Source organism: Hyla sarda, chromosome 1 (genome assembly GCF_029499605.1).
Source record: "Hyla sarda isolate aHylSar1 chromosome 1, aHylSar1.hap1, whole genome shotgun sequence".
In the NCBI taxonomy this organism is placed as follows: Eukaryota; Metazoa; Chordata; class Amphibia; order Anura; family Hylidae; genus Hyla; species Hyla sarda.
In genome coordinates, this window is record NC_079189.1 from 8,077,538 (window position 1) to 8,149,626 (window position 72,089).

Here is a 72,089-nt window from a genome sequence, read left to right on the forward strand (position 1 = left end):
TCCTGACGTCGAGCTCCAGTCCTCTCACTCAGCCATTGAGCCACCAATAGGGGGAGCTCACTACATACAAAACTTTACCAGCAGATTAACCCCATACAGTGCGGTGGCACTGCGGTCGTATATTGCTCCCTATCGGGCACTGTACATATTTTATTACTGAGTAACAGACACAGATTGAAGCAGAAATTTTATTATTGGCTCCTACTGATATCACTTGACTAGCAAGTATACAGAAATATATATCAATGCCAGCATCTCCTCCAAGAATACGTAGTAAACAATATTCCTGTACATGACTTGTTCTAGGCAGTTCCAGCCTGTCAGAACATCACATTCTAGATACTCACACGTCTGCCAGAGATTCATAGAGCATCTTAAAAGGGTACTCCGGCATTTAGACATCTTATCCCTTATCCAAAGGATTGTGGATAAGATGCCTGATCGCGGGGGGTCCCGCCGCTGGGGACCCCTGTGATCTTGCACGCCGCACCCTGTTAAAATCAGTCACCGGAGCATATTTGCTCCGGGTCTGATTACTGTCGATCACGAGACCGAAGCATTGTGACGTCACGTCTCCGCCCTCGTGTGACGACACGCTCAGCCCCCTCAATGCAAGCCTATGGGAGGGGGCGTGACAGCTGTCACGCCCCCTCCCATAGGCTTGCATTGAGGGGGCGGAGTGTGACGTCACAAGGGGGCGGAACCCTGACATCACAATGCTCCGGCCTCGTGATCGACAGTAATCAGACCCGGAGCGAATACGCTTCGGGGACTGATTTTAACAGCGGGACCCCCGTGATCAGGCATCTTATCCCCTATCCTTTTGGATAGGGGATAAGATGTCTAAGCGCCGGAGTACCCCTTTAAAGCCTAGCTTCAAGGCTGGACTGCCTTTCCAGGCTGCACAAACGTATGTAGTTCCTTTCTACCAGGAAAGGTGGAGAACATTGTAAAAATAATTTTGACGCTTCAGTAAAAAAATTAGCAAGAAAAAAAGGGAAAGTAAGGTCTGTAGGCTGATCATGAGGTTGGGCATTGTGGAGCAAATGGAGATAGGCTTAAAGATGGTTCAAAAAATACTAGGCCAATTAAAACCGTTTCCCAACATCATCTGGTGGACATCATCGCCACTTACGATGTGGAGAGAACACTCTTAGGGTCTCTTTCTACTGATGCATCTTCGAAGACGACATTTTACCAGATTGAAGTGTTTGGGACATTTTAGCCTTGAAAAGTCAACCCTATGCTGCAATCTCAGCTCTATTTAATATGACCTCCAGGACTTGATCCTCCTGACTTGCATTAAGCATATAGCAGCTTTTCTATGATAAATGTTTGAAACGGTTTTCCAGCATTCCCAGTTCTACAGTGGGAAAAATAAGACGTGAAGATTATATCAGTTGGAGGGAAAACTTGGATTTGTTATGTTGTCGGACTCAGCTCTTTCCTCTCCTTTTGTTTTGTGTTTTTTGTCGCTGGTTTGTGCTTTTCAGCTGTTCACTTGGGACTTGTAGACTTCAGCTTGCGGTTCCTCAATGCACGGAGACGTAACAGTAGCTCTTTGGGAAGCTTCTTTCCATTGGCCAACAGCTCCTTAAGGCGTTGCTTTGGAGTCTTGGAAATGTAGAAATCACAGATTGTAGGGCGGTCTTCATAGGAGACTCGGCAGGACTTAGTTGAGGGGTGATATCCCTCAGCTTTTGCTGTGACTTCATATTCTCCTGGGTTTAGAAGACGCCAGTAATCTCCATCAACAGCTAAAAGAGAATATAAAGTGTTATGAACTAGACCATAACGAATATAGAGGTAAATGGCATTTAGGGCACAGCGTAAAGGCTGCTTGTATGTCTTGAGGCAACACTCGGTGTGTCAATGGGAGTATAGTTTTGACTGACAGCGACATGACTAGAGGTTTGTAGACTACGAAAGACACTAAAAACCAGGCAGATGACAACTACAAGCCTGAGGTTTGGGATGCCTCTCTGTCCAAGAGAGACAAATCAGATGTCTGAGCACTGCTCGATTCATTCAGGGGACCCCAGGACTCCCATTTTGGTGAACAGTGGAGGTTCCAGCCTTTGAAATGGGTCCCAAGTTCTTATGTTTCTTGAGCTCCCTATTGATCAGACACTAAACACCTAGGCTAAGGTTAGGTGATGAGTGTCCTTTAAGATTTATGTCTGGGCCAATATTGGGTCATCGTGAACAGAGAGCACAGGACTCCTGATACTTATACATGACTGCCACCACAAGCTATGGGATGATGACATTAGCAGATATGGGGCACAAAGAAGAAACACCAGGCAAGAGCATCCATTAGTTCAGAATTGAGGAAAGAGGAATGGATACCAAGGAAGGTAGTCAGATATGAAGTACTAGGAGAATTTATGGGCCAGGCCACAATCCAGGGATTTTCAGCATTATAAGACCGGAACAGCTTAACATGCTACATGCTGATCTGCTGTCCGGAGTTATCAGTGGAAGGGGACTGCAGGACAGGTGAATCCAATCTCTTGTCTTCTGCATCTACATTGATTATATAGGCTATAGTGATACAGTGCATACACCCTTACCTGTACGGATATCATGGTTGAGACCATCCACCACTATGACAGCCTCAGGGACTCCTTGGTTGGTATCCTTGTCACGCACAACACCTTTTATCCCACGATGCACCTAAAAGAATGAATGAATGAATAACACATCCAAAAATCTTTATGAAGACATCAGGTCTTGGAGAGCTGATCTTTGCAGAGGCTTTGCAGGTCTTAATCAGAGTGTCCTTCACCCCCTTATAGTGTGCTCACAATGAGTTGTCTGGACCCTTTAGCCCCTTTTCCTAATTATTTGTATAGATTTATTCCAGGGTGTAGTTACGAACCTGCTCCATGTAGAGAAGCAGAGCCTCCTTGTTATTCTCCCACTCAGTAGGAAGTTCCACCTCATGAGGGAATTTATCGCAGGACAGCTCCACTGTTATTTCGAAGCAGTTGGTGTGAAGGTAGCTGAAGTCGTTCATACCTTAGTGGAGGAGAAGATATGGTTATACAGAGGAGAATAAGACAAATGTAATTGGGGATGAGGCATATTACTCACTTCCTGCCACCGTGTGCCAGTTTGCTCCATTGATGATGTTTCCGACCCTGATGAAGTTATCATAGTGGCAGATCCTGCGGTTGTCCTCGGCCATGACACGGTGACTGGTGGCATAGGCTGTGGCTAGCCAGCGGAACATGGCATCATCTGGTGTAGGGGTCAGTTCCTTGGCCATCCAGTAGGAGCGAGCCATGTCAAATGGATAGGACACCACAAGCTCTCCACCATGCATATTGGCACTGAGGACAAATGGTATTTTCTGCATCCAGTCAATGATGGCGCGGGTCTCTGGAGCCACCTGAAATCCAGAGAATACAGTAATAATTGTGTAGGTGCAGCTAGGGAACAGATGTTCTTAAAACATTTTTATAATATATATATATGTCTGGGGAAATGTTAAATGTTCAGATGGAAATACCCCTTTAAGGGGTTGGTTGATCCCAAATTACAGCTTATTACTTCAGAGCTGTGTTCGCATATCTACTGATTATTAAAAACAGCCAACAAGCTTGTGGGCAGACACAGCTTAGCTAAGCGCTTGTGCCCCTGACCCACTCCTGGGAATGCTGGGTCATTTCCGCTCTAAAGCCTGGAGAAATGTGAATGCAGCTCTAGAGTATAAAACACAGAACAAGTCTAGTAATGTATTTGCAGTGTTAATCACTGTTAATGGCCTTACAGGTATCGCCATGCTGACCCCTGTCCACATTCCTTATTAAGTTTTCAATGGGTCATGGCTCTAAAGAAGTGGCAAACTAGGTGGGAACATTCCTTACAAAGATAGCTATTCATTGAAATGCACGTAATGTAAAAGTTTTAAATTAACTCCTCTTTGACTTTTTTTTAAGCCTTAGGATACTTTAGCCTCTGGTTACTTACTGTTGCATTTTCCATGGTGTAGTACTCAGGGATTGGTAGGTAATGATTGGGGTAGTGCTCCGGGACCTGATCATTGTCTTCTGCTTCCCACAGTGGGGTGTTCAGATCAGCAAAGTTATGGTTTAAATCGAGTCCTTGGTAATTCCAGCGGCCGATGCCCCAGCCTGACAACTCGGAGCCCTAATGAAGAAGAAGACAGCTCTATCAGTGCCATGCACAGTGTTACAGAGAGGGGTCTGCGGTGAGGTAGAGTAGAGAAGGTACAGTACCAGTTTGTAGGCCATTTCATATCCATCTGGGTTCATAGAGGGCAGGAGATGTATTCGAGTCTCTGTAATAAGTCTCATGACTCTTGGGTTTTCCTTCTTGTACTCCTGACACAGATATTCCATAAGGTTCAACATCAGCTCTCGACCCACCACCTCATTGCCGTGCATCCCGGCCACATAGCGAAACTCGGGCTCCCCTTTAATATATAAAACCTTGTTACTATTAGTTATATGTTACAGTTACAGCTGTCATACATTGGTCAATGTCCCCCGACCTAACCAGGAGATCTGCAACAATAGTCAACTCTGTCTGTGTTTGCAACATTTTGTTGTCCCTCAATCAGATATGACTGATAAATGGATATCCCAATTTAAAAAGCTACCACAACATGGAGCCCTATGGCCGGCAGTTTGGGATCTATATTCAAGAGGTCATTGTTATGGGGCACTGTGGAATGTCACTGTTGTGTGGTCAGTGTGAATTGCACATGCATCATGGGGCACTGTAAATTGTTATTGGTCACTGACTATGACTGGCAGAGACTCCTGCATGCATTCCCTTTACTGAAATAAGTTAGGACGACAATAGTAATTTATCATGTGACCTTGTCCTACCCAGCTCGTGCTGTCCTGGGTTGTCTGATATCTCCATCACATACATCTTGAGCCCAAGGTAGCTCTTGCCGATGCTGTAGACACGCGTGATATTTGGACAGTCCTCATTGACCCTCTTCATCAGCTGAAAAGCAAATTAAATCCATATCAAACCAGATGAAAAGAAAATTAAATCCATATCAAATCCCCCATGGACCATTAGATAACGGACAATTCCAGACTTGATTAGCTGACAGTCCAACACTTTTTATAGTCGTTGGGCTAACTTTTTTGACTAAAATGCCATTACAGTCTGAAGTTTCTGGTGAGGTTGAGTAAGATCGGAGGTTATCAACCTGCAGACCACATCTGATTCCTACGGCCAGATTAAAGTGGGTTGCACAGAATAAAAAAGAAAAAAATACATGGTCCCTTTCTTCCAAAAAACAGCACCACACCTGTTCGCTAAAGTACCACACACAACCAGTGGACGAGTGCAGGGATGTGGAAATCCTATCGCCTGATGCCCAGGACATGTAGTTCCGGGTGCCGGGCAGGTGAATTTTTCAGGCCTTTTTCCCTGCTTCGGGCAAGCAAGGCTGGACCTACAACCCCATATGATTAATACAGCAGCACTCAGGGTGTATGGAGCGGGCTTCTGACTCGAGCCCGCTCCATAGCAGCCGCTAATAGCATGCGTCTATTATCCTTTTAGACCTTTTCACCATCCCTGGTGGTCTAGTGAGGTGGATCGCAAACAGCAGATTACTGCCCAAAAATGAGCCCTCATAGAGCCCAGTTAACGGAAAAATAAAAATGTTATGGGGTCAGGAGATTTTTTAAAAAGTAAAAAAAAATAAAAAATGTAATTGGTAAAACCTGACAAAAACACTACAAATTCAGTATTGCTGTAATCAGTATCAAAATAACATGGAAGTTTGACCACAAGGCAAATGGCATAAAAAAGAAAAACCCCACATTTGCAAACTTGCATTTTTTTTTCAATTTCACCTCACAAATATTTTTTGTTTTGTTTAGGAGCCTAATTTATGGAAAAATGAAAGGTGTCATTACAAATTACAATTAGTCCCGCAAAAAACAAGCCCTTAAATGGGGCTGTAGATGGAAAAATAAGAGTTATGGCTATTATAGGGTGAGGAGGAAAAAAAAAACAAAAGTGCAAAAACTGAATAAATAAATAAACTAATAAAGACTTTTTATGTTGAAATTATTTGTTGTACCAGGACGAGTAGATTTTCATGAGGGACAAGTAGATTGTGCTCTGGTAGTTCCTTGGACAAGGAGTTTTTTTTAACCCTGAGGTGTGGTGCTTTTTTTTTTTTTTTAAAACCCTTCCTATAACATCAGAAATTTTTGTATCAATGATAGTCACCTTACGCATCTCCTTGTAGTTGTGGTGTTTAAACTCTAGCTTGTCGGTCGGCTGTGGTGCCTGTTCCCACATGAAAACAGTGTTTGGATCTGTGGGGGGAAAAAAAGCCACATTCTCACATTAACCAGAATCCTCGACCAGCTGCCACCTCCTCGTGTTACTGACAACTAAGGTTTTAGTTTCTGGGTCTACTTACTTTCCAGGGAAAGTTTTTATTTTGTTTTTTTTTTCACAAAGATTTTAGTCCATGGAAACATTTTTTCCCATAATTTTGAAGAACATAATACAATTTTTTATTCATGTCACCCTTACAAAATTTGAATTTGGTTCCTTAAATGGAAATTCGACGGTGTTTATAAGCAAGTAGCATTCCACAGGGTCAACCTACAAATTCATTCCTCACCAGGCTACAATCCAATGGTATGTTCGAAGAATAAAAAATACTTTTTTAGTCTACTTGCACTTTTAAATCCACTTTAATGCCCTGCTGAGACCCTGAGGTGACTTAATGGGCAGCAATAGTGACTGCAATAGTCACTGTGACCCTCAAGAAAACAATGGAGTCCATAGAAGCTAAATCCTTCCCAGTAGAGCAGTTCTCTCCAGTAGTTATAGAGGTCTTATTTTTTTGTTGGGTATGTGAAGGAGAAGAAAGAAGTTCTTGTAGTTGTCAGAAGATACCTGAAGTGAACACACACCTGGAAGAGGGCATCCCAGAATCTCTGCTCTCAAGCAGATGGTACCATTTTCGAACCAAGTCTGTGGGTTAATCCTGATGTATCGTCCAACCATTGGGGTGGGCAGTTTGTTCAGCACTGGGGTGTCAGGGTCCTTATTGGCTTTAAAAATCTAGGAAGATGAAGACAAGGCATAAACAAGACGAAAGGATGATGGCAAGATGTTAAAATATAAGATATCAAGAAGGTAAGACAATTACAAGAAGGCAAGATGATACCATGAAGAAGATAGGATATAAACAAGAAGGTTAGACAATAAGAAGACAAGATTAAAACAGGAGCAATACAAGAAGAAGGCTAGACAATAAAATGAAGACAAGATGAAAACAGGAGGAATACTCGATCATAACAAGAAGGCAACACAATAATAGGAAGATAAGACAATAACAAGAACAGAAAATTATAACAAGAAGATGAGATAACAAGAAGACTATAAGACAATAACGAGACACTAACGAGATGTTTTTTTACAAGATCATATCATTTGTATTAATGCCAAACTGAAGCAATTAAATGGGCTTGTGTAGAAGAGACTCTAGATCAATTTGTGTCCATCTGTCTTCACCATTGGTGGTTTGGAGATGTACAGGGCTTTTCTACATACAACCCTATATTAGCACAGGAGGGAAAGAAGAATTGGCCTTCCTCTACTGTATCTCCTACAAGGGTAAAATGAACTTGACTCACTTGTTCCTGGAATGTAGGACGGATATTACTTGTTTTTAAAATGGCAGATAGAAGGAATACGCAGTGTACTGAAGACTGAAACTTTTGTAGGATTGTAAGTGACAGGTCTTGAGACTTTACATGTGAGCATTTAAGAAAGGGGGTACAACTAGGGAACAGTAAGTGCCCCATGTGGCTCTAGCACAGGGATAGGAGTTAATTTAACGGATCTCAACCCAAGAGAACAGAAGGTAGGCAAGACGACACTGGCCTGTGGAGCTAGGATGTGAGGGAAGAGATGAGGTGGTCTCACATTATTAGGTGGGAAGTAAGAGCAATGCATTAGGAAAACTTGAGGAAAGGTACAAGTAAATTGACAGGTGGGCTGTAAGAGGTAAAGGAGTCCCTGGATTTAGCACTATGTCATTGTAATGTACTTAGACCTCATAGTCATCTGTCATCATGATAATCACTGCCTGGAGTCTGGCTAAAGTACAGTTTTTGTGTTTTTTTTTTTCCTTTCAGCATATTTTTCAACAAAGCATTCCCCATATAGGTCAGGGGGTATGATGACTACACACTCTATCAGCACTACTTCCCATAAAGCTCATTCTATCAAGATAATTGATACCAGTACAATCCAAAAGATAAAAAAATACAGAAGATAAAAAAATGTTAATCAAGTCTGCTGGGCCGTACACAGTGTGATGGTACAGCATGATCTAATGAGGGGGTGTCAGGCCCAAGGCCTGATTATTAAAATCCTATATGTGTATTATAAATTATAACTGTGTGTTATGTATTCAGACTGTGGGTTTGTGTATTGCATTTTATTGGGGGGTCTGGCTGTTTGTTTACATCTCCTTTGAAGTCAAAGGCTCTTTTGAAGCAGCAGGAAGTCATGCACTCTGGTCCCATCATATAATCAACCAGATAAGAGGGCCAGGAACAGAGATGCCCCCCTGGTGGGATCAGAGGGGAGGGGGGAATGGAGTCTCCCTCCAAAAAGGCAGATATATAATATTTAACAATGCTAGACTCAGGTTGTTCAATGCTGTGCAACAAGCTGACAAGACCATCCTAAGAACAGCTGGAACTCACTCTCATGGACTGCTATATCATCATGCTGTAAGAACTTCATCTTTTGTTTTCTGAACTTGCCTTGCAAAACTCTTTTATATATTTTTATACCTGTATGTCATTTGTTTCTGTATTTTTATATAGTCAGCACTGTGATACCTTTTATCAGATTAAATGTTTAATTAATCAGCTCTATTCTTTGATCACTAAATATATGAGCTCACCTTTCTGAAGGCAGCTCTGGTGGAAACACGTTTATCTAAGGGTTAATTTGGTGACTTGCTGGGACTAGTAGTGGATACCCAGAGGTCTTTAACCCTTGCACCATTACACTCTCTCTAATGTCTTGCCCTGACCGATAGAGTGTGATCGTGACAGGGGGTATGCGAACCGCCAGTTATAGAGGAACAAATACCTATTGGCAACTCCTTTGGCCCCTGTTGTATCCTTAATATTCTTTTTCGTTGCTTGCAGCCCAGACTACAACTCCCAGACATCAGTGCATCTTTGTGTAATGGCTGCCAGCCAATTGCTTTGACTATCTGTGTGCATGCTGTGTTGTTGTCAGCAGCACACACTACATGTATTTTCTTTCAAACTATCCTTCCCCCCCAGCAATAAATCATGCTATGCTCTGAATGGCAGCAGTCGGTGATAAAATCAGTGATAAGATCTACAGCAGGAAAAGAGCAGCGTTATGTGCTAAGGTGTGACTTATAATCTTCATTGGGCTTCTCTCACGGCAAGCTCCTCACACAGGGAGGGGAGCTGTGACTGTAAAGCCAGAAATCACGTAATGTTTGTCGTTGCAAGACAAGCAGAATCTGAATATGATGTCTTTCTTTCATTCCCTGCATGGAAGTGACAGCTGAAAGAGGGAAACTTCTGTATATAGCTAATGAAATATATTTAGACAAATAAATAGGTTGGTGAGAGGGAAAGGATGGGCTATGGGTTTAGTTCCCCGGAGTACCCATTTAATGGGTTGATATGACTTCCATTGTCTGGAGTAAAGTGTCTCATCATGTGACTGGTTCGGATGCCAGTGTAAGTTGTAAACATCACTCATTACCAATACGGTACCCGGCAGAAACATTACCACCAACATTTCTTGAGATACACAATAATATTAGTATTGACAAGGAAGATGACAGTAGCAGCATATGCACTAATGTTCACTTTTGGCTGCCTATTCCTGAATTAATTCTTGCTGTAGTACACAGGTCCCGAAAGTGAGTGATGGGACATCTTCAGGAGTTATAACTAGGAAATATTATGTTCATTACTCTAGCTCTGTACCTAAATACGTTAGGCAAGGTAGAAAGGCTTCTTGGTGCTCCCTGGCTCCACATGCCCTGTAGGCCACTTTTTCGAGCTACGCACCCAACTACATCCCTACTACACCAGAATCATCCATCACAAGTGTTTCCTGGAAAACCCTGCAAGTGTAGTAACATAAGAACAACGCAAACTTAAGAGATAGAGGCAAGATGTAACCAATAGAACAAGGTTTTCATTACTCAGGAGCCATCATTTAGCCACTGACCATGTTATAGCCGCAATGTGTAGAACCGCACAAACGCTGTCCCTGAATGATAACCAAGATGGCTGCCACTATGTCTGTCATCCTGAATTATCTAGGTTTATCATATATGCGAAAGGATGCATATTTACATTATGTGAGAGGGTTGCCACTTAGAACCCTAGAGAAGCTGGGATATAACTCTATAGGGTCCTTCCATGAACAGATATCACAATCCAGTGGCATACATTGAAGAATAGCAAATATTGAAATGTTATGGTGCCTTCTGTTATAGTGTTTGAATCTGCCCCTAAAAGGGTCTGGTGTTTATTTACCGCTGCTTTCCATGACCCATTGGTATATACCCTCCTCCATTAATTTGTTGAGAATGCAATTTCGTAGAGAGAGGAGTTCTGCACAGTTTCTTACCAATGGAAAAAGGGAAAAAATGGGACTAACCAGGACATGGCCCACCCTCTCTCCAGAGACCCCATAGCAGCCGCATAGTCTGTCAATATGGTACCTATGCTCTTTTCACAATTGGGTGACTATTACTGGCCGGGCACTCAGGGGTTAATGTTCCCAGTCTCCTTTCTGGCCAATATCAGCAGGAGATCTAATGCTTTTGGCCGCTTCACAAGTTTTCATTCCAGGAACGGGAAATATTCCAAAAAAAAGTACCCACACCGAGGAGCCGCTGAGACCAGAGCAAACATAGCGAGGAGAGGGATTATGTGCCTTCAAAACCAGGAGCTAAACGTGAGCGTGGATCATCCTATGAAGGGCCGAAGACCACATAAAAGGCCTCCATCTTCCCTTAAAGGGGAAGAGAAGGTGTCACTTTGTATTACTACTCCTGGCACCTATTCCGGAATCTCTGCACTTAGCAAACGTTCAGCTAATAAACATTTCTTAATCTCATATCAGGGATTTGTGGATATGTCATGAAATAATAAAGCCAGTGACATCTCCAAGTCCACAATTTCTGCCATGGGACGGAGAAAACTGGGTTTCTATAAGGGTACAATGCAAATCTGTGGCAAATCTATTCCTGACTGAAGGCAACATAGAAAAAAGCCTTATATCACAGTAAAATAATGTTATTTAGAGCTTACTGCTTCTTTAAGGAGATTCTTAATCACCAGATTCATCTCTCATTTCTTGAGCGTTCAGTTCTATAAATGTTTTACAGCTCAATATAATGGAGTCCTGGAAAGAATCACGGCCGCCAGGTGACTGGGGCCCTGGAGCTGACCCAGCAGCTGACTCACTGTGTGTTACATGCTGTACTGATATCCTGCCATTGTAGCTATGGGGAATTAATACATATATGTTCCATTACATACATGTTTCATTGCATACGTGTTATACCCTTGAGGGCCCCTGTATCGCTGTTAGTCTGAGGACAGACTCAGAATCACAACAGATCACAATTCCTAAAGTTGGGTCCATACTAAGAGGCAACCAAACATCTGCTATAGAGTCCATGGTTTTCTCCTTCCCATGGACTGTGTCCACCATTCACCCAACATACAGGAGAAAAAGATGATACTGTACCCCTCTACTGCAAGGGATTAGGAGAGGATGGGTAGAGGGAAGAAGAGCTATGCTTCATTTGTTCATGATTGTAAGCTGTTATTTTAAAAGGAATCAATAAAGCCTGTGATTTTATCTACCTGTCTGACAAGCGCTGGATCATTCCTCCGATTGCATTACTGTTATAAGGTCAGACTGGTTCACCAAGGATTCTTCAGCATGAAAATGGAGTCCTTTCCCAACAATAGGGCCAATGAGGTTCAGTGGTGGACAGCCTTATTTGAAACAGACAGGGGAGCTGACACCTGCCACTCGGGGGGTCTAATCCATCCTTATTGATCAAAAATATTCAGCCCTTGTACGGGGTCCATAGCCCTCCTGTGCCCTATGAGATGCCATGAGCTGGGATGATTTTATTGTGTAGAGCATGTATAGAGATGGTGATATATATCATGTTGGGATCCATGGACCTCCTGCACCCTATGAGATGTCATGAGCTGGGATGACCTATTTGTATAGATCATGTATATAGATGATGAAACATGGCAGCCGATGACATCACTAGATCAGGGCCCTCATTCCGGGATCCATAGACCTGCATACTATAAGACACCATGATCTCATCACACTATGGAATGACTTAATTGTGCATTTAGTGTTTATAAAAATATGGCAGCTGATGAAGTTATTGGATCTCGACCCAGGGACTCCAGTTTCCACTGTACACAAGAACTTACTATGTATAAGGCTATCCCATGTCCTATGTATTGCCTATAGTATAACCTCAGACATAGTTTATGATGCGGCTGTCCTCTCATGCCAGGTTTTGGTTTACACGGCAGTTCAGACTCTCATGAGACCATCCTCATTATCATCCCTTGTGTTCCTGGATGTCACAAGTCTACATTTAATACGTTGAGTTTATATTACGGGAGACTGGAACGTATCCCAGATGTGCAAACCCTGCAGAAAGAAGAAGGGATGGCAGTCACGGGCAAAGGGCTGCCAATGAAAGCTCCTGCCCCCAAGTTGTGCTCCAGAATAACCTCATCACCAGCCAGGAAAGCACTGAAAGAGCCATTGACTTCAAGAATACAGGTGACCCTGGTTATATAACAGTACGGGATATACTGTACATCACCTAACCTTATAGATACAGGGATAGAACCTCACACGAGCATGGAGTATTTAAAAGATGAATGCCCATGTCCAGTTTGTTGTTCAGTTGGCATATAGGTGGTAAAGACAGCTGCTATGGGGTTCTTGGAGTGAGGGGCCCCCAGCCCTGGTTTGTTCCATCCCTGAGTATTCAGAATCTGTCAGGACTCCCCTCTCCTTCGTGGTTAGTTAGTAAGGGGTAAAGAGTTGGCTGAGGATCATGAAAGGGGCACGGAAACAGCAGACCTTCTTGTGTAGGAGGCCAAGACTTGAAACCATAATGGGGGAGCCAATTGGATCTTCGTTATGGGGCCCCCTCACGTTTACAGCACTGTGCACAGACAATCTTAAATCATCTGTGGCTGGGACTAGACGTGAACTGTGAGACAGCTTCAGTTGAAACTGGAAAATTCTGGCAACCTCGGTTTACATTGATTTATTTCACCCACGTAGTTTGAAAGCTGCCATAGTTACAGTCTATAGGAATACATTAAGATGCATGAAAGTCTAAGGAACACACAATAAAATGCAACAGAATATCATGGGAAGCCTATGAATCGCATGACCGCAACCTGCAGCCCCGAGCCCACTGGTCCTCAACGGGTCTCCTGTGTTCTATTAATTATGTAACATGTATATACATGTATATCGCCTGCCAAACCATCATCCCCATCATCCACAACTTCTGTATTTATACGTTGACTCTAGGCAGATTTACTATTTGTGTAAGTCTTGTAAACGAATTACATTAGAAGTTTGACATCTGTAAGATATTATGTGCCTTCAGGGACTCCTTAATTTCACAGGAAGAGGATGCCGGATACCACACAAAAACTCTATATCCATGTGATCAGTCAAAATACACTGAATGTCCCATTAATAAAAGATCGTGTTACCGTTTCGAGATTAGACCTGTGATACTGGAGCGCAGCATAAAACCCAGTGATCTCTTTTCTGTGTATAGGTCTATCAGTGTGAATTCACTTTAGAATCCAATGAGAGAAGGTGTGATCAAGGAGAAATAATTATCAAAAGGGGATCCTGAGGATGGAAACAGCTTGAAAGGGGTCAGAGGAGAATATCAGGATTCGTTCTGATGAATAGGCAGAGCACAGTCAGGAAACTGCTGCTAAATACAACGCTGGTGTCCGACTTATGTGTTCGAACGTTCTTTGGCATGCAATGGCTATAATAGCAGATGGCCAGCTCCAGAGCCATTGTTTCTAAGGAAACAGAAAGACGAAACTCCAGGGGGCAAGAACAAAAACTATATCTCTGTGGAGAAACATGGCCTGATCAGATGGATCTACATCTCTGTAAAGAAATATGGCCTGGTCAGATGGATCCAGATCTCCGTGGAGAAACATGGTCTGGTCAGATGGATCCAGATCTCTGTGGAGAAACATGGCCTGGTCAGATGGATCGAGATCTCTGTGAAGAAACATGGCCTGGTCAGATGGATCCAGATCATGGCCTGTCAGATGGATCCAGATCTCTGTGGAGAAACATGGCCTGATCAGATGGATCTACATCTCTGTAAAGAAATATGGCCTGGTCAGATGGATCCAGATCTCTGTGGAGAAACATGGTCTGGTCAGATGGATCCAGATCTCTGTGGAGAAATATGACCTGGTCAGATGGATCGAGATCTCTGTGGAGAAACATGGCCTGGTCAGATGGATCGAGATCTCTGTGAAGAAACATGGCCTGGTCAGATGTATCCAGATCATGGCCTGTCAGATGGATCTAGATCTCTGTGGAGAAACATGGCCTGGTCAGATGGATCCAGATCTCTGTGGAGAAACATGGTCTAGTCAGATGGATCTAGATCTCTGTGGAGAAATATGACCTGGTCAGATGGATCCAGATCTCTGTGGAGAAACATGGCCTGGTCAGATGGATCCAGATAATGGCCTGTCAGATGGATCTAGATCTCTGTGAAGAAATATGGCCTGGTCAGATGGATCCAGATCTCTATGGAGAAACATGGCCTGGTCAGATGGATCCAGATCTCTGTAGAAAAACAAGGCCTGGTCAGATGGAGCCAGATCTATAGGACACCATGCTCGTGAGAGGGACAAAAATTGGCATAAGCTGCATGAATCGATTAACCCTTCCAGTCAGGTGTGAACAGTTTAGGCTGGTGGGGAAGACATAATGGTGCAGGAAATGTTTTCTTGGCATACTCTGGCTCCTCTCATACAGGGGTAGGAAGACAATGTAATAGAGCAGCAGGAAATGCTAGCAGAATGCTTGGATGTATAGGGAGAGGTATAAGCAGTAGAAAGAGAGAAGTGCTCATGCCGCTGTACAGAACACTGGTGAGACCTCACTTAGTATTGTGCGCAGTACTGGAGGCCGTATCTCCAGAAGGATATAGATACTCTAGAGAGAGTTCAGAGAAGATACTAAACTAGTACATGGATTGCAGGATAAAACTTACCAGGAAAGGTTAAAGGACCTTAACATGTATAGAAGAAAGAAGAGACAGAGGGAGATGATAGAGACTTTTATATACATAAAGGGAATCAACACAGTAAAGGAGGAGATTTAAAAGAAAAAAAACTATCACAAGAGGACATAGTTTTAAATTAGAAGGGCAAAGGTTCAAACGTAATATCAGGAAGTATTACTTTACTGAGAGAGTAGTGGATGCATGGATTAGCCTTCCTGCAGAAGTGGTCGCTGCAAATACAGTGAAGGAGGTTAAGCATGCATGGCATAGATATAAGGATATCCTTCATATAAGATAGGGATAGGCATAAGGCTATCCTTCATATAAGATAGGGATAGGCATAAGGCTATCCTTCATATAAGATAGGGATAGGTATAAGGCTATTCTTCATATAAGATAGGGATAGGCATAAGGAAGGCTATCCTTCATATAAGATAGGGATAGGTATAAGGCGATCCTTCATATAAGATAGGGATAGGCATAAGGCTATCCTTCATATAAGATAGGGATAGGCATAAGGCTATCCTTCATATAAGATAGGGATAGGCATAAGGAAGGCTATCCTTCATATAAGAAAGGGATAGGTATAAGGCTATCCTTCATATAAGATAGGGATAGGTATAAGGCTATCCTTCATATAAGATAGGGATAGGTATAAGGCTATCCTTCATATAAGATAGAGATAAGGCTATCCTTCATATAAGATAGGGATAGGTATAAGGAAGGCTATTCTTCATATAAGATAGGGATAGGTATAAGGCTATCCTTCATATAAGATAGAGATAAGGATATCCTTCATATAAGATAGGGATAAGGCTATCCTTCATATAAGAAAGGGATAGGTATAAGGCTATCCTTCATATAAGATAGAGATAAGGATATCCTTCATATAAGATAGGGATAGGCATAAGGTTATCCTTCATATAAGATAGGGTCAGGGACTATTGATAGGATTCAGATTATTGGGCAGACTAGATCGGCCAAATGGTTCTTATCTGCCGACACATTCTATGTTTCTATGTGGGCAGACGTTTTAAAAGCAGGGCTTATTTAACTCTTCCCCTCACTATGACTATAGGTAAAACATGGGTGGGAATATCTTAACGTTAATTGTCTTTTAAGCAAGGGTAGGAGCTCTGCTCATTTTAGAGACTGTGAGAAACGGCTGCTATAAGCAGCCAGGACTTACCTCTGATGTTGGGCAGTGCGGATCATGACATTGCCCGGCATTAACCCTTAAGATCCTGGGATCAAATTTGATACTGGGATCTAAAAGGTAATATTGCTGGAGTCGGTGAGTTCTGGGGGTGCTGATCAAGTCCTCCACAGGGCAATCGCGGAGTCTCGATCAGGTGGGATGGCACTAATAAAATATAACGTTATTGAAACCACACTGTGAATGTCGTTAATGTAAGAAAATACCAAATTCCATTTTATATACCAGAATGTGCCCACCCAGTGGTTAGACATGGCACATGGGCACCATCTTCATTGTTGCACCCAACCTGGGGACCATCTCCCCCAGAATGGGGGAGCACTTCTAGGAGTTTATGTCTGCTCTGGATATAACAAGCCACACAGAGAAAACTGTGGAGTCAAACAGAAATCTAAATAACCCGGAGCTGAGGAGAGCAGGAGATCTGATGCCAGGGAACCGGCCCAAGTCACCGCACGGCCAATCCTCCCATCACAAACATGTCCTGAATAGTCAGCGCTCCGCCAACACTGGATTGGAAGCAGAGCTGAGTGCATACAGGGCTCTGGAGGTACTATGATAGTAATGTGACCTACATATGGTCAGACTATGGTAACATTACTGGACATAGATGTATAGAAGTAATATAAACCCAATTCAAGTTATAAATGCAAAATACCAGAAAAACAACTGAGGTTCACTCCACCAGGAAACCAAACTCATATCATCCATAACGAAGAACATAACAATATGAGATAGTATAAATCCCAGATGTCTATGTCAGTGATACACGACCATATGTCATAGTACAGTGGTCCCTTAACATACGATGGTAATCCGTTCCAAATGGACCATTGTTTGTTGAAACCATCGTATGTTGAGGGATCCGTGCAATGTAAAGTATAGGACAGTGGTCTACAACCTGCAGACCTCAAGATGTTGCAAAACTACAACACCCAGCATGCCCGGACAGCCAACGGCTGTCCGGGCATGCTGGGAGTTGTAGTTTTGCAACATCTGGAGGTCGGCAGGTTGAAGACCACTGGTATAGGAAGTTGTACTCACCTGTCCCCGCCGCTCCGGACCGTCACCGCTCGTCACCGCTGCCCTTGATGTCGCCTTCCATCACTGTCGCCGCGTCCCCTGGGTGTTCCCGACGCACCGGTAAGGCCTCTGCTTCCCCAGCATCTTCTCTCTCCGTCGCCGCCATCACGTTGCTACGCACGCCGCTCCTATTGGATGACCGGATGGCGCGCGCAGCTACGTGATGACGACGATGGAGAGCACCGACGATGCAGAGGATCCCGAAAAGGAGCCCCGAGGACAGGTAGGGGACCTTCACCGGAGCACACGGGCACCGTGAACGTCTATCCGGTGACAGCTGAAGCAGTCTGCGCAGCCGGATAGCCGTTTATGCGATGTCCCCGACATAGAAAAGCATCGTATGTTGAAATGATCGTATGTCGGGGCCATCGTAGGTCGGGGGGTGACTGTATTTGCCTTACTGTATTGAGTTATTTTTATTGTAGCATTATTTATTTTAGATTATTAGTTTATGACCACACTGCAGAACTGTTTTTACTTGGATTCGGCCGGACTGCATTGCTATTAGGTGGTATACATCTGCACTGTCCTACCGCCGATGTCCACAGTGTGAACAAGCCCTAAAAATTAATTTTAATTTTGGCCTCATTGTCCTGTATTTCCTGGTTGTACTTGATCATTGTCCTCTAACCCAGCCTACTCCCCTCCCACAGCATGTTCCATGTTCAGAGCTGCTGCAGAACCTCTCATTTCCCAGCAGACAATCAGTGAGGTTGTCTCACCTGCATTCATACCCTGTCTGCTCCTCTGCCTGTGGCATTGTTCAGCACAAGGAAGTACACTGTAATCCCATCTCATTCTTCCAGGGAGATGGTGATGTAGCTGGAGGGGCTGTTCAGAGGTGACAACATCACCAAGAGGGCGGGGCTAGAGCTCAGAGACAATACCCAGCCATGCCTCCTAAAACAGCAGAGGATTATTCATCATTTCAGGAGAGGATAAGGAGCCAGGGGGAGCTGTTAAGACAACACCACACTGACATTGAGAGGACTACACAACTTCTTGTCAGAAGACAGGGAGGAGCCTAGGTTCTACAGCGACAACATCACACTGAAGTGAAAGGACTACACAACTTCCTTTCGGGAGAGAGGGAGACACTGCTGAGAGAACATCACACTGACAATGAGAGGACTACACAACTTTTTGGGGTGATAGTCTTATGTAGATGCATGTAAATAGAAGGTAAAGAAACTTCACGCAGCACTCACCGGATACTCTTACTTCTTCTTTATTCTTTTCGTTGCATTAAAATGTTACAGCAGGTGAGCGGAAATCTCTTGTGCGGGGGGATGTGGGTGGCGTCCGTCGCCACCCACATCCCCCCGCACACGAGATTTCCGCTCATCTGCTGTACCTGTCTGCGCATTTTAATGCAACGAAAATAATAAAGAAGAAGTAAGAGTATCCGGTGAGTGCTGCGTGAAGTTTCTTTATCTTCTATTTACATGCATCTACATAAGACTATCACCCCCAAAAAGTTGTGTAGTTCTTTACATGCATTGAACCTCTATCCACAACGCATTGCACCACTGAAACTCAGACACGGAGACAGGAGAGACGCACCACCCACGTAGCAGAAGCATTCCCTATCCTGAGACTAGTGCCGGTATACCTTTGCTGTGAAGTTAGTCTTATGAAGATACAATACCCCTTTAAGGAACAAGAACAGATGTAATGAGTGGAGGCTCCACCACTACGGTAACTGGTCTGCTTATTGGTCCTGTCGAGAACACCTGAACAGGATGACAATTCTTCAGAATGGAAGGGAAGGTGGAGCCACAGTCCCCGATGGGTCACCCAGGTGCCTCATTGTGCCAGGAACAGTATAAAATACTATACAAGACGGAGCTTACCACAACTTCTGTGCCATTTTTGCAGGTCGTCCACGTGTGGGTATCATTGCTGACCTGCACTTTGTAAGATGTCACCCAGTCATCCCTGCAGAGACGATACATATAAGGTCAAAGAAAACACTACAGGAAAGAAACACATTAAAGCAAATACATTCAGAGGATGAAGACCTGCACTGGGGTTGTTCCAATGTATCAATCCACTGGAGCTCGCACTGGTTCATTGTAACAAACTAGGACAGATTTACAGCTTCTAGGAGTGAGGAAGCATAATCCATACTCACGTCCATATTGAGTTCTTCCCTTGAGTGATGACTCCCGTGAAGCGTGTGAGCCGCCTGGCATCCACCTCTAGCCACTGGTTTTTGTTCTCCTCCCCAGCGCACCAAGCACCATCATAGAAATCATCATCGTAGATCCCAGACTGGAAAATAAGTGAGGAAGAATGAAAAACGGTGACATTACCAACAGATAGAGAATAGAGAGTGCAGCTCTGGAGTATAGTACAAGATATAACTCAGGATCAGTAATGTACATACACAGTGACTCTGCTCTTTATGGAGATCATATATAACCTGTATACTGGTGATCAATATATTTTAATTTCATTACAGTCTCATTTATATTTTACACTTAGACATCGTCATAAATTCATAATTCACTAAAATTCATATTGATTCTGTTATGTTTTGGCATATAAGAAGACTATAAAAAAAAGAATAAAAAAAAAAACTTGGTCAAACTTTCCTCTCCTTAAAACTGGATTAGTTTTCTTTTTATAAATATAATTCCAGCAAAAGAAAACCCCAGGAATGGAAAGAGCTTCTCGAAGACCAAGAGACTTAAAGGGACCACAATCTGGAGCTGAAATCTTATCACAATGTAACACACAGAAAATATAATAACCTAGAATATATCAGGAAGGATCAGGGGGCAATACTTGGTCAGTAGAACAAATGTTTTTTAGTCAGAACCGACTGTTGACTTTTAACATTAAGAATTTTATTTATGGTTAGATAATACTTGTATTTAAGGGGTTGCCCCACCAGAAGATCTCCTGTCCATACAGACTATTAGGCCCTATAGACACCTAAATAATGGTGGAACGGAACTTAAAGAGACTCTGGTCTCCGGAAGACCCACCACAATGGTCACCATGCTACCATGGGCACCAACAGCTGTGTGACCCACCTGTATGTTTAGACGTCCTCGGTGAGAACCCAGCCCATAACGTTTTATACTGGAAGCCCTCAGCTGGTGGTCGGACACCCTCAAAGACTCCAATCCCAATGGGGGACAATCTGCCAATAAAGAGAATAAAATATGAACACAACGTCAGTCATATAAAGTCGTGGTCTCAGAATGTTATAATGGTATGAAATGACCAATTTACCTGTGTAAAGTTGGGGTTATTGTTTAATTTATGGCTTTCCTTACTTCTAAACATTTCAGTGTCATCTACGCGTCAGAGCTCAGCAGGGACAGATGGGCTCCACATGTTGGTTATACAATGTATCAGATATGGCAGATGAGATGCCGGGGGTCCGGAGTAAGAATGTGACTAAGCACAATAATGGAACACAATAAAAGGAAAACCATAATTCCTTCATGTGTTCTTGCGCAGTGTGGATATCGCAAGAATTTACTCATCACAAACAAGTCACAGTCCTTTTCTTCCTGTGGGAGATGTGAAGTATTTTATCCAAAGATTTCTTTTTACAACTGGTGATGGAACCCTCAATTTCCTGGTATAAACAAAGTGTGTACCTTCAAGGGCTTTTCCTTCCAAAGACTGTAGAGGGGTCCAATTGCTGGGACCCACTGATTCTGAGGAACTGAATTTCTAGATTTCAGAGACTGAGATACTAAACCACTGAACACTGGGAACTGGAGAAATAAACCACTGACCATCAAGAACAGAGGAACTAAACCACTGACCACTTGGGACTGAGGAACCAAACCACTGACCACCAAGAACAGTGGAACTAAAACCAGTGAGCACCAAAAACAGGGGAACTAAACCACTGAGCACTGGGAACTGGAGAAATAAACCACTGACCACCAAGAACAGAGGAACTAAACCACTGACCACTTGGGACTGAGAAACCAAACCAGTGACCACCAGGGACTGAGGAACTAAACCACTGACCCCCATGAACAGTGGAACTAAACCACTGACCACTTGGGGCTGAGGAACCAAACCACTGACCACCAGGGACTGAGGAACTAAACCACTGACCACCAAGAACAGTGGAACTAAAACCACTGAGCACCAAAAACAGGGAAACTAAACCACTGAGCAACAAAAATAGGGGAACTAAACCACTGGATACAATTTACTGGCAACAAAACTACTGAACATGACACTGGGAAACTATACTACTAGACACCAAAACCTGAAGAACAAAACCACTTAATACCACGGACCTAGGAACTTAACCATTGGATACCAAGGTCTGAGGAACTAAACCACTGAATACCAAGGACAGAGAAAGTAAACTACTGGATACCAGGGAGTGAGCAAATACATCACCGAACATATGGGGCTGAGAAACTAAACCACCCAACACCCACAACTGAGATGCTAAAGCAATGGACACAAGGGGCTGACTAGACTACCAGATACCAAAAAATGGAAGAAAACCCCTTGACCCTAAAAACTAAGGAACTATCTAATGGAAGAAGAGAAACTGAGGAACTACTGTAAACTACTGGATACAAAGGACTAAGTAACAAAACCACTGGATCTGCAGGACTGAGAAACAAAACTACTGGACACCAAGAAGTGATCAACTAAACCATTAAATACCAGTGACTGATCAAGTAAATCACTTGAGTACTGGGAGGGATTGCCTGTACTACTGGACACCAGGAACAGGGACAATAAATCACCGTACCATAGGGACAAGGACACTGTTGCAATTGACACATATGACTGGAAAATGAAACATTTGGTCAACAGAAACTGGAGAAGTTGAGAACTGGTCAGCCATCTTGACTGGGTCTGTAGATTTTATTCTGGCCTTTGTATGTTTTCCCTGTTTATTATGTGTGGACACTGCATATTGTTACGCCGTGCGCTCCGGGTCCCCGCTCCTCCCCGAAGCGCTCGCAGCGTTCTTTAATTCGCAGCGCTCCGGTCAGACCTGCTGACCGGGTGCGCTGCGATATTGCTCCCAGCCGGGATGCGATTCGCGATGCGGGACGCGCCCGCTCGCGATGCGCATCTCGGCCCCCGTACCTGACCCGTTCCCCGTCTGTGTTGTCCCTGTGCGCGCGGCCCCGCTCCTTAGGGCGCGCGCGTGCCTGGTCTCTGCAATTTAAAGGGCCAGTGCACCAATGATGGTGCCTGGCCCAATCACCTTGATTAGTTTCCACCTGTGCACTCCCTACTTATACCTCACTTCCCCTGCACTCCCTCGCCGGATCTTGTTGCCATTGTGCCAGTGAAAGCGTTCCCTTGTGTGTTCCTAGCCTGTGTTCCAGACCTCCTGCCGTTGCCCCTGACTACGATCCTTGCTGCCTGCCCTGACCTTCTGCTACGTCCGACCTTGCTCTTGTCTACTCCCTTGTACCGCGCCTATCTCAGCAGTCAGAGAGGTTGAGCCGTTGCCGGTGGATACGACCTGGTTGCTACCGCCGCTGCAAGACCATCCCGCTTTGCGGCGGGCTCTGGTGAAAACCAGTAGCAACTTAGAACCGGTCCACCGACACGGTCCACGCCAATCCCTCTCTGACACAGAGGATCCACCTCCTGCCTGCCGAATCGTGACACATATATGGCAGTGCTGTATAGACAGGTGGACATAATAATGAGTCTTTACACATCTGAGCCCTGTTTATTTTGCATATAAAGTTCAGCTGAAATCTTTCTGATGTTTTCATGAATTTTCGATATGTTCCCCAGGGTCTGTGAGTCATTCCTCTAAGATAATCTTATAATAACCAGTGTCTTCTTATCTAGTTACTATGTGGCCAATTCTGTGACAGCAAAACATTTGCCGAGGCTGGGAGGATGGAAAGACTCCAAGACCATGACCAAGAACCTCCCTGCCCATTGACCTCCAGCTTTTTACATGCTGATTGCAACAATATTGTAAAAACTACCCAGAATTTCCACATAGGAAAACTTTGTATTCAACCTCCATTCTGTATATACTATACGTAAGCCAAACAATATACCATATGTAGCATGCAATCATATCGATTTCCACCCTACAGTCTTAGGAGTTACTAAAAAAACATCTGTGGTCTCTGGATGAGGTTTCCTAGTGGCAGGTTATAACATAAGATCCATTTTCCTTCCTAAGACTGTTTAATAGTCAGATAAGCAGAAGTTTCCCGGTGTCTGGATGACACAGAAGCCTTTTGGTCTTACATCTGCTCCTCATTGATGGATCTGCTGACTTTGCCACATTTCATGAACAATTTCCTAAGAATACACATCTCTCCGCATCCTCCCAGTTACTGACATCTGCCTGCCCTGGCCTAAGACGACAGCCTGCTCCAGAAACTGGGGTATCCATGCCTCCCAAGGGGCCAACTGACATAATCCTGACCATGAGTGGACACTGCTTCTCAGCACGATCTCCTTAAGCCAATGTGAGGAATTTTAGGGAGCCCCTCACCCACCATGTTTTAGCATACAGCTATTAATGAGCACTTTGTACTGAACACAGGCAGCCACAGCTTTATAGGAACTGCCAGTCACATGACCAATCACATGAGTGTTGGCTCCTGCAGCTTACTAAAACCACATGTGGCTATTATCATTGGTATAGTAGGCAGCTCATAGGGATGTCCCAGTTACTGTAGATAACTGTATAATAAACTATAGACAGACTAACTCATGACCCCTTAACTAAGCTAAAAACATAAAAAATTAAAATAAAGAAAGACGCTGCCAACCAAAATTACATTCACTGAACACTCCAACCCCCAATATATATATATATATATATATATATATATATATATTCAAGCATAAAAATACAAATTGGCAAAGTGCTGACTAAGCTGTACAAGTGACAGTGTGTTACTCACTTGTGAATTGAGCAGTGTTTCACAATAAGTGTGCCTTCAGTTGTTCCAGTTTTGCTCAAATCAGCACAGGTGCTGAAAACAGCTAGTTACTGGGCAAACAGGGTGTAACTGAGGTTGTGAGAAACTTGATCTCTGATTGGATTTGTAATCCTGCGTTTCAATGCCTCTAAGGTAGTGTTTTCCAACCAGCATGATGCCTGCTGTAGCAAAACTGCAACTCCCAGCAAGTCTGGACAGCCTTTGGCTCTCTGGACATGCTGGGAGTTGTAATTTTGTAACAGCTTGCAGCATGTTGGCTGACAAACACTGCCTTGGAGACAGCAAAACTCATGATTCCAACAAAAATCGTAGATCAAGTTCCTCGCCTGCTCAGTTACACCCTTTCGTAAGCCAAGTAACCAGCTGTTTTCAGCACCTGTGCTGATTTGGGACAAACTGAAAACCTGGACTGGCCAAGAAGGAGATGAAAGACCCCACTACCAATATGTCTATCATTCCACAAAAATACAGGCTTGAAACAGACTCTACCAAAAGTCCCACATCCAGGCCCGAAACAGTCTCTACCAAAAGTCCCACATCCAGGCCCGAAACAGTCTCTACCAAAAGTCACTCACCTGCTATGGTCTGGCAGAGATTATGGTCATATCTCACCCAGCGTTCCCTAGATGAGACGTGAACTTCCTTGAGTCTCATACATGTAAGGGAGGAAATTTGCAGAAATATAGTGATCTCTGACCGCCATTCCTGTCTCACTATATAAAACCTAACTACACCATTACCAACGTCTACCTACACAAGTCTACACGGAAAGCTCTGCTAGGTCATTGAATTCCTGACACCCATAGGGCCACACATAGATGGATATCCTTGTATTTCCTACCAGCAAGGATTGTCATCGCCCGATCCCTGAAGAAGCCTTCTGCTAGTACGAATTTAGTAAAACTAAAACTGTCGTGGATTATGATGAAAGCAAAGTTGGCACCGAGAGCAACCTTTCAGCAAAACATAATCAACAGTATCCTCTAACCACAAAACTGGCTCATTGGCTTTTGGGGATAGTTCAGGGAATTCTAAAGGGGCTGACACTGTCCCAGCAATAGTTGTATCGTTACTACTGTATTACGCTGAGTACTCTCTTGAGGGTATGACCACAAGTAGATTATAAAAGTATCGCCCTTACTTAACTTTACAAGTTGGCAGCCTTTTGGCAACAAGCCCAGCACTGTCCCAGTAAGAGCGCCATCGTGGTCATTACTATCAAAGTTATCCGGAAAGCATGACCACAAGTGGTTTAGAAGGTGTGAATATATAGAGATGACAGGCTCTCATTTAGAAGCTCTCTGTACCGTCTACAACATCGGGGAGGTTACGTATAAAGCCGCTGCAAGGGTTAACTTCCAAAAAGTCACCCACCCACCAGCTGCAGAAGAAGGAAGAGCGCAACATCTTGTAAGTCCCTGCTGGAGAAATCATTAAAAAAGGATAATATTTACACTGGGGACTTCAGCTCCTGAAATGTGTCTCAGAAGTAAATGCCCCCCTCCCTCGCGCCTCTCACCAGCGCTCGCTCGTGCTTTGTGGGTTTTATGGAATGGTTTATTTACACAGATGGTTAATAACAATAACCTGAGGTGCCTGAGAAGAAGTAACTGAGGACGAAGACTAAATCTATTATACAATGGGGGGGGGGGGGGGGGTGACTATTGCACATACACAGCAGAGTTTGGGAATTATTGGGGGCACATGCTTTTTCACTTTGTTGCTGAATAAGTCGACTTCTCATACCAATATGAAATCAGAACCCAAATATGCAATAGCAGAGTACATATGGAAGGGGGCAGATACTTTTTCACATCACTGTACACCAGCAGCTCATATACAGTACATATAAGAATCCTGATAATTATGCATCATGTGATCTGTACATGTGACATTATAGCAGCTATTACTGTTTTATACTAGGGGAGGAACGTTACAATTACTACTATAGATCCTGACATTAATAATTTGCGGCCTCATATTCCGGGAACACCATGTACTGATTCATAAGAACATTCTTGTGGTCGATCAATGTCTCCTACAACATTCCCCTCTAGTCTTTAGGTTTATCCTGAATAACCTCCATTATCAAGGCATAGTCCATAACCTGAGGACCTCCTATGCCGAGTCCCCTGTTGTTCCATTGGTGGCAGTGGTCAATGACCTGTCTCTGCCATAGCCATTACTGTATAGCAGTATTAATAGGTCACATGGGAATAAAGGTGAGCATGATAGCTATTGACAAGTGTTCATATAGATTACAGCTGTTCCTCCTGACTCCTCCATATACATATACACTGGGGTCAGCCAACAGCTGTTCCTCCTGACTCCTCCATATGCATGTATACTGGGCTCAGCCAACAGCTGTTCCTCCTGACTCCTCCATATGCCTGTATACTGGGCTCAGCCAACAGCTGTTCCTCCTGACTCCTCCATATACATGCATGCTGAGCTTGGCAAACAGCTGTTTCTCCTGACTCCTCTATATACATATACACTGGGGTCAGCCAACAGCTGTCCCTCCTGACTCCTCCATATACATATCTACTGGGCTGAGCAAACAGTTGTTCTCCTTGACTTCTCCATATACATGTATACTGAGCTCAGCCAACAGCTGTTCCTCCTGACTCCTCCATATACATGCATGCTGAGCTTGGCAAACAGCTGTTTCTCCTGACTCCTCTATATACACATACACTGGGGTCAGCCAACAGCTGTCCCTCCTGACTCCTCCATATACATGTCTACTGGGCTGAGCAAACAGTTGTTCTCCTTGACTTTTCGATATACATGTATATTGAGCTCAGCCAACAGCTGTTCCTCCTGACTCCTCCATATACATGTACACTGGGCTCAGCCAATAGCTGTTCCTCCCTACTCCTCTGTATTCATGTATACTGGGCTCAGGAAACAGTTGTTCTTCTTGACTCCTCCATATACATGTAAACTATGCTCAGTCAACAATTGTTCCTCCCGACTACTCCGAATACATGTATACTGGGCTCAGCCAACAGCTGTTCCTCCTGACTCCTCCATATGCCTGTATACTGGGCTCAGCAAACAGCTGTTCCTCCTGACTCCTCCATATGCATGTATACTGGGCTCAGCAAACAGCTGTTCCTCCTGACTCCTTAATATGCATGTATACTGGGCTCAGCAAACAGCTGTTCCTCCCGTCTCCTCCACATACATGTACACTGGGCTCAGCCAACAGCTGTTCCTCCTGACTGCTCCATATACATATACACTGGGCTCAGCCAACAGCTGTTTCTCCTGACTCCTCCATATACATGTATACTGGGCTCAGTCAACAGCTGTTCCTCCTGACTTCTCCATATACATGTATACTGGGCTCAACAAGCAGCTGTTCCTCCTGACTCCTCCATATACATGTATACCAGGCTCAGCCAACAGCTGTTCCTTCTGAGTCCTCCGTATGCATGTATGCTGGGCTTAGAGCAGACATGTCAAAAGTTTACATCCTTCCCGGTATCGGTCCTAAGACCCGCTATGATGGTAAGTAATAGCCAGGTGAAGTGTGTAGCAGCTGTCTTCAGTAACATAAGATGGTAATGGTTATTAGATCTGCCGGATATCCATACTGTCATCCTGTAGTCACTGGACATGCGCTGCCAATATGTGTCCCTCAACCCTTTATTCTAGTTGTTACATAACTCACATTATCATAACAAACAATGAATCTTTGTATCTCATCTCCACATAAAAGTTGATGCCGCCCACACTTCCTTATAACTGTGTTTGTTACTTTGTCTTTCAGATGTTTCAGATTAGAAGTAACTCCCCGATGCCAGCACCATGACTGGACGGAAATCCACAAGATGCGCCTCCACTTCAAAGGGAAAATACTCAACACAGAAGTTATGGTTTGGATAGGACAATGTTCTAAACCTCTAGATATAGAAGAATGATAGGACAATGATCTACACCTCTAGATATAGAAGAATGATTGGACAATGATCTACACCTCTAGATATAGAAGAATGATTGGACAATGATCTACACCTCTAGATATAGAAGAATGATTGGACAATGATCTAAACCTCTAGATATAGAAGAATGATAGGACAATGATCTACACCTCTAGATATAGAAGAATGATTGGACAATGATCTACACCTCTAGATATAGAAGAATGATTGGACAATGATCTACACCTCTAGATATAGAAGAATGATTGGACAATGATCTACACCTCTAGATATAAAAGAATGATAGGACAATGTTCTACACCTCTAGATATAGAAGAATGATTGGACAATGATCTACACCTCTAGATATAGAAGAATTATAGGACAATGTTCTACACCTCTAGATATAGAAGAATGATAGGACAATGTTCTACACCTCTAGATATAGAAGAATGATAGGACAATGTTCTACACCTCTAGATATAGAAGAATGATAGGACAATGTTCTACACCTCTAGATATAGAAGAATGATAGGACAATGTTCTACACCTCTAGATATAGAAGAATGATAGGACAATGTTCTACACCTCTAGATATAGAAGAATGATATGACAATGTTCTACACCTCTAGATATAGAAGAATGATAGGACAATGATCTACACCTCTAGATATAGAAGAATTAAACGAAGAATAATAGGACAGTGATCTATCTATATATATATATATATATATATATATATATATATATATATATATAAATATATATATATATATATATATATATAGAGTACATGCAGTGTTTTTGTATTTTTAATAAAAAAGACCCCTTTTACTTGGACTCCTGGGGGAGGGATTATTGGTGAAATTCTTATCCACAATTGTTCCTGACATCCCCCATTGATCTATCAGACGTTCAGTACATACGTTCTTCCAGATTTCCTCCTGCTGCCGTACTGGTCTTTTCCTCCTTCACCTTCTTCACGACTTTCACCGTTTTGACTATTTTAACCTTTTTTTTCGCCAGCTTTGCTAGAAAATGCAAAATAGGACATGGGGTGACTTTGTCTGGTGCCTGGATACAGAAATAGGTCGTACACCAAAATACATACAAGCCAACATACTACCCATCTAACATGCATACAAGCCAACATTTATCCTATCCAATATAAATTCGAGCCGATCTCCATCCCTTCTTACATACATACCAGCTAATATTCATACTATCCACCATCCATCCCATTCAACATACATCCCATACAATTTATATCCTGTCCAACACATATTTGAGCCGTTGTCCATCCCTTCCAATATACAGACCAGCTAACATTTATCTTGTCCACCATCCATTCCATCTAACATCTATCCAACCAGCATACATCTCATCCGACATACATTCTACACAATTTACTTCCTGCCCAACTTTCATCTTATTTATCATGCAAACCATCCAACATACACATACTATTCAACATCCATCCTATTAAACAAACATCCCATCCAACATCCATTCCATTGAGCATCCATCCCATTCAACATCAGTTCTATACAACATCCATCCCATCCAACATCTATCTCAACCAGCATCCATCCCTTCCAACATAAATCCTATACACTTCACTTCCTGTCCAATTTACATCCTATTCATCATGCAACCTATCCAACATACATGTTAATCAACATATCTATCCCATTCAAAATCCCAACCATCAAACATACAGCAGCAAAAAATACAAAAAAAGTTGCAACACATGCAGAAGTAACACTTGTATATAGGACCCATGTTGGATATGTAGAGGGGAGCACGGAACTTGATGCAGGCCGTATCCCGTGAATACAAACTTGAAGAGACCATAGGGTAAAATCCAGCCCTTCCAGGTAAGGTGTAGGATAAAACATCACATTTATTAGGTATGCATTAAAAGGACAAAATCAACATAACGTGAAGAAAAAAAGAACAAAAACGTTGACGCATTTCAAGCTAAAAACATAGCCCTTAATCATGATGATGTGTACAGGACAAGTGCCCGTATATATATATATATATATATATAAATATATATATATATATATATATATATATATATATATATATATATATATATAAACAAGCAATTGCCCTGTACACATCATCATATATAAAGGGCTATGTTTTGTACTTGAAACGTGTCAACGTTTTTTTCTTTTTTTTCTTCATGTTATGTTGATTTTGTCCTTTTAATGCATACCTAATAAATGTGATGTTTTATCCTACACCTTACCTGGGAGAGCTGGATTTTTCCCTATGGTCTCATCAAACATACAACCTATCAAGCATACATGCCATGCAACATCCATACTATTCATTGTACAGCTTATCCAACTTACATCATATCTATCATGAAAGCCATCCAATATATATATATAAACCATTCAATATATATCCTATTTAAGATTCTATCCAGCATCCATCCCTAGTAACATCCGGCACATCCAACATCCATTATATCCAACATCCATTTCATCCAACATCCATTATATCCATTATGCCACCCATCCAATATACAATCCATCCCATTAACATACATCTCATTCAACATCCGTCCTATACAAAAAACATCCCACCCAGCATATATCCCATTGAACATACATTACATTCAACATCCATCCTATCCAACCTACTGTAGATGCCATCCATCATCCATCCTACACACTTTACATCCAATACAACTTACATTTTATCTATTATGCAACTTATCCAACATTCATGTCATTGAACATCCATCCAATCCGACTTACATCTTATCCAACATCCATCCCAATTAATATTTATCCTATCCAACATACATACCTTCCAACATCCATCCCATCCAAATTACATTCTATCCTTCATGAAACCCATCCAATAGACAGACCATCCAACATACATCCTATTCAACATGAATCCTATCCATCATCCATCCTATCCTACGTACAACCCATACAACATTCATCCCATCCCATATACAGTACATCCCATCCTCCAAACACATGACGTAAACCAGTAATAACACTGCTCCACTAAATAACCTTTATATAGGAGAGGTCTCTATAAGGCTCAGTTCACATCCCTAATAAATGGGAACATATTTCTTTAATATCTATACGGCTTGGGAGTAAAAAAAACATTCTACAGAAGACTTTTTTAATAGTCGCTGGATGTTGGGAAATCAGTAAAACACGGGCACAAAAGTCTAGTAAAAAAAACTCCTTCTTATAGAAGGAAGCAATATTTCCAAATGAAAGGACTGGCCCTTTAAAAGGGAATCCCAATCCTACCAGGAAGGTAGAGAACCTCATTGTTCCTGTGCCTGGTCTTCCACGCTCCGTGATGATGGGGCCGGCTATGGGTTTGTATAAACATGAAGCAGCTGCAGTGGAAGTGGCTATGTCTATATGAACTGCGCACACATCTGCCCTTCTTACCCTACCCCTCTGTGACCTCCATATGTCTCCTTAATCTTCAGACCATCCCTCACAGATATAGTATTATGGGACCATCATTTCCCAGTGCTTATTATATTACTCTTATAACCATGTAAATGCTGTTGATCAACCTGCTACAATCTTGGTGGTCTTCACTTCTGGCTGTTCATACTCTTTATCCCCTATTTATTGTCCTGTGCACTAGGGCCAGTGATCACCCAATGAACGTGCTCGTTCTGTGTCTGATCGGGTCATATTTACCAGTTAAAAAAAATCACTGGGCATCAGCTACACATCCACCTCTGTAACTGGGGAAGTATGGCAGACGTACTTCTGGTGTGGCCCTTATGGATGGTGTGGCCCTTCTGCATGATGCCCGAGCACAGCAATATGCTCTGAGATTCATATGCTAATCTAATAGGGCCCTCAGTCTCGGAAATCACATTTTACCCCATTGTATGACTATACCTTTAGCTGCCGATGAAAATAAGATAAGTGTCGGTCAATTTTAGCAATTTTGTTAGGAGACTATCTAAGACCAGGCTTACAGAGCTGCGAGTCCATTCAAATGACGCCAGTTAAGGGGGGGGGGGGGGGGAATACTGCAAGGAACAATTATTTTCCCCGCTTAACTTCTGCAGAACATCGGACACAAGTCAGAAACATGACGAACACCATTGAAAGCCAATGGGACCGCCGGGACCCATTGGTGTCCGTTGTGCAGCCGACTGTTCAGATCCATTGTTTGCCACTGAGTAGAGCTCGACGCTGATGTGAAGCCGGCCTCATGTGACGGTCCCTGGACTCTCCCTCCGAAGGCAAATGTTGTGGGAGAAATTGATCGGACAACATTAAAGGGGTACGCCGCTGCTCAGCGTTTGGAACAAACTGTTCCAAACGTTGGAGCCGACGCTGGGAGCTTGTGACTTCATAGCCCTGCCCCTCATGACGTTGCACCCCGTCCCCTCAATGCAAGTCTATGGGAGGGGGCGTGACGGCTGTCACGCCCCCTCCCATAGACTTGCATTGAGGGGGCGGAGCGTGAGTACCCCTTTAACAAGCTATGAATTACATACAGAATAATGTGTGTGTGTGTGTGTGGGTGGGGACTTTTTTTTTTTAGTTTTCCAAAGTAGGTTTGTGTCATATTTTTGGAAATCGGAGGGTTGTCACCAATCTTCTTTCAAACAGACATGAACGGTCAAACCTTGAACCTAAAGATGAGAAATGCGCCAACTGGATGAAGATGACACTCACGGGCACCCATACACACTCACATAGACATCTTACACAGGCACCAGGTGAAATGACCCAAGCAGCGGCGGCCAGGTGAGGACAGTACCAGCTGAGCACGATGAGAAGGCATCCAGTGACATGCAAACCCCAAGCGTGGTGGCTCTCCTGGCACATATACCATCTATGTACTCGATAAGGGTGATCGGCACCTCGGCAGGCCATAGATCTCTGCATCGTAAGATGGAAGTTATGGAGGAACCAGTGAGCAAAAAGGCAAGCGAAAAGGTGATATCATCAGGTGAGGAAATGTGAAAACTGCCCGCATGCCATAGTGACCTCTACACGTGTGAAGCATTGCACGCTTTATAGTTACATCCTTGTTCTTCTGTACTGACTACTACATCTCAGTGAAGACTAATGGTCCTTGTAAGGTCCTTCTTTCTATAACTAGCTAACCCGAAAAAATGTGACATCTCGCCTAAATTTGTATCAGTCATAAAATATCGAAACCCAACCCACAATTTTCAATTTCCAGGACCTCTATTTACCTGTGATGGAGCTGTGATTGTCATAAGAGGTGGAAAAGGGGGTGGTATGTAAGTGATCGTGGTGGGTAAAAGTGATGGTCATGGTTGATGTTAGGGTTGTTGATGGTGGTGGTAATAAGATAGTGGTGGTTATTTTGGTGGTTACAGTTAGCGTTGAGCGTGAATATTCGCAATTTGAATATTTCTTGCGAATTTTGCATATTTGCGAATCTAGCACTATATATTGGCAATTGAGAATATTCGTAACTTTTTTTTTTTTACGTCTAAAGAAGACTCCTATACTATTTACTGTAATAGACTGGAGAGCGAATTTTCGCAAATATGAGAATATGTGAATATTCGCCAATATTCTCATATTCGCAAATATCGTCACTAAAGAATATTAGGAGATAGATGGATAGATGGATGGATAGATAATATAGATAGACAGGTAGATAGTTATCCGCATGCGCGCACACGCATATGCACATGCGAAAATAACCGCAAAAAATATTGAATATTAGAATTTCGCGAATAAAGGACAAATATTCTTCCATATATTCACAAAATATCGCAAATTTGAATATGGCCTATGCCGCTCATCACTAGTTACAATGGTGGTGATGGTAAAAGTGGGGGTCATAGTTGTAATACAATATAATGGGGTGATAGTGGTGGTAAAGGTGGTTGTGATACAGTATGATAGTGATGGTGGTTAATATCATATTGGTTCTGATGATAGTCGTGATGGTCATGGTGGTGGTAAAGGCGGTGGTGAAGCTGTAAGTAGTTAAAGTGGTGGTAGTGATGGTGGGATTAGTGATAAAGGTAATAATTATGGTGTGTTAGTGGCATAATAGTGATGGTGGTGGTTATTTATGAGTTAATGGTGGGGAAGATGTTGGTAATGATGGTGTGATAGTGGTTGCGATGTTGGTGGCACTACGGTTTGTGATGGTGGTGGTAATGGAAGTAATGGAGATGATGCTGGTGATATTGGTAGTGAAGGTGATTATGGTGTTATTGATAATGGTGAAATCTGTATGATGGGGGTGATGTAGTGGTTATGATGATTATGGTGATGAGGGTTATGCGAATGTGATGGTGGTGAAGGTGGTGATGATGTTGTGGTATTTGTGTGATAGTGGTAGTGATGGTGGTGGATCGATGGTGGTGAAGATAGAGGTTATGATTATAGTAATGAAGGTTATGGTGATAGTGATGGTGGTGAAGGTGGTGATGATGTTGTGGTATTTGTGTGATAGTGGTAGTGATGGTGGTGGTTCGATGGTGGTGAAGATAGAGGTTATGATTATAGTGATGAAGGTTATGGTGATAGTGATGGTGGTGAAGGTGGTGATGAGGTTGTGGTATTTGTGTGATAGTGGTAGTGATGGTGGTGGATCGATGGTGGTGAAGATAGAGGTTATGATTATAGTAATGAAGGTTATGGTGATAGTGATGGTGGTGGTGATAGGCATTGGGATCATTGTTCTAATGTGGTGATAAGAAAGAATCAGGATAAATTGTAGTCATTGTGTCCGCATCCTATGTTAGCACATGGAGAATGTATACTGTGTACTCTCACAGTCTGGATATAAAGTACTGATCTCTGAGATTATAAAGTCTCCAGCTGTGAAAAGACTGATAAATAAGAGATGTCTCCCATAGGGAAGAATCATTATCTTCCTCCTCCGGCATCTTCTCCAAACAGGATGACAGTTCATGGGTCAGAAAAGAGTCATCCTCCTTCTCCCGTGAACCGTACACTATAAGCAAATGTCCTCCGAAACCGGGGTCTATAGAAAAGTCATCAGACTTGGTAAAACATAGAATTCTGCTGCATCTTTATCTCCTTACAATTTACTGAGACCTCTGGAAACTACAAAGAGTACACCCTTCATTAATAATGGCACTGATGGTCTATACAGGCGGCACACTACTGCTTCAAGAAGTCTACCTGCACATAGTGTCTATATAAAGTCTACAGGCACATAGTGCCTCTATATAAAGTCTACCTGCACATAGTGTCTCTATAAAGTCTACAGGCACATAGTGCCTCTATATAAAGTCTACCTGCACATAGTGCCTCTATATAAAGTCTACCTGCACATAGTGTCTCTATATAAAGTCTACAGGCACATAGTGCCTCTATATAAAGTCTACAGGCACATAGTGCCTCTATATAAAGTCTACCTGCACATAGTGTCTATATAAAGTCTACAGGCACATAGTGCCTCTATATAAAGTCTACCTGCACATAGTGTCTCTATAAAGTCTACAGGCACATAGTGCCTCTATATAAAGTCTACCTGCACATAGTGTCTCTATAAAGTCTACAGGCACATAGTGTCTCTATAAAGTCTACAGGCACATAGTGCCTCTATATAAAGTCTACCTGCACATAGTGTCTCTATAAAGTCTACAGGCACATAGTGCCTCTATATAAAGTCTACAGGCACATAGTGCCTCTATATAAAGTCTACCTGCACATAGTGTCTCTATAAAGTCTACAGGCACATAGTGCCTCTATATAAAGTCTACCTGCACATAGTGTCTCTATATAAAGTCTACAGGCACATAGTGCCTCTATATAAAGTCTACCTGCACATAGTGTCTCTATAAAGTCTACAGGCACATAGTGCCTCTATATAAAGTCTACCTGCACATAGTGTCTCTATAAAGTCTACAGGCACAAAGGGCCCCATATAAAGTCTACCTGCACATAGTCTACCTGAGGTTACTGTACATATAAGATGTCTACCTGAGGTTACTCTACAAATAAGAAGTCTACCGGAGGTTACTCTACATATAAGAATTCTACCTGAGGTTACTCTACATATAAGAATTCTACCTGAGGTCACTGTACATATAAGATGTCTACCTGAGGTCACTGTACATATAAGAAGTCTACCTGAGGTCACTGTACATATAAGAAGCCTACCTGAGGTCACTCTACATATAAGAAGCCTACCTGAGGTCACTCTACATATAAGAAGCCTACCTGAGGTCACTCTACATATAAGAAGCCTACCTGAGGTCACTCTACATATAAGAAGCCTACCTGAGGTCACTCTACATATAAGAAGCCTACCTGAGGTCACTGTACATATAAGAAGTCTACCTGAGGTCACTGTACATATAACAAGTCTACCTGAGGTCACTGTACATATAACAAGTCTACCTGAGGTCACTGTACATATAACAAGTCTACCTGAGGTCACTGTACATATAAGAAGTCTACCTGAGGTCACTGTACATATAAGAAGTCTACCTGAGGTCACTGTACATATAAGAAGTCTACCTGAGGTCACTGTACATATAAGAAGTCTACCTGAGGTCACTCTACATATAAGAAGTCTACCTGAGGTCACTCTACATATAAGAAGTCTACCTGAGGTCACTCTACATATAAGAAGTCTACCTGAGGTCACTGTACATATAAGAAGTCTACCTGAGGTCACTGTACATATAAGAAGTCTACCTGAGGTCACTGTACATATAAGAAGTCTACCTGAGGTCACTGTACATATAAGAAGTCTACCTGAGGTCACTGTACATATAAGAAGTCTACCTGAGGTTACTGTACATATAAGAAGTCTACCTGAGGTTACTGTACATATAAGAAGTCTACCTGAGGTTACTCTACATATAAGAAGTCTACCTGAGGTTACTCTACATATAAGAAGTCTACCTGAGGTTACTCTACATATAAGAAGTCTACCTGAGGTTACTGTACATATAAGAAGTCTACCTGAGGTCAGTGTACATATAAGAAGTCTACCTGAGGTCACTGTACATATAAGAAGTCTACCTGAGGTCACTGTACATATAAGAAGTCTACCTGAGGTCACTGTACATATAAGAACTCTACCTGAGGTCACTGTACATATAAGAAGTCTACCTGAGGTCACTGTACATATAAGAACTCTACCTGAGGTCACTGTACATATAAGAAGTCTACCTGAGGTCACTGTACATATAAGAAGTCTACCTGAGGTCACTCTACATATAAGAAGTCTACCTGAGGTCACTGTACATATAAGAACTCTACCTGAGGTCACTGTACATATACAATCTCTGGAGATCCTACAGACTCTTTACACCATATCTCAGTCGTGACTTTAGTTATTACAGAAGAGAAGCGCAGGCAGGCGGGTGCAGTAGGTCATGCGGATTCAAGACAAGCCCATGGATGCTACCTTTCTTGTCTGCAGGATTTTCCTCAGACAGCCTCAGCCTTCGGTCCTTAGGGACTGGTTCCTCCAGGTCCTCACTGACATACACAGTGGGCTGTGCGGTCCCATTGGCTCCTGGAGTTCTGGTGGGGATCCTGCTCTGTGTCTTGTTGCTGACTTTGAAGACCAGGGTGGCGGTGACATTGTGGGGGGCAGCAGATACTTCCCATAGGCAGACAGCAGTGCAGAGCACGGACAGGACAATAGGGGTCACATACATGGTTGGGGCTCAGTCCTCTACTGAACTTGAGTATTTAAGGGAAAACTCATCACACAGAATCCTCTGCCCTCCCCTCTCTCCCAATCTCACCTCCTCCTCCTCCTCCTTACCAAACTCTCCCAGCCCCCACCTCGAATTCCATGTAATTCCAGAGGGGAGCTGAGGAACACTCACAATGGAGTGCACTCTTCTCTGCAGCCAGCAAAACCCTGCATCAAAGTCTGACAAAGATATCAGCTGAGTCAGTCACCTCCATTCACTTCTGGTTGATACCCTCTTATCAGTAGAATGGGGTGTCCTAAGGGGCATAGATGCCAGGAAAAGCCATGGTAACAATAACTAAAGCCAACATAGTCAGCAACGCTGCAAAGGAATATCCTAACGTCAAATCATATTCATGATAATATTATATCTGAAACAGGAAGAGCGCCACCTAGGAACAAAATAAACACTTCACCAAACTGTAGAGGAAGGCAGATTGGTGTGTATGCCACCTGTCCCGGCAAAAGGACCAACATATTTGCCATACAGTCATATTTTTCCTAGTCTAGTCTCTAAAGACAAAGATTGAAGAAAGATTGTCAAATTTAGAGATTACATACATCTCTGGGGATAACACAGATTACATACAGCTCTGGAGATAACACAGATTACATACAGCTGTGGAGATAATACAGATTACACACAGCTCTGGGGATAATACAGATTACATACAGCTCTGGGGATAATACAGATTACATACATCTCTGGGGATAATACAGATTACATACAGCTCTGGGGATAATACAGATTACATACAGCTCTGGGGATAACACAGATTACATACAACTCTGGGGATAATACAGATTACATACAGCTCTGGGGATAATACAGATTACATACAGCTCTGGAGATAATACAGATTACATACAGCTCTGGGGATAATACAGATTACATACAGCTCTGGGGATAATACAGATTACATACAGCTCTGGGGATAACACAGATTACATACAACTCTGGGGATAATACAGATTACATACAGCTCTGGGGATAATAAAGATTACATACAGCTCTGGGGATAATACAGATTATATACAGCTCTGGAGATAATACAGATTACATACAGCTCTGGGGATAATACAGATTACATACAGCTCTGGGGATGATACAGATTACATACAGCTCTGGGGATAATACAGATTACATACATCTCTGGAGATAATACAGATTACATACAGCTCTGGGGATAATACAGATTACATACATCTCTGGAGATAATACAGATTACATACAGATCTGGGGATAATACAGATTACATACAGCTCTGGAGATAATACAGATTACATACAGCTCTGGAGATAATACAGATTACATACAGCTCTGGGGATAATACAGATTACATACAGCTCTGGGGATGATACAGATTACATACAGCTCTGGGGATAATACAGATTACATACATCTCTGGAGATAATACAGATTACATACAGCTCTGGGGATAATACAGATTACATACATCTCTGGAGATAATACAGATTACATACAGCTCTGGAGATAACACAGATTACATACAGCTGTGGAGATAATACAGATTACACACAGCTCTGGGGATAATACAGATTACATACAGCTCTGGGGATAATACAGATTACATACAGCTCTGGGGATAATACAGATTACATACAGCTCTGGGGATAACACAGATTACATACAACTCTGGGGATAATACAGATTACATACAGCTCTGGGGATAATAAAGATCACATACAGCTCTGGAGATAATACAGATTACATACAGCTCTGGAGATAATACAGATTACATACAGCTCTGGGGATAATACAGATTACATACAGCTCTGGAGATAATACAGATTACATACAGATCTGGAGATAATACAGATTACATACAGCTCTGGGGATCATACAGATTACATACAGCTCTGGGGATAATACAGATTACATACAGCTCTGGAGATAATACAGATTACATACAGCTCTGGGGATAATACAGATTACATACAGCTCTGGGGATGATACAGATTACATACAGCTCTGGGGATAATACAGATTACATACATCTCTGGAGATAATACAGATTACATACAGCTCTGGAGATAATACAGATTACATACAGCTCTGGAGATAATACAGATTACATACAGCTCTGGGGATAATACAGATTACATACAGCTCTGGGGATAATACAGATTACATACAGCTCTGGGGATAATACAGATTACATACAGCTCTGGGGATAATACAGATTACATACAGCTCTGGAGATAATACAGATTACATACAGCTCTGGAGATGATACAGATTACATACAGCTCTGGGGATAATACAGATTACATACAGCTCTGGGGATAATACAGATTACATACAGCTCTGGGGATAATACAGATTACATACAGCTCTGGAGATAATACAGATTACATACAGCTCTGGGGATAATACAGATTACATACAGCTCTGGGGATAATACAGATTACATACAGCTCTGGAGATAATACAGATTACATACAGCTCTGGAGATAATACAGATTACATACAGCTCTGGGGATAATACAGATTACATACAGCTCTGGGGATAATACAGATTACATACAGCTCTGGGGATAATACAGATTACATACAGCTCTGGGGATAATACAGATTACTTACAGCTCTGGGGATAACACAGATTACATACAGATCTGGAGATAATACAGATTACATACATCTCTGGGGATAATACAGATTACATACAGATCTGGAGATAATACAGATTACATACAGCTCTAGGGATAATACAGATTACATACAGATCTGGGGATAATACAGATTACATACAGCTCTGGAGATAATACAGATTACATACAGCTCTGGAGATAATACAGATTACATACATCTCTGGAGATAATACAGATTACATACAGCTCTGGGGATAATACAGATTACATACAGCTCTGGGAATAATACAGATTACATTCAGCTCTGGGGATAATACAGATTACATACAGCTCTGAAGATAATACAGATTACATACATCTCTGGGAATAATACAGATTACATATAGCTCTGCAGATAATACAGATTACATACATCTCTGGAGATAATACAGATTACATACAGCTCTGGGGATAATACAGATTACATACAGCTCTGGGAATAATACAGATTACATTCAGCTCTGGGGATAATACAGATTACATACAGCTCTGGGGATAATACAGATTACATACAGCTCTGGAGATAATACAGATTACATACAGCTCTGGAGATAATACAGATTACATACAGCTCTGGAGATAATACAGATTACATACAGCTCTGCGGATAATACAGATTACATACAGCTCTGGAGAAAATACAGATTACATACATCTCTGGGGATAATACAGATTACATACAGCTCTGGGGATAATACAGATTACATACAGCTCTGGGGATAATACAGATTACATACATCTCTGGAGATAATACAGATTACATACAGCTCTGGGGATAATACAGATTACATACAGCTCTGGGGATAATACAGATTACATACAGCTCTGGAGATAATACAGATTACATACAGATCTGGGGATAATACAGATTACATACAGCTCTGGGGATAATACAGATTACATACAGCTCTGGAGATAATACAGATTACATACAGCTCTGGGGATAATACAGATTACTTACAGCTCTGGGGATAATACAGATTACATACAGATCTGGAGATAATACAGATTACATACAGCTCTAGGGATAATACAGATTACATACAGATCTGGGGATAATACAGATTACATACAGCTCTGGAGATAATACAGATTAGATACAGCTCTGGAGATAATACAGATTACATACATCTCTGGAGATAATACAGATTACATACAGCTCTGGGGATAATACAGATTACATACAGCTCTGGGAATAATACAGATTACATTCAGCTCTGGGGATAATACAGATTACATACAGCTCTGGGGATAATACAGATTACATACAGCTCTGGGGATAATACAGATTACATACAGCTCTGGGGATAATACAGATTACATACAGCTCTGGGGATAATACAGATTACATACAGCTCTGGGGATAATACAGATTACATACAGCTCTGGGGATAATACAGATTACATACAGCTCTGAAGATAATACAGATTACATACATCTCTGGGAATAATACAGATTACATATAGCTCTGCAGATAATACAGATTACATACATCTCTGGAGATAATACAGATTACATACAGCTCTGGGGATAATACAGATTACATACAGCTCTGGGAATAATACAGATTACATTCAGCTCTGGGGATAATACAGATTACATACAGCTCTGGGGATAATACAGATTACATACAGCTCTGGAGATAATACAGATTACATACAGCTCTGGAGATAATACAGATTACATACAGCTCTGGAGATAATACAGATTACATACAGCTCTGCGGATAATACAGATTACATACAGCTCTGGAGATAATACAGATTACATACATCTCTGGGGATAATACAGATTACATACAGCTCTGGGGATAATATAGATTACATACAGCTCTGGGGATAATACAGATTACATACATCTCTGGAGATAATACAGATTACATAAAGCTCTGGGGATAATACAGATTACATACATCTCTGGGGATAATACAGATTACATACAGCTCTGGAGATAATACAGATTCCATACAGTTCTGGGGATAATACAGATTACATACAGCTCTGGAGATAATACAGATTACATACAGCTCTGGAGATAATACAGATTACATACGGCTCTGGGGATAATACAGATTACATACAGCTCTGGGGATAATACAGATTACATACGGCTCTGGGGATAATACAGATTACATACGGCTCTGGAGATAATACAGATTACATACATCTCTGGAGATAATACAGATTACATACATCTCTGGAGATAATACAGATTACATACAGCTCTGGAGATAATACAGATTACATACAGCTCTGGGGATAATACAGATTACATACAGCTCTGGGGATAATACAGATTACATACAGCTGTGGAGATAATACAGATTACATACAGATCTGGGGATAATACAGATTACATACAGCTCTGGAGATAATACAGATTACATACAGCTCTGGGGATAATGCAGATTACATACAGCTCTGGGGATAATGCAGATTACATACAGCTCTGGGGATAATACAGATTACATACAGCTCTGGAGATAATACAGATTACATACATCTCTGGAGATAATACAGATTACATACATCTCTGGAGATAATACAGTTTACATACAGCTCTGGAGATAATACAGATTACATACAGCTCTGGAGATAATACAGATTACATACAGATCTGGGGATAATACAGATTACATACAGCTCTGGGGATAATACAGATTACATACAGCTCTGGGGATAATACAGATTACATACAGCTCTGGGGATAATACAGATTACATACAGCTCTGGGGATAATACAGATTACATACAGCTCTGGGGATAATACAGATTACATACAGCTCTGGGGATAATACAGATTACATACAGCTCTGGGGATAATACAGATTACATACAGCTCTGGGGATAATACAGATTACATACAGCTCTGGAGATAATACAGATTACATACATCTCTGGAGATAATACAGATTACATACATCTCTGGAGATAATACAGATTACATACAGCTCTGGAGATAATACAGATTACATACAGCTCTGGAGATAATACAGATTACATACAGATCTGGGGATAATACAGATTACATACAGCTCTGGAGATAATACAGATTACATACAGCTCTGCGGATAATACAGATTACATACACCTCTGGAGATAATACAGATTACATACATCTCTGGGGATAATACAGATTACATACAGCTCTGGGGATAATACAGATTACATACAGCTCTGGGGATAATACAGATTACATACATCTCTGGAGATAATACAGATTACATACAGCTCTGGGGATAATACAGATTACATACATCTCTGGGGATAATACAGATTACATACAGCTCTGGGGATAATACAGATTACATACAGCTCTGGGGATAATACAGATTACATACAGCTCTGGGGATAATACAGATTACATACAGCTGTGGAGATAATACAGATTACATACAGATCTGGGGATAATACAGATTACATACAGCTCTGGAGATAATACAGATTACATACAGCTCTGGGGATAATGCAGATTACATACAGCTCTGGAGATAATACAGATTAGATACAGCTCTGGGGATAATACAGATTACATACAGCTCTGGAGATAATACAGATTACATACAGCTCTGGAGATAATACAGATTACATACAGATCTGGGGATAATACAGATTACATACAGCTCTGGTGATAATACAGATTACATACAGCTCTGGAGATAATACAGATTACATACAGCTCTGGAGATAATACAGATTACATACAGCTCTGGAGATAATACAGATTACATACATCTCTGGAGATTATACAGATTACATACAGCTCTGGAGATAATACAGATTACATACATCTCTGGAGATAATACAGATTACATACATCTCTGGAGATAATACAGTTTACATACAGCTCTGGAGATAATACAGATTACATACAGCTCTGGAGATAATACAGATTACATACAGATCTGGGGATAATACAGATTACATACAGCTCTGGGGATAATACAGATTACATACAGCTCTGGGGATAATACAGATTACATACAGCTCTGGGGATAATACAGATTACATACAGCTCTGGGGATAATACAGATTACATACAGCTCTGGGGATAATACAGATTACATACAGCTCTGGGGATAATACAGATTACATACAGCTCTGGGGATAATACAGATTACATACAGCTTTGGGGATAATACAGATTACATACAGCTCTGGAGATAATACAGATTACATACATCTCTGGAGATAATACAGATTACATACATCTCTGGAGATAATACAGATTACATACAGCTCTGGGGATAATACAGATTACATACAGCTCTGGAGATAATACAGATTACATACAGCTCTGGGGATAATACAGATTACATACAGCTCTGGGGATAATACAGATTACATACAGCTCTGGGGATAATACAGATTACATACAGCTCTGGGGATAATACAGATTACATACAGCTCTGGGGATAATACAGATTACATACAGCTCTGGAGATAATACAGATTACATACATCTCTGGAGATAATACAGATTACATACATCTCTGGAGATAATACAGATTACATACAGCTCTGGAGATAATACAGATTACATACAGCTCTGGAGATAATACAGATTACATACAGATCTGGGGATAATACAGATTACATACAGCTCTGGAGATAATACAGATTACATACAGCTCTGGGGATAATACAGATTACATACAGATCTGGAGATAATACAGATTACATATAGCTCTGGGGATAACACAGATTACATACAGCTCTGGAGATAATACAGATTACATACAGCTCTCGGGATAATACAGATTACATACAGCTCTGGGGATAATACAGATTACATACATCTCTGGAGATAATACAGATTACATACAGCTCTGCGGATAATACAGATTACATACACCTCTGGAGATAATACAGATTACATACATCTCTGGGGATAATACAGATTACATACAGCTCTGGGGATAATACAGATTACATACAGCTCTGGGGATAATACAGATTACATACATCTCTGGAGATAATACAGATTACATACAGCTCTGGGGATAATACAGATTACATACATCTCTGGGGATAATACAGATTACATACAGCTCTGGAGATAATACAGATTACATACAGCTCTGGGGATAATACAGATTACATACAGCTCTGGGGTAATACAGATTACATACAGCTCTGGGGATAATACAGATTACATACAGCTCTGGGGATAATACAGATTACATACGGCTCTGGGGATAATACAGATTACATACGGCTCTGGAGATAATACAGATTACATACATCTCTGGAGATAATACAGATTACATACAGCTCTGGAGATAATACAGATTACATACAGCTCTGGGGATAATACAGATTACATACAGCTCTGGGGATAATACAGATTACATACAGCTCTGGGGATAATACAGATTACATACAGCTCTGGGGATAATACAGATTACATACAGCTGTGGAGATAATACAGATTACATACAGATCTGGGGATAATACAGATTACATACAGCTCTGGAGATAATACAGATTACATACAGCTCTGGGGATAATGCAGATTACATACAGCTCTGGAGATAATACAGATTACATACAGCTCTGGGGATAATACAGATTACATACAGCTCTGGAGATAATACAGATTACATACAGCTCTGGAGATAATACAGATTACATACAGATCTGGGGATAATACAGATTACATACAGCTCTGGTGATAATACAGATTACATACAGCTCTGGAGATAATACAGATTACATACAGCTCTGGAGATAATACAGATTACATACAGCTCTGGAGATAATACAGATTACATACATCTCTGGAGATTATACAGATTACATACAGCTCTGGAGATAATACAGATTACATACAGCTCTGGAGATAATACAGATTACATACAGCTCTGGGGATAATACAGATTACATACAGCTCTGGAGATAATACAGATTACATACAGCTCTGGGGATAATACAGATTACATACAGCTCTGGGGATAATACAGATTACATACATCTCTGGAGATAATACAGATTACATACAGCTCTGGAGATAATACAGATTACATACAGCTCTGGGGATAATACAGATTACATACAGCTCTGGGGATAATACAGATTACATACAGCTCTGGGGATAATACAGATTACATACAGATCTGGAGATAATACAGATTACATACAGATCTGGAGATAATACAGATTACATACGGCTCTGGGGATAATAAAGATTATATACAGCTCTGGGGATAATACAGATTACATACAGCTCTGGAGATAATACAGATTACATACATCTCTGGGGATAATACAGATTACATACAGATCTGGAGATAATACAGATTACATATATCTCTGGGGATAATACAGATTACATACAGCTCTGGGGATAATACAGATTACATACAGCTCTGGAGATAATACAGATTACATACAGCTCTGGGGATAATACAGATTACATACAGCTCTGGAGATAATACAGATTACATACAGCTCTGCGGATAATACAGATTACATACAGCTCTGGGGATAATACAGATTACATACAGCTCTGGGGATAATACAGATTACATACAGCTCTGGGGATAATACAGATTACATACAGCTCTGGAGATAATACAGATTACATACATCTCTGGAGATAATACAGATTACACACAGCTCTGGGGATAATACAGATTACATACAGCTCTGGGGATAATACAGATTACATACAGCTCTGGGAATAATACAGATTACATTCAGCTCTGGGGATAATACAGATTACATACAGCTCTGGGGATAATACAGATTACATACAGCTCTGGAGATAATACAGATTACATACAGCTCTGGAGATAATACAGATTACATACAGATCTGGAGATAATACAGATTACATATAGCTCTGGGGATAACACAGATTACATACAGCTCTGTAGATAATACAGATTACATACAGCTCTGGGGATAATACAGATTACATACAGCTCTGGGGATAATACAGATTACATACAGCTCTGGGGATAATACAGATTACATACAGATCTGGATATAATACAGATTACATACAGATCTGGATATAATACAGATTACATACATCTCTGGAGATAATACAGATTACATACAGCTCTGGGGATAATACAGATTACATACAGCTCTGGAGATAATACAGATTACATACAGCTCTGGTGATAATACAGATTACATACAGATCTGGGGATAATACAGATTACATACAGCTCTGGGGATAATACAGATTACATACAGCTCTGGAGATAATACAGATTACATACAGCTCTGGGGATAATACAGATTACATACAGCTCTGGGGATAATACAGATTACATACATCTCTGGAGATAATACAGATTACATACAGCTCTGGAGATAATACAGATTACATACAGCTCTGGGGATAATACAGATTACATACAGCTCTGGGGATAATACAGATCACATACAGATCTGGAGATAATACAGATTACATACAGATCTGGAGATAATACAGATTACATACGGCTCTGGGAATAATACAGATTATATACAGCTCTGGGGATAATACAGATTACATACAGCTCTGGAGATAATACAGATTACATACATCTCTGGGGATAATACAGATTACATACAGATCTGGAGATAATACAGATTACATACAGCTCTGGGGATAATACAGATTACATACAGCTCTGGGGATAATACAGATTACATACAGCTCTGGAGATAATACAGATTACATACAGCTCTGGGGATAATACAGATTACATACAGCTCTGGGGATAATACAGATTACATACAGCTCTGGAGATAATACAGATTACATACATCTCTGGAGATAATACAGATTACATACAGCTCTGGAGATAATACAGATTACATACAGCTCTCGGGATAATACAGATTACATACAGCTCTGGAGATAATACAGATTACATACATCTCTGGGGATAATACAGATTACATACAGCTCTGGGGATAATACAGATTACATACAGCTCTGCAGATAATACAGATTACATACAGCTCTGGGGATAATACAGATTACATACAGCTCTGGGGATAATACAGATTACATACAGCTCTGGGGATAATACAGATTACATACAGCTCTGGAGATAATACAGATTACATACAGATCTGGATATAATACAGATTACATACAGATCTGGATATAATACAGATTACATACATCTCTGGAGATAATACAGATTACATACAGCTCTGGAGATAATACAGATTACATACATCTCTGGGGATAATACAGATTACATACAGATCTGGAGATAATACAGATTACATACATCTCTGGAGATAATACAGATTACATACATCTCTGGAGATAATACAGATTACATACAGCTCTGGGGATAATACAGATTACATACAGCTCTGGGGATAATACAGATTACATACAGCTCTGGGGATAATACAGATTACATACAGCTCTGGGGATAATACAGATTACTTACAGCTCTGGGGATAACACAGATTACATACAGATCTGGAGATAATACAGATTACATACATCTCTGGGGATAATACAGATTACATACAGATCTGGAGATAATACAGATTACATACAGCTCTAGGGATAATACAGATTACATACAGATCTGGGGATAATACAGATTACATACAGCTCTGGAGATAATACAGATTACATACAGCTCTGGAGATAATACAGATTACATACATCTCTGGAGATAATACAGATTACATACAGCTCTGGGGATAATACAGATTACATACAGCTCTGGGAATAATACAGATTACATTCAGCTCTGGGGATAATACAGATTACATACAGCTCTGAAGATAATACAGATTACATACATCTCTGGGAATAATACAGATTACATATAGCTCTGCAGATAATACAGATTACATACATCTCTGGAGATAATACAGATTACATACAGCTCTGGGGATAATACAGATTACATACAGCTCTGGGAATAATACAGATTACATTCAGCTCTGGGGATAATACAGATTACATACAGCTCTGGGGATAATACAGATTACATACAGCTCTGGAGATAATACAGATTACATACAGCTCTGGAGATAATACAGATTACATACAGCTCTGGAGATAATACAGATTACATACAGCTCTGCGGATAATACAGATTACATACAGCTCTGGAGATAATACAGATTACATACATCTCTGGGGATAATACAGATTACATACAGCTCTGGGGATAATACAGATTACATACAGCTCTGGGGATAATACAGATTACATACATCTCTGGAGATAATACAGATTACATACAGCTCTGGGGATAATACAGATTACATACAGCTCTGGGGATAATACAGATTACATACAGATCTGGAGATAATACAGATTACATACATCTCTGGGAATAATACAGATTACATATAGCTCTGCAGATAATACAGATTACATACATCTCTGGAGATAATACAGATTACATACAGCTCTGGGGATAATACAGATTACATACAGCTCTGGGAATAATACAGATTACATTCAGCTCTGGGGATAATACAGATTACATACAGCTCTGGGGATAATACAGATTACATACAGCTCTGGAGATAATACAGATTACATACAGCTCTGGAGATAATACAGATTACATACAGCTCTGGAGATAATACAGATTACATACAGCTCTGCGGATAATACAGATTACATACAGCTCTGGAGATAATACAGATTACATACATCTCTGGGGATAATACAGATTACATACAGCTCTGGGGATAATACAGATTACATACAGCTCTGGGGATAATACAGATTACATACATCTCTGGAGATAATACAGATTACATAAAGCTCTGGGGATAATACAGATTACATACATCTCTGGGGATAATACAGATTACATACAGCTCTGGAGATAATACAGATTCCATACAGTTCTGGGGATAATACAGATTACATACAGCTCTGGAGATAATACAGATTACATACAGCTCTGGAGATAATACAGATTACATACGGCTCTGGGGATAATACAGATTACATACGGCTCTGGGGATAATACAGATTACATACAGCTCTGGGGATAATACAGATTACATACGGCTCTGGGGATAATACAGATTACATACGGCTCTGGAGATAATACAGATTACATACATCTCTGGAGATAATACAGATTACATACATCTCTGGAGATAATACAGATTACATACAGCTCTGGAGATAATACAGATTACATACAGCTCTGGGGATAATACAGATTACATACAGCTCTGGGGATAATACAGATTACATACAGCTGTGGAGATAATACAGATTACATACAGATCTGGGGATAATACAGATTACATACAGCTCTGGAGATAATACAGATTACATACAGCTCTGGGGATAATGCAGATTACATACAGCTCTGGGGATAATGCAGATTACATACAGCTCTGGGGATAATACAGATTACATACAGCTCTGGAGATAATACAGATTACATACATCTCTGGAGATAATACAGATTACATACATCTCTGGAGATAATACAGTTTACATACAGCTCTGGAGATAATACAGATTACATACAGCTCTGGAGATAATACAGATTACATACAGATCTGGGGATAATACAGATTACATACAGCTCTGGGGATAATACAGATTACATACAGCTCTGGGGATAATACAGATTACATACAGCTCTGGGGATAATACAGATTACATACAGCTCTGGGGATAATACAGATTACATACAGCTCTGGGGATAATACAGATTACATACAGCTCTGGGGATAATACAGATTACATACAGCTCTGGGGATAATACAGATTACATACAGCTCTGGGGATAATACAGATTACATACAGCTCTGGGGATAATACAGATTACATACAGCTCTGGGGATAATACAGATTACATACAGCTCTGGAGATAATACAGATTACATACATCTCTGGAGATAATACAGATTACATACATCTCTGGAGATAATACAGATTACATACAGCTCTGGAGATAATACAGATTACATACAGATCTGGGGATAATACAGATTACATACAGCTCTGGAGATAATACAGATTACATACAGCTCTGCGGATAATACAGATTACATACACCTCTGGAGATAATACAGATTACATACATCTCTGGGGATAATACAGATTACATACAGCTCTGGGGATAATACAGATTACATACAGCTCTGGGGATAATACAGATTACATACATCTCTGGAGATAATACAGATTACATACAGCTCTGGGGATAATACAGATTACATACATCTCTGGGGATAATACAGATTACATACAGCTCTGGAGATAATACAGATTACATACAGCTCTGGGGATAATACAGATTACATACGGCTCTGGGGTAATACAGATTACATACGGCTCTGGGGATAATACAGATTACATACAGCTCTGGGGATAATACAGATTACATACGGCTCTGGGGATAATACAGATTACATACAGCTCTGGAGACAATACAGATTACATACATCTCTGGGGATAATACAGATTACATACAGCTCTGGGGATAATACAGATTACATACAGCTCTGGGGATAATACAGATTACATACAGCTCTGGGGATAATACAGATTACATACAGCTGTGGAGATAATACAGATTACATACAGATCTGGGGATAATACAGATTACATACAGCTCTGGAGATAATACAGATTACATACAGCTCTGGGGATAATGCAGATTACATACAGCTCTGGAGATAATACAGATTACATACAGCTCTGGGGATAATACAGATTACATACAGCTCTGGAGATAATACAGATTACATACAGCTCTGGAGATAATACAGATTACATACAGATCTGGGGATAATACAGATTACATACAGCTCTGGTGATAATACAGATTACATACAGCTCTGGAGATAATACAGATTACATACAGCTCTGGAGATAATACAGATTACATACAGCTCTGGAGATAATACAGATTACATACATCTCTGGAGATTATACAGATTACATACAGCTCTGGAGATAATACAGATTACATACATCTCTGGAGATAATACAGATTACATACATCTCTGGAGATAATACAGTTTACATACAGCTCTGGAGATAATACAGATTACATACAGCTCTGGAGATAATACAGATTACATACAGATCTGGGGATAATACAGATTACATACAGCTCTGGGGATAATACAGATTACATACAGCTCTGGGGATAATACAGATTACATACAGCTCTGGGGATAATACAGATTACATACAGCTCTGGGGATAATACAGATTACATACAGCTCTGGGGATAATACAGATTACATACAGCTCTGGGGATAATACAGATTACATACAGCTCTGGGGATAATACAGATTACATACAGCTCTGGGGATAATACAGATTACATACAGCTCTGGAGATAATACAGATTACATACATCTCTGGAGATAATACAGATTACATACATCTCTGGAGATAATACAGATTACATACAGCTCTGGGGATAATACAGATTACATACAGCTCTGGAGATAATACAGATTACATACAGCTCTGGGGATAATACAGATTACATACAGCTCTGGGGATAATACAGATTACATACAGCTCTGGGGATAATACAGATTACATACAGCTCTGGGGATAATACAGATTACATACAGCTCTGGGGATAATACAGATTACATACAGCTCTGGAGATAAAACAGATTACATACATCTCTGGAGATAATACAGATTACATACATCTCTGGAGATAATACAGATTACATACAGCTCTGGAGATAATACAGATTACATACAGCTCTGGAGATAATACAGATTACATACAGATCTGGGGATAATACAGATTACATACAGCTCTGGAGATAATACAGATTACATACAGCTCTGGGGATAATACAGATTACATACAGATCTGGAGATAATACAGATTACATATAGCTCTGGGGATAACACAGATTACATACAGCTCTGGAGATAATACAGATTACATACAGCTCTCGGGATAATACAGATTACATACAGCTCTGGGGATAATACAGATTACATACATCTCTGGAGATAATACAGATTACATACAGCTCTGCGGATAATACAGATTACATACACCTCTGGAGATAATACAGATTACATACATCTCTGGGGATAATACAGATTACATACAGCTCTGGGAATAATACAGATTACATACGGCTCTGGGGATAATACAGATTACATACGGCTCTGGGGATAATACAGATTACATACGGCTCTGGAGATAATACAGATTACATACATCTCTGGAGATAATACAGATTACATACAGCTCTGGAGATAATACAGATTACATACAGCTCTGGGGATAATACAGATTACATACAGCTCTGGGGATAATGCAGATTACATACAGCTCTGGGGATAATACAGATTACATACAGCTCTGGGGATAATACAGATTACATACAGCTGTGGAGATAATACAGATTACATACAGATCTGGGGATAATACAGATTACATACAGCTCTGGAGATAATACAGATTACATACAGCTCTGGGGATAATGCAGATTACATACAGCTCTGGAGATAATACAGATTACATACAGCTCTGGGGATAATACAGATTACATACAGCTCTGGAGATAATACAGATTACATACAGCTCTGGAGATAATACAGATTACATACAGATCTGGGGATAATACAGATTACATACAGCTCTGGTGATAATACAGATTACATACAGCTCTGGAGATAATACAGATTACATACAGCTCTGGAGATAATACAGATTACATACAGCTCTGGAGATAATACAGATTACATACATCTCTGGAGATTATACAGATTACATACAGCTCTGGAGATAATACAGATTACATACAGCTCTGGAGATAATACAGATTACATACAGCACTGGGGATAATACAGATTACATACAGCTCTGGAGATAATACAGATTACATACAGCTCTGGGGATAATACAGATTACATACAGCTCTGGGGATAATACAGATTACATACATCTCTGGAGATAATACAGATTACATACAGCTCTGGAGATAATACAGATTACATACAGCTCTGGGGATAATACAGATTACATACAGCTCTGGGGATAATACAGATTACATACAGCTCTGGGGATAATACAGATTACATACAGATCTGGAGATAATACAGATTACATACAGATCTGGAGATAATACAGATTACATACGGCTCTGGGGATAATAAAGATTATATACAGCTCTGGGGATAATACAGATTACATACAGCTCTGGAGATAATACAGATTACATACATCTCTGGGGATAATACAGATTACATACAGATCTGGAGATAATACAGATTACATACATCTCTGGGGATAATACAGATTACATACAGCTCTGGGGATAATACAGATTACATACAGCTCTGGAGATAATACAGATTACATACAGCTCTGGGGATAATACAGATTACATACAGCTCTGGAGATAATACAGATTACATACAGCTCTGCGGATAATACAGATTACATACAGCTCTGGGGATAATACAGATTACATACAGCTCTGGGGATAATACAGATTACATACAGCTCTGGGGATAATACAGATTACATACAGCTCTGGAGATAATACAGATTACATACATCTCTGGAGATAATACAGATTACACACAGCTCTGGGGATAATACAGATTACATACAGCTCTGGGGATAATACAGATTACATACAGCTCTGGGAATAATACAGATTACATTCAGCTCTGGGGATAATACAGATTACATACAGCTCTGGGGATAATACAGATTACATACAGCTCTGGAGATAATACAGATTACATACAGCTCTGGAGATAATACAGATTACATACAGATCTGGAGATAATACAGATTACATATAGCTCTGGGGATAACACAGATTACATACAGCTCTGTAGATAATACAGATTACATACAGCTCTGGGCATAATACAGATTACATACAGCTCTGGGGATAATACAGATTACATACAGCTCTGGGGATAATACAGATTACATACAGATCTGGATATAATACAGATTACATACAGATCTGGATATAATACAGATTACATACATCTCTGGAGATAATACAGATTACATACAGCTCTGGGGATAATACAGATTACATACAGCTCTGGAGATAATACAGATTACATACAGCTCTGGTGATAATACAGATTACATACAGATCTGGGGATAATACAGATTACATACAGCTCTGGGGATAATACAGATTACATACAGCTCTGGAGATAATACAGATTACATACAGCTCTGGGGATAATACAGATTACATACAGCTCTGGGGATAATACAGATTACATACATCTCTGGAGATAATACAGATTACATACAGCTCTGGAGATAATACAGATTACATACAGCTCTGGGGATAATACAGATTACATACAGCTCTGGGGATAATACAGATCACATACAGATCTGGAGATAATACAGATTACATACAGATCTGGAGATAATACAGATTACATACGGCTCTGGGAATAATACAGATTATATACAGCTCTGGGGATAATACAGATTACATACAGCTCTGGAGATAATACAGATTACATACATCTCTGGGGATAATACAGATTACATACAGATCTGGAGATAATACAGATTACATACAGCTCTGGGGATAATACAGATTACATACAGCTCTGGGGATAATACAGATTACATACAGCTCTGGAGATAATACAGATTACATACAGCTCTGGGGATAATACAGATTACATACAGCTCTGGGGATAATACAGATTACATACAGCTCTGGAGATAATACAGATTACATACATCTCTGGAGATAATACAGATTACATACAGCTCTGGAGATAATACAGATTACATACAGCTCTCGGGATAATACAGATTACATACAGCTCTGGAGATAATACAGATTACATACATCTCTGGGGATAATACAGATTACATACAGCTCTGGGGATAATACAGATTACATACAGCTCTGCAGATAATACAGATTACATACAGCTCTGGGGATAATACAGATTACATACAGCTCTGGGGATAATACAGATTACATACAGCTCTGGGGATAATACAGATTACATACAGCTCTGGAGATAATACAGATTACATACAGATCTGGATATAATACAGATTACATACAGATCTGGATATAATACAGATTACATACATCTCTGGAGATAATACAGATTACATACAGCTCTGGAGATAATACAGATTACATACATCTCTGGGGATAATACAGATTACATACAGATCTGGAGATAATACAGATTACATACATCTCTGGAGATAATACAGATTACATACATCTCTGGAGATAATACAGATTACATACAGCTCTGGGGATAATACAGATCACATACAGCTCTGGTGATAATACAGATTACATACAGCTCTGGGGATAATACAGATTACATACAGCTCTGGTGATAATACAGATTACATACAGATCTGGAGATAATACAGATTACATACAGATCTGGGGATAATACAGATTACATACAGCTCTGGAGATAATACAGATTACATACAGCTCTGGAGATAATACAGATTACATACAGCTCTGGAGATAATACAGATTGCATACAGCTCCCGGGATAATACAGATTACATACAGCTCCGGGGATAATACAGATTACATACAGCTCAGGGAATAATACAGATTACATACAGCTCTGGGAATAATACAGATTACATACAGATCTGGAGATAATACAGATTACATACATCTCTGGGGATAATACAGATTACATACAGCTCTGGGGATAATACAGATTACATACAGCTCTGGAGATAATACAGATTACATACAGCTCTGGAGATAATACAGATTACATACATCTCTGGAGATAATACAGATTACATACAGCTCTGGAGATAATACAGATTACATACAGCTCTGGAGATAATACAGATTACATACATCTCTGGAGATAATACAGATTACATACAGCTCTGGGGATGATACAGATTACATACAGATCTGGGGATAATACAGATTACATACAGCTCTGGAGATAATACAGATTACATACAGCTCTGGGGATAATACAGATTACATACAGCTCTGGGGATAATACAGATTACATACAGCTCTGGAGATAATACAGATTACATACAGCTCTGGGGATGATACAGATTACATACAGATCTGGGGATAATACAGATTACATACAGATCTGGGGATAATACAGATTACATACATCTCTGGAGATAATACAGATTACATACAGCTCTGGAGATAATACAGATTACATACAGATCTGGAGATAATACAGATTACATACAGCTCTGGAGATAATACAGATTACATACACCTCTGGAGATAATACAGATTACATACAGCTCTGGAGATAATACAGATTACATACAGCTCTGGAGATAATACAGATTACATACATCTCTGGGGATAATACAGATTACATACAGCTCTGGAGATAATACAGATTACATACAGCTCTGGGGATAATACAGATTACATACATCTCTGGAGATAATACAGATTACATACAGCTCTGGAGATAATACAGATTACATACATCTCTGGAGATAATACAGATTACATACAGCTCTGCAGATAATACAGATTACATACATCTCTGGAGATAATACAGATTACATACAGCTCTGGAGATAATACAGATTACATACAGCTCTGGAGATAATACAGATTACATACACCTCTGGAGATAATACAGATTACATACAGCTCTGGGATAATACAGATTACATACAGCTCTGGAGATAATACAGATTACATACACCTCTGGAGATAATACAGATTACATACAGCTCTGGAGATAATACAGATTACATACACCTCTGGAGATAATACAGATTACATACAGCTCTGGAGATAATACAGATTACATACAGCTCTGGAGATAATACAGATTACATACAGCTCTGGAGATAATACAGATTACATACACCTCTGGAGATAATACAGATTACATACATCTCTGGGGATAATACAGATTACATACAGCTCTGGAGATAATACAGATTACATACAGCTCTGGAGATAATACAGATTACATACAGCTCTGGTGATAATACAGATTACATACAGCTCTGGGTATAATACAGATTACATACATCTCTGGAGATAATACAGATTACATACAGCTCTGGGGATAATACAGATTACATACAGATCTGGGGATAATACAGATTACATACAGCTCTGGAGATAATACAGATTACATACAGCTCTGGGGATAATACAGATTACATACAGCTCTGGGGATAATACAGATTACATACAGCTCTGGTGATAATACAGATTACATACAGATCTGGAGATAATACAGATTACATACAGATCTGGGGATAATACAGATTACATACAGCTCTGGAGATAATACAGATTACATACAGCTCTGGAGATAATACAGATTACATACAGCTCTGGAGATAATACAGATTGCATACAGCTCCCGGGATAATACAGATTACATACAGCTCCGGGGATAATACAGATTACATACAGCTCTGGGAATAATACAGATTACATACAGCTCTGGGAATAATACAGATTACATACAGATCTGGAGATAATACAGATTACATACATCTCTGGGGATAATACAGATTACATACAGCTCTGGGGATAATACAGATTACATACAGCTCTGGAGATAATACAGATTACATACAGCTCTGGAGATAATACAGATTACATACATCTCTGGAGATAATACAGATTACATACAGCTCTGGAGATAATACAGATTACATACAGCTCTGGAGATAATACAGATTACATACATCTCTGGAGATAATACAGATTACATACAGCTCTGGGGATGATACAGATTACATACAGATCTGGGGATAATACAGATTACATACAGCTCTGGAGATAATACAGATTACATACAGCTCTGGGGATAATACAGATTACATACAGCTCTGGGGATAATACAGATTACATACAGCTCTGGAGATAATACAGATTACATACAGCTCTGGGGATGATACAGATTACATACAGATCTGGGGATAATACAGATTACATACAGATCTGGGGATAATACAGATTACATACATCTCTGGAGATAATACAGATTACATACAGCTCTGGAGATAATACAGATTACATACAGATCTGGAGATAATACAGATTACATACAGCTCTGGAGATAATACAGATTACATACACCTCTGGAGATAATACAGATTACATACAGCTCTGGAGATAATACAGATTACATACAGCTCTGGAGATAATACAGATTACATACATCTCTGGGGATAATACATATTACATACAGCTCTGGAGATAATACAGATTACATACAGCTCTGGGGATAATACAGATTACATACATCTCTGGAGATAATACAGATTACATACAGCTCTGGAGATAATACAGATTACATACATCTCTGGAGATAATACAGATTACATACAGCTCTGCAGATAATACAGATTACATACATCTCTGGAGATAATACAGATTACATACAGCTCTGGAGATAATACAGATTACATACAGCTCTGGAGATAATACAGATTACATACACCTCTGGAGATAATACAGATTACATACAGCTCTGGAGATAATACAGATTACATACAGCTCTGGAGATAATACAGATTACATACAGCTCTGGTGATAATACAGATTACATACAGCTCTGGGTATAATACAGATTACATACATCTCTGGAGATAATACAGATTACATACAGCTCTGGGGATAATACAGATTACATACAGATCTGGGGATAATACAGATTACATACAGCTCTGGAGATAATACAGATTACATACAGCTCTGGGGATAATACAGATTACATACAGCTCTGGGGATAATACAGATTACATACAGCTCTGGGTATAATACAGATTACATACATCTCTGGGGATAATACAGATTACATACAGCTCTGGAGATAATACATATTACATACAGCTCTGGGTATAATACAGATTACATACAGCTCTGGGGATAATACAGATTACATACATCTCTGGAGATAATACAGATTACATACAGCTCTGGGGATAATACAGATTACATACAGATCTGGGGATAATACAGATTACATACAGCTCTGGGGATAATACAGATTACATACAGCTCTGGAGATAATACAGATTACATACAGCTCTGGAGATAATACAGATTACATACAGCTCTGGGGATAATACAGATTACATACAGCTCTGGGGATAATACAGATTACATACAGATCTGGGGATAATACAGATATTATTGGTAGAAACTATCATAGTTTGTGTTATTTCCACAAGGTGGCAGCATAGCACCAGGTTACACTATACATTTGCTCATCCGATTCTTGAATTGACAGACAAGAGCTGGAGGAGCAGGTTCTAGATTGTTGGTCCCTCTGCAGGTGTCTGATGTGGTAGATGATCCAATGACTTCACAGGTTTATAATACTGACCTTTATGCCTTAAAGGGGTACTCCGGTGAAAACCTTTTTTTTTATCATATTTGTAAATTATGATATCCGTGAAGAGAGATGAAAATATCGTCACTCACCAATGTGGCTGCAGGGTCTTCTTTATTGAGACATACTCACATGCGGGGTACAGAAGAGAGGGGAGCGGGGGGACAATTGGTGGCGACCGAGCTCTAGATATATCAGCGAAAAAAGAAACCTGGCTTAGTGACATGACACCTAAAGGTACTTACCAATGTAAAAACTGCAACCAATGCAGATACTGCTGGGAAACTAAACATGTGAGGCTCGGAGCAGTTTTTCATACTATTAAAGAGTTAATCACCTGTCGCACGAAAAATGTTGTTTATGCAATAATGTGTCCTTGCGGTTTCTTTTACGTGGACCAGACGAAACGCCAGCTCCAGATGCGTATTAGGGAACATTTTTATACCATACCAAAGCGCAGTACATCAGGGTCATTGTTATGGGCTTCTCTTACGTGGGCCTGCAGACGGGACGTCTGCAGGCCCACGTAAGAGAAGCCCATAACAATGACCCTGATGTACTGCGCTTTGTAGGCTTAGAAAAAGTGTCATGTAATAAGTATGAACGAATAGAATCGAAATTATTACGAGTGGAGACACTATGGATTATTAAATCTAAGGCCACAGGCAACATAGAGTTAAACGACAAAACGGAGCTCTCAGCATGCTTCTAACTACCTTTGCTTTTAATACACCTCCCCCCCCTACCACGTCACCTGATCATGTGAGAGATGTTCAGGTACGTGATAGGTGAAGCACTAGGTCCACTTGTATATAAGGCAGTCATAGGCATCATGGGTCATGGCCGGACGAAGCCCACCAAGTGTGCGAAACTAGAGCTCGGTCGCCACCACTTGTCCCCCCATTCCCCTCTCTTCTGTACCCCGCATGTGAGTATGTCTCAATAAAGAAGACCCTGCAGCCACATTGGTGAGTGCCGATATTTTCATTTCTCTTCACGGATAATATTTGTAAATTACTTCTATAAAAAAAAATCTTAATCCCTACTGTACTTATTAGCAGCTGAATACTACAGAGGAAATTCTTTTCTTTTTGGAATCCTCTCTGATAACATCACGAGCACAGTTCTCTCTGCTGACGTTATTATAATAATAATAACGCTTTATTTATTGTTGTCCTTAGTGGGATTTGAACCTAAGCCCCCAGCACTGCAAGGCAGCAGTGCTAACCACTGAGCCACCATGCTGCCCTTAGCATCCATCTGCTATGCATGGTTGCTAAAATGGACAGAGATGTCAGCAGAGAGCACTGTGTTCGTGATGTCATCAGTGTTCCAAAAAAAAAGGAATTTCCTCTGTAGCATTCAGCAGCTAATAAGTACTGGAAGGATTAAGATTTTTTAATAGAAGTAATTTACAAATATGTTTAACTTTCTGCCACCAGTTGATTTAAAAGAAAAAAGGTTTTCATCGGAGTACCCCTTTAAGAAATCTTCCTACAAACCCCTGTAGTCCCCTCCGCTGTCCTCCTCCCAACCCCTCTGTCCTCCTCCTCCTCCAGACTCCTCTGTCCTCCTCCAGACCCCTCTGTCCTCCTCCAGATCCTTCTGTCCTCCTCCAGATCCTTCTGTCCTCCTCCAGACCCCTCTGTCCTCCTCCCCCCGAGCCCTCTGTCCTCCTCCAGACCCCTCTGTCCTCCTCCAGACCCCTCTGTCCTCCTCCTGACCCCGCTGTCCTCCTCCCAGACTCATCTGTCCTCCTCCAGTCCCCTCTGTCCTTCTCCCCCAAGTCCCCTCTGTCCTTCTCCTCCAGTCCCCTCTGTCCTTCTCCTCTAGTCCCCTCTGTCCTTCTCCTCCAGACCCCTCTGTCCTCCTCCTTCAGTCCCCTCTGTCCTCCTCCTCCAGTCCCCTCTGTCCTCCTCCTCCAGTCCCCTCTGTCCTCCTCCTCCAGTCCCCTCTGTCCTCCTCCTCCAGTCCCCTCTGTCCTCCTCCTCCAGACCCCTCTGTCCTCCTCCTCCAGACCCCTCTGTCCTCCTCCTCCAGACCCCTCTGTCCTCCTCCTCCAGACCCCTCTGTCCTCCTCCTCCAGACCCCTCTGTCCTCCTCCTCCAGACCCCTCTGTCCTCCTCTTCCATAACCCTCTGTCCTCCTCCTCCATACCCCTCTCTTCTCCCCCAGACTCATCTATCCTCCTCCAAACCCCTCTGTCCTCCTCCTCCAGACCCCTCTGTCCTCCTCCTCCAAACCCCTCTGTCCTCCTCCTCCAGACCCTTCTGTCCTCCTCCTCCAGACCCTTCTGTCCTCCTCCTCCAGACCCTTCTGTCCTCCTCCTCCAGACCCTTCTGTCCTCCTCCTCCAGACCCTTCTGTCCTCCTCCTCCAGACCCCTCTGTCCTCCTCCTCCAGACCCCTCTGTCCTCCTCCTCCAGACCCCTCTGTCCTCCTCCTCCAGACCCCTCTGTCCTCCTCCTTCAGACTCCTCTGTCCTCCTCCTTCAGACTCCTCTGTCCTCCTCCAGACCCTTCTGTCCTCCTCCAGACCCCTCTGTCCTCCTCCTCCAGACCCCTCTGTCCTCCTCCTCCAGACCCCTCTGTCCTCCTCCTCCAGACCCCTCTGTCCTCCTCCTCCAGACCCCTCTGTCCTCCTCCTCCAGACCCCTCTGTCCTCCTCCTCCAGACCCCTCTGTCCTCCTCCTCCAGACCCCTCTGTCCTCCTCCTCCAGACCCCTCTGTCCTCCTCCTCCATAACCCTCTGTCCTCCTCCTCCATACCCCTCTCTTCTCCCCCAGACTCATCTATCCTCCTCCAAACCCCTCTGTCCTCCTCCTCCAGACCCCTCTGTCCTCCTCCTCCAAACCCCTCTGTCCTCCTCCTCCAGACCCTTCTGTCCTCCTCCTCCAGACCCTTCTGTCCTCCTCCTCCAGACCCTTCTGTCCTCCTCCTCCAGACCCTTCTGTCCTCCTCCTCCAGACCCTTCTGTCCTCCTCCTCCAGACCCTTCTGTCCTCCTCCTCCAGACCCCTCTGTCCTCCTCCTCCAGACCCCTCTGTCCTCCTCCTCCAGACCCCTCTGTCCTCCTCCTTCAGACTCCTCTGTCCTCCTCCTTCAGACTCCTCTGTCCTCCTCCAGACCCTTCTGTCCTCCTCCAGACCCCTCTGTCCTCCTCCTCCAGACCCCTCTGTCCTCCTCCTCCAGACCCCTCTGTCCTCCTCCTCCAGACCCCTCTGTCCTCCTCCTCCAGACCCCTCTGTCCTCCTCCTCCAGACCCCTCTGTCCTCCTCCTCCAGACCCCTCTGTCCTCCTCCTCCAGACCCCTCTGTCCTCCTCCTCCAGACCCCTCTGTCCTCCTCCTCCAGACTCCCCTGTCCTCCTCCAGACCCTTCTGTCCTCCTTCTCTAGACCCCCTCTGTCCTCCTTCTCTAGACCCCCTCTGTCCTCCTTCTCTAGACCCCTCTGTCCTCCTCCAGACTCCTCTGTCCTCCTCCTCCATAACCCTCTGTCCTCCTCCTCCATACCCCTCTGTCCTCCTCCTCCAGACCCCTCTGTCCTCCTCCAGACCCCTCTGTCCTCCAATTCTCTGTTCTGTCAAGAACACCAACACATCCATACAGAACAGAGTAGTTGGCGGTGTAAATCCAACATGGCTGACCTTCTTCCCTCTGACATCTGTCTTTAGGAGGAGAGGAGCACACTTCTGTACACATGATAGATGTTTCGCCCAGTTTGTACCATCAGAAAATGGCCTAGTAAGACCGATCAGCTAATTTATGAGCTCATTTTTCAGTCACTTGTATCACAAATGGTAAACATTTAAAAGTTATGTTAAAAAATATTTTACAAAGAATTTTTGCTGATCTATATTTTAAAATCTTGCAATTTTCATTTTGGTCACTAAGCCTTCAACTAAGCTGAGATTTCCTGTTATGATGATAAGGAGGAGGCTGCTGGAAAGTGATCTGTATAGAATTATAGCAAAAAGTGACTCTAGTAGAGAAGACAATAGCAGTTCAGCCTCCCCCTCCCCTCCACAGGTCACAGAACAGCTGACAGGCCTGCCTCATACAAAGAATAGGGTCTGGAGATGTTCTTTCTTTCTATGTCCTACGTCAAGATGGCTGCCCCCAGAATTATTTACGGAAAAAAAAAACTCCAATCAGAAACAATGGAATGTGTCTTAGTATCTGGTTCTAATAAAGAAAAAATAAATAATAACCTTCAGATATTGTATCTATCTAGCTGCACTATATCTTCTCACCAGCAGAGGGGGATATGAAGCTGCAGGATGAAATCCCCTATAGTAGTAGATGAGTGTAGAGACCGCACACTAACCCTATAAATGAGGATATCTCTGATGTAAGAACCTCTCAGGTAACATCTACTCACTATATATATATATATATATATATATATATATATATATATATATATACACACACACCTTGTGCTCGAACATAAGCCTCTATGGTCTCTATGGTCTCCATGGATACATTGTGTTGTGCTGAAGTGCTCTGTGCTGCTGTGAATCCTGAGCATTTGCCAGTATTTTATGTCCTTTTTTTTTGTCTGACAGCCAAATATTACCAAATATTACTACATGTGACTCTCCCTCCTTTCCACCATTTTTTCCCTAGCGAGATCCATTATGGAGTTGCCTCTTAAAGGGGTTATCCAGGTATACAAAAACAGAGCTACTTTCTTTCAAAAACAGCTCCCCCTCTGTCTCCAGGTTGGATGTGGTCCATTGAACTGAATGGAGCCAAGTTGTAAAACCATACCCAACCTGAGGACAGACGTGGCGCTGTTTTTGAAAGAAATTAGCTCCCTTTTAGGGAACATACACATTTTTATGGATCACACCCTTTATTTTAGGTCGTGACACATCCGTCTCCTGCGCTATAACTCTGTGACATCCTATCTATGCTTTGGGAGCTCTCTGTATCTCGAGCTCTTTAGATGCCATAGTCATTCTTGACTGAGGCATCTGAGGGGTCTCTCCTAATGTAAGAGAATCCATGAAGTAATTTCTTACATCCATTGTCCTACCATGTAACACGTGTCTTCTGCGCTGTTACACTGTGATGTTTCATTAATGATTTGTCTCCATTTTCATTGACTCCGCCTCTTACACTGATACACTGTGACATGCTATAGATGATTTGGAAGCTCCTTCCCACTGTCAGGCTCCTCAGATGCCATAGTCATCAGTGACTGAGGCATTTAAGGGGTTAACCGACTGGGATTATTGATGCCTTTATATAAGGCAATTCTCACATCCATTGTCTTGCCAACTACAAATCTGCATTCTGCTCTGTTACACTGCGACGTCCTATAGATGATTTGGGAGCTTCTTAGATGCCACAGTAACTATTCGCTGAGGCATCTAAGTGGTTAAATGGCTTAGATAAGCAGTTTATCTCACATCCATTGTATTCCCATGTATAGATCTGTCTTCTGCACTGAAACACTGGTATGTCCTAATGATGATCTGTCTCCATTTTATTTGACTCCGCCTCCTGCGCTGTTACACTGTGACGTCCTATTGATGACCTGTCTCCATTTTTATTGACTCTGCCTCCTGCGCTGTTACACTGTGACGTCCTATTGATGATCTGTCTTAATTTTTACTGACTCCGCCTCCTGAACTGTTACACTGTAACGTCCTATTGATGATCTGTCTCTATTGTAATTGACTCCACCTCCTGTGCTGTTACACTGTGATGTCCTACTGATGATCTGTTTCCATTTTTATTGACTCCGCCTCCTGCGCTGTTACACTGTGACATCCTACTGATGATCTGTTTCCATTTTTATTGACTCCGCCTCCTGCGCTGTTACACTGTTAAGTCCTATTAATGAACTTTCTCCATTTTTACTGACTCCGCCTCCTGCACTGTTAAACTGTAACATCCTACTGATGATCTGTCTCTATTGTAATTGACTCCACCTCCTGCACTGTTACACTGTGACGTCCTATTGATGATCTGTCCCCATTTTTATTGACTCCGCCTCCTGTGCTGTTACACTGTGACGTCCTACTGATGATCTGTTTCCATTTTTATTGACTCCGCCTCCTGCGCTGTTATACTGTGACGTCCTACTGATGATCTGTTTCCATTTTTATTGACTCCGCCTCCTGCGCTGTTATACTGTGACGTCCTACTGATGATCTGTTTCCATTTTTATTGACTCCGCCTCCTGCGCTGTTATACTGTGACGTCCTATAGATGATTTTGGAGCTCCCTCCCTCTGTCAGGTTCCTAAGATGCCTTTGTCACTATTGACTGAGGCATCTAAGGGGTCTCTCCGGCGATCATTGGCGCAGTCCATGAAGTCACTGGACCCTGTTTTGTAATCGCTAAAAAAAAACATATATTTTCATATGCAATTTGTCCCTATGACAACACTTCTTGCTCTAGTGTCTTATCATTATTGCATTGATCTTGGCCATGATAGCATCAGTAACCATCTTTCATCTATGTGTGGTGACACTGACCACGTGTTATCATGGGGACGCAGGCATAGGGATCCCGAACAGCAGCCTCTGCTAAAAGATCCTTTGGTTTTGTGTAACTGCCCCATGTGTTGTGTTTCACAGTTTAACCCTTTGTATTCTGCAATTTGCAGAAAGTCTGCCTGTTGTATTGTATTTAATGTGTATCTGCCCCTTGTATTAGGTATTTTTTCCCTTGTATGGTGTACTTGCCCCTTGTATGATGTATTTGCCTCAAGTGTGGGGTATCTGTCTCTTGTACAGTGTATTGGCCCCTAGTGTGGTGTATTTGCTCCTTGTACAGTGTACTTGCCCTCAGTGTGATGCATCTGCCCCTTGTACAGTTTATTTGCCCCTTGTATAATGTATCACCCCATTCTGCAGTATATTTGCCCCTTGTGTGGTGTATTTGCCCCTTGTACAGTCTGTCTGCCCCTTGTCCAGTCAGTCTGCCCCTTGTCCAGTGTATCTGCCCCTTGTCCAGTGTATCTGCCCCTTGTCCAGTGTATCTGCCCCTTGTCCAGTATATTTGCCCCTGCTGTGCTGTATCTGCCCCTTGTCCAGTGTATCTGCCCCTTGTCCAGTGTATCTGCCCCTTGTCCAGTATATTTGCCCCTGCTGTGCTGTATCTGCCCCTTGTCCAGTGTATCTGCCCCTTGTCCGGTGTATCTGCCCCCCCGGTCCCCGCCCCCCCCCCCCCCCGATGTGGCCCCCCAGGCCCGGTCCTCTCCCGGAGCTGACGCCAGCCCCGCACCTGTTCGCTCCGTTCATCAGATATGTATTTATGGAGATGGCTGACAGCGGCGGATCCTCGGAGCGGCGCCTCGCTGCGATGTTTTCCTTCTCCCCTGTGCAAATGAGCGGAGATCAGGAGGCACTGAGGGCTAATAATACGGAGGTGAGACGGGACCGCGCCGGGTAAACAGCACCGCGCCAATTCCCTCTGGGAAAGGGTTAACCCTGTGGTTGCCAGCACTGCCTCAGATAATGCTGGAAAAAGTGAGCAATATTACCTGTGTTACAGTGTACCATTATTTCCTTTAATCCAGAAAACCTGGTAATCTGACACTTCACCTACAAGAGAACCAGCCTACAACATGTACCTATAAGAGAACCAGCCTACAACATGTACCTATAAGAGAACCAGCCTACAACATGTACCTATAAGAGAACCAGCCTACACTATGTACCTATAAGAGAACCAACCTACAACATGTACCTATAAGAGAACCAGCCTACACTATGTACCTATAAGAGAACCAACCTACAACATGTACCTATAAGAGAACCAGCCTACAACATGTACCTATAAGAGAGCCAGCCTACAACATGTACCTATAAAAGAACCAGCCTACAAGATGTACCTATAAGAGAGCCAGCCTACATCATGTACCTATAAGAGAACCAGCCTACAACATGTACCTATAAGAGAGCCAACCTACATCATGTACCTATAAGAGAACCAGCCTACAACATGTACCTATAAGAGAGCCAGCCTACAACATGTACCTATAAGAGAACCAGCCTACAACATGTACCTATAAGAGAGCCAGCCTACAACATGTACCTATAAGAGAACCAGCCTACAACATGTACCTATAAGAGAACCAACCTACACTATGTACCTATAAGAGAGCCAGCCTACAACATGTACCTATAAGAGAACCAGCCTACATCATGTACATATAAGAGAACCAGCCTACAACATGTACCTATAAGAGAGCCAGCCTACAACATGTACCTATAAGAGAACCAACCTACATCATGTACCTATAAGAGAGCCAGCCTACAACATGTACCTATAAGAGAGCCAGCCTACAACATGTACCTATAAGAGAACCAGCCTACAACATGTACCTATAAGAGAACCAGCCTACATCATGTACCTATAAGAGAGCCAGCCTACATGTACCTATAAGAGAGCCAGCCTACAACATGTACCTATAAGAGAGCCAGCCTACAACATGTACCTATAAGAGAACCAGCCTACACCATGTACATATAAGAGAACCAGCCTACAACATGTACATATAAGAGAGCCAGCCTACAACATGTACCTATAAGAGAACCAGCCTGTAACATGTACCTATAAGAGAGCCAGCCTACAACATGTACCTATAAGAGAACCAACCTACAACATGTACCTATAAGAGAACCAGCCTACAACATGTACCTATAAGAGAACCAGCCTACAACATGTACCTATAAGAGAGCCAGCCTACAACATGTACCTATAAGAGAACCAACCTACAACATGTACCTATAAGAGAACCAGCCTACAACATGTACCTATAAGAGAACCAGCCTACATCATGTACCTATAAGAGAGCCAGCCTACAACATGTACCTATAAGAGAACCAGCCTACAACATGTACCTATAAGAGAACCAGCCTACAACATGTACCTATAAGAGAACCAGCCTACAACATGTACATATAAGAGAACCAGCCTACAACATGTACCTATAAGAGAACCAGCCTACATCATGTACCTATAAGAGAGCCAGCCTACAACATGTACCTATAAGAGAACCAGCCTACAACATGTACCTATAAGAGAACCAGCCTACAACATGTACCTATAAGAGAGCCAGCCTACACCATGTACCTATAAGAGAACCGGCCTGCAACATGTACCTATAAGAGAACCAGCCTACAACATGTACCTATAAGAGAACCAGCCTACAACATGTACATATAAGAGAACCAGCCTACAACATGTACCTATAAGAGAACCAGCCTGCAACATGTACCTATAAGAGAGACAACCTACACCATGTACCTATAAGAGAACCAGCCTACAACATGTACCTATAAGAGAACCAGCCTACAACATGTACCTATAAGAGAACCAGCCTACAACATGTACCTATAAGAGAACCAGCCTACAACATGTACATATAAGAGAACCAGCCTACAACATGTACCTATAAGAGAACCAACCTACAACATGTACCTATAAGAGAACCAGCCTACAACATGTACCTATAAGAGAACCAGCCTACAACATGTACCTATAAGAGAACCAGCCTACAACATGTACCTATAAGAGAGCCAGCCTACAACATGTACCTATAAGAGAACCAGCCTACAACATGTACCTATAAGAGAACCAGCCTACAACATGTACATATAAGAGAACCAGCCTACAACATGTACCTATAAGAGAACCAGCCTACAACATGTACCTATAAGAGAGCCAGCCTACAACATGTACCTATAAGAGAACCAGCCTACAAAATGTACCTATAAGAGAACCAGCCTGTAACATGTACCTATAAGAGAACCAGCCTACAACATGTACCTATAAGAGAACCAGCCTACACTATGTACCTATAAGAGAACCAGCCTACAACATGTACCTATAAGAGAACCAGCCTACAACATGTACCTATAAGAGAACCAGCCTACAACATGTACCTATAAGAGAACCAGCCTACAACATGTACCTATAAGAGAGCCAGCCTACAACATGTACCTATAAGAGAACCAGCCTACAACATGTACATATAAGAGAACCAGCCTACAACATGTACCTATAAGAGAAACAACCTACAACATGTACCTATAAGAGAACCAGCCTACAACATGTACCTATAAGAGAACCAGCCTACATCATGTACCTATAAGAGAACCAGCCTACAACATGTACCTATAAGAGAACCAGCCTACAACATGTACCTATAAGAGAGCCAGCCTGTAACATGTACATATAAGAGAACCAGCCTACAACATGTACCTATAAGAGAACCAGCCTACAACATGTACCTATAAGAGAGCCAGCCTGTAACATGTACATATAAGAGAACCAGCCTACAACATGTACCTATAAGAGAACCAGCCTACAACATGTACCTATAAGAGAACCAGCCTACAACATGTACCTATAAGAGAGCCAGTCTACAACATGTACCTATAAGAGAACCAGCCTACAACATGTACCTATAAGAGAGACAGCCTGTAACATGTACATATAAGAGAACCAGCCTACAAAATGTACCTATAAGAGAACCAGCCTGCAACATGTACCTATAAGAGAACCAGCCTACAACATGTACCTATAAGAGAACCAGCCTACAACATGTACCTATAAGAGAACCAGCCTACAACATGTACATATAAGAGAACCAGCCTACATCATGTACCTATAAGAGAACCAGCCTACAACATGTACCTATAAGAGGACCAGCCTGTAACATGTACCTATAAGAGAACTAGCCTACAACATGTACCTATAAGAGAACCAGCCTACAACATGTACATATAAGAGAACCAGCCTACAACATGTACCTATAAGAGAACCAGCCTACAACATGTACCTATAAGAGAACCAGCCTACAAAATGTACCTATAAGAGGACCAGCCTGTAACATGTACCTATAAGAGAACTAGCCTAC

At 41.6% G+C, this 72,089-nt stretch overlaps 1 protein-coding gene across 3 annotated transcripts; it reads right to left on the bottom strand.

Annotated features, from left to right (window-relative positions):
- Positions 1-854: 854 nt before the first annotated feature.
- LOC130297577 (probable carboxypeptidase X1) lies at positions 855-38,240 on the bottom strand. Of its 3 annotated transcripts, XM_056550227.1 has the most exons (14): positions 37,954-38,240; positions 29,472-29,576; positions 20,726-20,835; positions 19,819-19,958; positions 19,538-19,622; positions 6,930-7,080; positions 6,232-6,320; positions 4,860-4,983; positions 4,245-4,441; positions 3,976-4,155; positions 3,097-3,394; positions 2,882-3,021; positions 2,574-2,676; positions 855-1,757 (listed from the first exon to the last, which is right to left on the bottom strand). In XM_056550227.1, exons 1-14 carry the CDS (start codon positions 38,207-38,209, stop codon positions 1,498-1,500), a joined length of 2,238 nt encoding a protein of 745 aa, XP_056406202.1. In that variant the 5' UTR covers positions 38,210-38,240; the 3' UTR covers positions 855-1,497. The 3 variants fall into 3 exon arrangements, with proteins under 3 accessions (XP_056406202.1, XP_056406281.1, XP_056406355.1); XM_056550306.1 differs by lacking the exon at positions 29,472-29,576; XM_056550380.1 differs by lacking the exons at positions 29,472-29,576; positions 37,954-38,240 and adding an exon at positions 23,913-24,203.
- Positions 38,241-72,089: the final 33,849 nt, after the last annotated feature.

Excerpts from the sequence above, each read along its gene's own strand:
- LOC130297577 (XM_056550227.1), bottom strand. The coding sequence starts at position 38,209 with ATGTATGTGACCCCTATTGTCCTGTCCGTGCTCTGCACTGCTGTCTGC. Across the intron at positions 19,959-20,725 it reads GAGGACGTCTAAACATACAG|TCTGGGATCTACGATGATGA; the intron begins GTGGGTCACACA and ends CTTATTTTCCAG. Across the intron at positions 3,022-3,096 it reads CTGGCACACGGTGGCAGGAA|GTATGAACGACTTCAGCTAC; the intron begins GTGAGTAATATG and ends TCCTCCACTAAG.